Below are 72089 nucleotides of genomic sequence, written 5' to 3'. Positions count from 1 at the left end.
ACATGAAAGTCTGTGAGTAAATTGCATTTTATCTTTTGAACAACTTCTCTTCCTCATAGAAACCCAAAGAAAACCAAAACCTTTTGTTGCTTTTTTTGGCATTTAAAAAATTCTCCCCAGCAAGACATCTTGTACTGTGCTTTACTTTGTGATACTATGAAGTCCCCTTTTGAAGAAAGGGTGTATATTTAGGTGTTAAAAGATTTTGTTGAGCTTTGTCTAGCTTTGCCTGCTGGTTTGTAGTCTAAAAAACTGTAAAATAATATATTAGTTTGGTGTCTTGTTTTAAGATGAAAATATATATTCCACATCATATAAACACATTTTTCCATTTTGTTCATATGTTGTTTTCCCTTTGGGAATTTGATCCCTAAAGTCAGTTAATTTTTATGAAAAATACCACATGTTCACAGGAGCACATGGTTCATCAGAATATCTCTAAGATTTGGATCAGATAGTGAGTAGATGCAGGTGTAGATGGGGATTATCTGAAGAATCTAAAATATATTGCATGCAAATATTAATATATGTGAAACTGATTTGTTGGATGAAAAATTCAAAAGGCAGCAAATTAAGAGAAGATAAATATCTTGCTGCCACAAGACATACTTGCTTATACAGGCTTAAAAAAAAAGAAGACTTAAATGTGTCTTATCTATTTACCTTTACAGAGAAACAGCAAAAATTTAGATGTAAAGATGACAGGAAATTCTTGCTAGCTGTTAATCCAAAAAAGTAAGTAATTGCATAATCTTACTCTCTTTCAGAAGAATGTTTTGGGATCTCAAGTGCAAAACAGAGGTCTTCTCCATCAACAGTATGAAGTACAGGCCCACTTCTGCATTCTGTAAATCTCCACTTCTACTCATCATGACAACCAATGATCTCAAGGTGTGTCTGAAGCTATGCTTAAATACACAAATGCCACGATGTGATTAAGCCCTCACCTGCCTGCTTGGAATCTTAAGACACAGTGTTACCTCAGGTTCACTGACTACAAAAGATTACGTGCCTCACAAAGGTATCTTTTGATTTATGGTGATGCTACCTTTACAAATAATAGCAGTAATATAACTGTGACCTTGATAGGGTACAGGGACACAGTTTGGTTGTGTAGGGATGGGGTCAGGAAAGCCAAGACACAGATTAAATAGGACAAGACAAGGGATACAAAGAATAACAGGAAGGGATTCTGTTAGTAAATAAGTCAGAAAAGAAAGGCCAAAGACAATATAGCAAACTGATGAGAAGGGAGGATTATTGACAACAAGTATGGAGAAGTCAGAGGCACTCAATGAATTCTTCACCTCACTCTGCTGACAGTCAGGCTTTGTCCGTCTCTCAGCTTCCCAAATCTGTCAGGAAAGGCTAGGGGAGCAAAATCTTTCCCAATGTAAGTGAAGAGCAGGCTCAAGAGCACTCGATGGCATGGTATATCCACAAGTCTATGTGGCCTGAGGGTCCTGTGTCCCAGGGTCCTGAGGAAACTGGTTGATGTTGCTGGCAACCCACTCTCTATCACATTCAAAAAGTCATGGAAGTCAGAGGAAATCCCAGATAATGGGAAAAAGGGAAAGGTCACTTCTTTTTTTAAAAAGGGTGGAAAGGAATATTCACAGAATCACACACAATCACAGAATTAATTTGGTTAAAAAAAATTCTAAGGATATTGAGTCCAAACACCAGCAGGTCAACAGACCACTTAGATATTACAGTAAGCAGCTAATTATTCCTACAGTATGACATGAAATATGTAGATGAATATAAATAATTTACAAACTGAATAGGCTCTTGTATCATTACTTCTGGGTAAAGAGTCAACCAGTGTAATAAGCCTTTCCTCCAAGTGAGGGGCTTACAAAAAGTCTAGAACAGGGTAGGCTACATCAGTGGCAAACATATGGCTGGTCATTGTCAAAATTTTCATTAACACTTGTTTCTGTGAGTGAAAATATCTTTCTTTTCTTACTAAATATTATTAATCCAGGTCTAGAGTAGCAGAAGTTTCCAGGGGAAACAAGAAGCATATTTTAAAAAATGGTGTAGATATGGAGAACTTTTTCATGTAGAATTTCTTATCCTTTGAAAAAAAAGTGACATTATATCATGTGACATAAAGTGAAATCCTGTTCCTGCTCAAGTTAATGGCAAATTTACTTGTTGTCCAGAGTTATTTTCCCTTAAAATTTATTTATTTCATGTGTCCTGAATGTATCGTAATATATATATATATATATATATATATATACATACCTGTATGTGAATATGGATATGGAATTTTCTGGATTTTTAATATAACGTGCAAATTCCACCCTGAAAGCCAACTAAATCCTTACTTTAAAGAGTATCTATGAGGTTAAGGCTGAAAATTCACTGTAGTTCTCATACAGACATCTATAGATTTTTCCTTAAGCTCAATCTTGTGTGTCAGCAACATGGTGACAAGCAGCAGTGAAAATAGGAGGGAATATTTATGGTGGTTTTTTCTACCTTCTTATAACAATACTGTTCTCTGACCTTCAGAAACACAACCATTTGGCACTGTTGTTTGATGAAGTTACAAATGCCTCATACTCCAGGCAGGAAAGATAAATTTTGAAGTCTTAACTATTTGGGAGTATGCAGAAAGAATGTGAAAATTGTTATATAACTTAATTCCATTCTTTGTTTTATAAATAAATTAATTCAACATGTATATATTTGCCATATTTTAATTTATACAATGAACATTGTAATTATGAAATACTATTTTTAAAAGAAAACTTGATTTCTAAATGAAGGGTTTCTACTTATCAGCACACTGCATTGTCCAGCCTGCATGTAAGGAGCAATTTATGTTAATGTCATCTGTTTGCAGATGAGTTTCTTTTTTTTCTTGCAGATTATCAATTTAAAAAATTTGAATAGACATTGGTTCACTGTAATTTTCTTAACTTGTGTTTTGATGTCATAAGCACACTTGGTAAACAGTTCTCTAAGGAGTGAACATTTATTTTCAGCCAGAGGGAATAGCTGCTTACACAGAGTGGGCTCCTGCAAAATACAGGTGTCTGGGAAAGTCCATGCTTTGGCAGCAAATTATCTGGTGAGAATATAATCTGGAACTGAAAAAGTGTGAGAAGTTATGGAGACGATATTGTTTTTACCATAACTGCTGAAGTGGGGGGGGGAAGGATGTCCAGATTCAATGTAGAATCTGCGGAATGGTCTACTCAAAGCACAGGATAAGACTGAGCGTGATGTAGGATATGGGTGAATGCAAAGAACTGGAAGCACAGGACAGTCTTGGATTTACTGATTGTTGGTTGGTTTTAGGAGCTTCTGACACTGGAAAAAATTAAGGAATTACCCAAAGGCTACAGATCCCAAAAGTGATGCTTTCCAGGGAATGGAAGGGAAGGGAAGGGCAAAGAAAGAAAAGACAAAAGAGAATGTTTTAGTTGGGATCTACAACAATCATCCTGTCTAACTGCCTGACTATTTCACAGGACTGACCTAAATTGAAAGCAGGTTTTTAAGAGCATTATTCAAATGCCTTCACCACTGTCAGGCTTGTGATATCAAACAGCTTTCACAGGAGCCTTTTCCAGCATTTGACCACTGTCATGGTAAAGAAATGCTTACTAATGTCCAGTCTGAACTTACATGGGTGCAAATTTTAACCATCCCGTGTCTTATTGTTGGATCCCAGGGAGATGAGCTCAGCATTTCCATCTCCAGGTCCTTCCCTCAGGAAGCTGCAGAGAGCAATGAGGTTATCCATCAGTCTCTTTTCTTCCTAGTGAAACAAAAGCTGTGTCCTCACCTGCTCCTCACAAAACATGTTATAGATTTTGGTGTGGACAGAAAGCAGCTTGAGCAAAAACACTCTTGGAAGCAGAACTGGATACTGTAGAGAAAGAGGCAGGTGTCGTTTTTCAGACCTAGGTACTAATTGAACAGAAAAAGCAAATACCTGAGGTGAGAGTTCTGTGCTAAGGCGAGATCCTTCTTGAAGATTTCATTCTCTCTTCTGCAGAGAAAGAAAGGCCAAAGTAGCTTGTGTACAGATATATATGACCAGCTTTGCTTGGTAGAGACCAGCAGACTTATATTGTACCCATCAAAGCAGCTAAACTAGGCTTGAAATCAGAAAAATAGATGAAATTATTAGTTTCAATTAGCAACATAAAAAATGGGAACAAAGTAAAAAGGATTAAAATGGAAACCTGACAAAATATCTAATATAGCAGGCTACAGATTTCTCTTCCTCGTTTTTGTTGGAAAAAGTCAGTTAATGGAGTAAAAAGTGGAAGATTATAAAGTTAAAACATCAGACAAGTGGGACATTTCTTTAAAAGTATGCTGTAGTCATGCTTAGACTGGCAATAAGTATGTGAAGTGCTGTAGAAATTTCCATGCTGTAAGATGCCTTCCTTTCCTGGGCAATGTACACTGTAGATTCTGAGAAAATATGTGGTCTGTTTAAACATATCAAGCACAAAATATTATGTTCTATTATGTCCCTATGTACGTGATTCATATTTATTTTGAAATAATAGAGAAATATAAGTAATTTGAATATTTTTATATGTATATAAATGAAGAAACATTAAAACACTGAGATAATACATAAACCCAAATATTTTTCTAGCAATTAAAATATTTAAAGGAATGCTTTTCAGATTTGTGTCTTTATGAAACATGGTTATGTATGTTGAACTCTAGAAACATTAATGTTAGTTTTATGAAACCCTTGATTTTGAGCTTTAAGAAATAGAAATCTATAAACATCACAAAAATAAGGTGACTACTTATGGCTTTAGCTGCTATTCTTAGATAAAAAATATCGATCTCAACAGCAGCAAGAAGCTGCTGCTGTTTTGCTAAAGTTTGCATAAGTTTCTTATGTAAATTTATACACCAAGAAGACTGCAGTAACAATTAAAATGAACCCTCAGCACTTTGGTTCACTTATTGGCTTTTATTTTTAATGGATTTTATACCTAAACATTTTGTTTTCAATGGTCAATTCTCACATTCTAACTTTTTGTTTTCAATGGTCAATATGTTTCTACCATTATTAATGGCTATACTTATCTGCTACTTCTATTATGTGAAAATCTGAATTCAGAAATAACTTTATTTGCCAGATGGTTAGAACACTTCAGTTTATTTATTCAGGTCCTGGGAAATATAAATTGAAGTATGATACAACTTTCATGTCCTTGGAAGACAAAGACCTTGTTTGGAGAAGTTTAAGCTGTTTTGAAAAAAACTGTGAAACTCAAGCATTTCCTCCAATCATTCTAATTCCTGTTCAAATTGTACCAAGATTACCAGCTTTAAGGACTATCCTTAGAAATTTAAGATGTGGAGAACAGGTTTCAGCTCCTTTATGTAAACTGTACAACAAGATATTGCAAGAAAAGAAAAGATATTGCAAGAAAAAAAAAAAAGCCAAAACCTACTAAGGCTGTTCAAAGAATACTTACTGCTTATGGACCCAGAACAGAGTGTCTGCTGCTGGCAGCTGAGCATGCCTGGCACTGGGATATATTTGCAGCAGTAGTGCTGCTAGGAGTCATAGGAAAGCAAGATTTTGTCACAGATGAGCAGGGCATGTGTTTAAATACGAGCTAGCTGAAGTGCTAATGACCAGAGGGTAACAGCTCCCGGACTTTGAGAGTGGAGCCAACATTCAGGAGTTAAATATCCTTTTGAAATAGGTGTCTGACCTCTGAGACCTCACCATGTCAGTTGTCCCATGTCTTTGGCTGAAACAAGGAATAGTGATCAATGTCAGAGAATGAACATTTGACTTTATGCATCTGATCCACATCAGCACCCAATACTGTCAGAATCTCTGACTGCAGGGTTTTGCTGTTTAATTCTGAGACTCTGTATTGGGTTTTTTTTTAATTTACTGTGGGATCGTTTTGTTTTTTTTTTATCACAATTTTAACACTGTTAAATTTTTAATTTTCACACTGGTTATTTTCTTTTTTTTTTATTTTCTTATTCACTCTCTCATAAAATTTCATATGGTTTTATTCATAATAAATCCTATTTATACTTTCCCAATCACCAGAAAATTAAGTATATCTATGTCTAAACCTGCAACTCTCTCCTGTTTGTAGTCTATTAATCCAAAATTGTATTTCATCCTTGCACTGCCTGTTTGCTGATCCCCAGTTGTCTTCTATGCCATTGCTGATTAATTTTAGATTTAGAACCTTGCTACTTTTAAAACTTCCCAGTTATCACATTTCCCAGGAAAGAATAAGCATAAACAAAACCATTCAAATGTTTGAAACACATTTGTTCCAGTCAGTGGAAATCCACCCACAAGGTCCAATTGTGCCTTCCTGAACTAAGTGACATAATGAGAAAAGGACACTTAAGATTCTTGCATATCTTGCATGACAGTATGGATTTTTAAAATATTTTTTTAAAAAGGAAGTCAGAAAGGAAAAAGCGACACCAGAATCAGTCACCCATACTCATTCTCCAAGACAAAGCTTCTTAGTCACCTACTGCACCTCAAGTGGGTATGACACTAAAAGAAAATTATCTCTTGTCATATCAAGGACGTCAGGATACTTGACATTTAATATCCCTGCTTTGCCTCACATTTGAGGCTGGTGTGAATAAGTGCTGCAGCAGATGCTGTTTCAGTTGCTATGGAAAATAAAAGTACTGTGTTGAATTTAAAGTTAGTAACACTATAAGGTAATAAAATTGTGCTTCAATTGGGAAGAAAATATTTCTAGAAATCCATATCCTGTATTCATACTTCTGATGGAAGGAAAAGAGATGCATGAACAGCCAGAAAATGCATCATTTTTAATGAGGAAGAGCAAGGAAGGGAGAGACATATGAAGAGAACTCCCCCAGTCATATAATATTAATAGTTTCTTTTAAAGAAATGAAACACAAACATACACGCACAGAAAGAAAAAAAAAAAAAAGAAAGAAGAAAGAAAAAAGAGAAAAAAAAAGGAGAGAAAAAATGGGAAGGATGGGCCTAGAATTCTACATATGGAAATCTACTATAGACAACATACTGTACACAGAAAAATATATATCAAAATTGTATTCTATCTCTTGGACAGAAATTGAATTGCTTGTGCACAGAGAAGTTTGATTAGGTAGTAGTCACATGGAATTTTCTGTCAAGAGGAAGTATGGAAGCAAGACCCGTTTAGTTACAATATAATTTGATAGTGTGAACTTTGGTCAGCTCTAATTTCTGTAAAATGTATAAAGGAAACCGACTAAGATTACAATATCTTTTTATAAGGGGGAAAACAAGTTGTAAAGATATTTGGTTATATTTCTGTTCTACTTGTCTTAGGTCAAGCAAAGGCACTGGTCTACCTAAAATGGGCTGAAAAAGTACCATAGAAGTAGCATTATATATACATTGCCTCTCTTGCATGTCTTGTATCCTTCTGAAAAGAAAAGGAAAATCTGGTCATTCAAAAGAGGAAAAACAAAGACTTCTTGGTTCCATCAAGACTGATTCTGGTTCTCTTTCAAATAAAGAAGAAAAAGATCAAAATAAATCTAAGGAAGTAATATTTCTGAAACTATAATACATAGCTGGTTTTGAATTGCTCAGCTGTCTGGAAAATGGATCTCTTGACACTTAGCAAAAGTATGTTGAGGGAAATTTCACTGCAGGTATTACAGGCTGGGGTGGAACTCATGGTACACAGTTTGCACCATCAGACAACAAATCTGGCTGCAAAAAGGCTGATATGCCTGAGTCCAAAAATTTTTGCCTAATGGGTTAATACCATATTGATGTATGTAGAAAAATGGATATTACCTATCATTAATCAGAATCAGAACTATAGCAACCCGTAGCTAAATGTATAGATTACTTGGAAATATTTGTTCACTTACGCTTCCTTAGAATGAGTTAAAAATACCCTAATTTGGGAGAGGTCTCACCCAACCTTTTTTTACCCCCCAGAAGGAAAAAGTCATCAACAAGCTGACACTATAAAATTTCATTTCCACACTGAAACTGAAGAGTCTACATTTCTTTGAAACTAGGAGAATTATTTCAGTATTGGATAACTGTAATTCCAGCTCAGAGACATTATTAAATGCCTCCTAGTGTACAATTAATATATATCGCTGTTGATTCAGTAGAAAGATTCACAGATTCATGTTAATGCTGTACTTCAAATAATTTATATGAGAAAAAAGTGGATATAAAAGTACATCAATATATATTTACCAATATTTGCAAAATAGGGATTGAATTTCTTACACTTTTCATGTTTATGCATTTTACAGACACTGAGAGATCAGATTTCCATCACAAAATTAAAGTCATTAAAATTCTACAACACAAGACTTGCTTAAAAAATTATTTTACTCATCCTGTCTGATGCCTTCATTTTATTTATTGGTACCTCAGGCTCTTGTATTTGCCAAAAAAATAAATCACTGTATATCTGGGTCTCTTCACACAGTTGTGTTTGTGTGTAACTATTGCAGAAAAAGGGAAAAGAGGAATCTACATATCCTAATATTTATAAGAATCCAGTATAAGGATGGATCTGTGAAGGCTTGAAAGATAAATAATTTTCTATTATTCCCCTGTTCTGATATTCTGGGGTGCTTTTGTTGTCAGAATTCCCCTACTGTTTCCTTTTTTAAAATTTATTTTTATTTTTATTTTCCATAGATTCAGTTTGCATTTCCTGGAATCTTCTTCTAACTTTTAATATGATAAGGGGGGAAAAAAACCACCTTTCTTAATTAATTAGTGTTGGTGAAATGTAGCAGCAGATAATTGCCATAAGAAATTTATATTAAATTCTCAGAATTGAAATATATTTGAGAAATCTCAGTCTCAACAGACACTACGAAAACAGAAAGGGAGACTAATTTCAGGGAGTATATTAGTCAGAATTAGCTATTCTATTAGGTATTTGTAACATTTTCACCTTTCATTGTGATGTAACTATATTGTGTTTATGATAATTTTGAGGAGAACTATGGAAGAGATGACAACTAGTCCAGTCTTTTGCTCAAGGTGGAAATTCTGCTCACACTAGCATTTTCAGTCTCACCAAAAATATTCTTCACAATCATAGTGACAGAAGGATAAGCTGTCATTTTATATGTGCATTAAATCCTTGTTTGATACTCAAATGGAAGTGTGACTCAATGAAGACACATGGACAAAGCAGCCACTAAATATTCACTGTGAGTCCTTTTTTAGCAGAGTTTTTTTCATCAGATATGATGGATTGAGATACTTCAGTCCTTAGAGACCCTCAAACAAACATTTCAGTTGTGTGTAGAAATAGATGAGATGTCAGTAGTTTGCACTGAGTTGTCACATAAAACACTTTGTTTTACCTAATTTTTCAAAGTCAAAATCAGTCTTGCAACCAATGGAGTATTGCATAAGAAAAGATGAAAGTTGAGCATAATTTTTCTTTGTTTGGTGATTTCTTTGTTAATTAAAATATTTTCTTTTAGCATAGCTAACCGCTTAGTTAGAGAATATGACATTTTTTTCACATGGAGACATATTTTCATGGATTAAATAACTTTGTTTTATTCAGATCCATGCCTGCAAACACAAATATTCATATTCAATTTCTTACTTCTCTCTGCTTAACCCTCTATTCATGTTGTTCATGGTCACCTGACATTTTCACCTCAGTTATCACACGTCGGAAAAGTTTTGATATGGACGAGACACATCAGAACAGAGAATTTAAAAGTGGATTTGGGGGAATTTTCCCCTCTTCATTGGAACTGCATCCAAATCTTCATTAAATTGCATTGTATTTACAGAATTTTGTCCAAGACAGGATTTAAAGGTTAATGGATAAAATCCAGATGTCTAAATCCCCCAGATATTTTGGTAATACAACATTGAATTTATTTAGCTAGGCATTTTCATATGGCTGAAAACAGATGGTATTCTCTCTATCTCATGATTATCACCTTCTTAAAGAAAAAGGAAGAGCATGAAATGTTGTGTCTTTCAGAACTGTAAGTTTATGGATTTCCCACATGCACTATAACCATTAAAAAAATTTAAATAAGGTATGCTACTTACTTAGCCTCTTTCTTATAGTCTGTCTGTTAATAGGTTCTGTACCTTTTAAGTACTTCTCTGGCACCTTTGGTTATTGACACTAAGTCTGTATGAAACTGGAGTATGGCTTATAACTGTTTTTAGCAAATATCACCTTGTTAATTAATAATTTAAAGTTGCATATATGTTCTCTAAGATTTATCTTCTAAAGATACCAATGGAAATTATAAATCCAATGTAGATATAATGGTTGTTTATCCTGTAATATTGTTTTTATCATGTCAGATGATACAAGAATAATGTACATAACAATTGAGCATCATGATTTTTATTTTTAGGTAATGTCAGAATGATTTTGCAAAACTATTTCTGACATGTCTAAATTCATTTATATAATCAATCTGCTAGCAGCATATAAGAAAGCAGTTTGCTGGGATAAAATGGTATGAAAGTTGTTTTATAAAACACAAACCAATTTTTATATTGCAACATATTTGGCATGAGTGATACACACCCAGGCAACATTTAGGACAAGTTGACTATTTGAAATACTGCTCAAATTCAGATTAAAAAAAAGGTATAGAGACCCCATTTTATGAGGTAAATCACTTGGTCAGCTTAAATGAAAAGTCTACTTTGCTTTTTTTTGCCAAAATATTTACAAAAATTTTGCTTGTTTTTTCCAGCAATTATGTGCCCTACAAGTGCTACAGTGGTGACTAAGAACAGATGTATTCCCATTTTTATTGGTTTTTTTTCAGCAAAAATTTCAGTGACTTGATACTTTATAGTAGAATAAGATTTGCATCTTATTCATTGACCTTTCCTCAGTTTGTGACATTTTTTGTTTAAGTTTTTCTGACTCATGCCATAATAATTTGAGTAGCAGTATTAAGTCTTCAGTGAGTGCTGTATTTATGCCAAAGGTTCATCTTTGGTATTGGTACCAAGAGGTACTTCAGCTGAGTAAGCTAAATTTTGTCCTCCAATCTCTTCTCCTTTCTCTCCTGTGTCTCAGACTGCATATATCACAGGTTCCTATTGCTCATCTGAAAACTTCATTAATCTGTGAGCTCAGTCTGTGCCTCATGTACCAGTGTGTGCACACAAGATATGGTGTAGTACGTCATGTCTGGCAATTATCAGTCAGGTGTGATTTGCAGGCAAGGCTGTTTCAAAAACAGTCTTATTGTCAAGAGGATGAAGAAAGAACCTCAGTCTAGAGTGTACCTGCAGATTACAGTGTGATGCAACTGGAAGGCTGTCACACGTTCATCCATAAAAATTATATATATATATGAACAAACACACAGATACAGACACACGTATATATCAAATACCTCAGTAGTTGTATTAACCGTTTCCATTTCAGAAAGGTAGATATTAAAATTCTGAGAAATCTTCAGGTATGACCAAGCAACTTTCATTAAAAAAAATAAAAAAAGGTGGAATATTTTTTGGCAAGAAGCCCCCGTTATGAATTAGGATTATATTTAATTGGTTTTGGGCTCTCTATCAGTTTCCTTTTGTATTGAAAAGAATATTGATTTTTTTTTTTTCCCTTATTTTATGTACTGAAAGAAAAGTCTGTTTTTCCTCTAATAAAACAGAACCAAAGGATTATCTATTTCTTCCTGGGAATTTTTAAATGAACAGTCTTTAAATATTGTTCAAAAGTAAAACTATGTAAGAATATTTCATTCTCTTTTTATCCAATCAAAATAGAGATATACAGGAAATGTCTACATGGGTTTAGTGATTGCAAGGAGTTTTAGATATTGATAATTATTGATTTTGCATATTATAATTCTTGATTTGCACATGATTTCCTCATGTAACATTTTGATTACATAGTAACAAATAGTTACTATGTAATATAACATTTTAAAATAGTAACATTTTGATTACAAGATTTTCAGGGTTTCTCCTCTTTCTGCATGCATACCTGTGAAACTATTCTTATCTCCACCTACCCACATAATTTTTCTCTTAAACTGACTGTTGGATTATACCCCAGAAATACCAATCTCCTTTAAGTTTAAGTGGGGTATTTTATTCTGTGGGAGACACCTTAGGGACTTTTTTCAAGTCAGTTGCAGACATGGTGATGACTCTATTCAGTTTTAGCAATGCAGAAGGAATAGCAGGTTTGGGTAGAAGATAAATAAATACTTTCCATGCTCGTGTTCACAGAGAAGTGGCTGCAGTAGTGACTACATCTAGTTACTGTGGACTGAATCCAGATTTTTGGCTCTGCTGAGACAGCACTGTGTTGGTTTGCTGAACAGCTGGAAACTAGAATATCTTATATTCCCTTTTCTGCATCGTATGAGGATGTTCAAAGAATCTGCTAGGATGGAAAAAAGTTTATAAAGGATTCCTATGGTTTTGTAAAACGATTTAGGATCACAGAAACATAGAACATCTCAAACTAGAAAGGACTCCTGAGGATCCTCAAGACAAACTCCCTATTTCCTGCAGGACTACTTGAAAGCAAATCACATAACTAAGATCATTGTCCAGACATTCCTTGAACTCTGACATGACCACTTTCCTGGGAAACCTTTTCTTGTGACTGACCATGCTCTCAGTGAAGAGTGTCCTCCTAATATCCAATCTGAATTTACCCTGATGCAGCTTCATTACATTTTCTTGTGTCCTATTGTTGGTCAGCAGACAGAGGAGACCAGTGCCTCCCACTGCAAGCAATTTGTGCAAAGCTTTCCTTCCCTCTTCTTTCTTCTCAGCCCCAGAGTCATCAACATCCTGGATAAAGACAGAATTAATAGGAGTTGTTGTAAGATCACTGACAGTTAACAAAGGAAACCTGAGTCCTCATCAATTATTACAAGGGGAAAAACTCTAAAAGTTTTTGCTCTGTACCAGAGGAAGATGTGGTGATGATTTTCAGAAGCATCTCCAGCTCAGCTTGCTTATTCTAGGAAAGGTGTTGGGGCAAACTGTGGTTTCCACTGCCACGTATCACCTGAACCTGTAGCTCGTGGAACCTTAACATGTTACCCTCATATATCAAATAATACTGTGCATATACACTCATCTACATAGATGAGGACCTTCCTCTCCTTTCTATCCTCTCACAGCATCTTTTCACTGCTCCACCAAACCAGAATGATATTTAAAAACAGCTACTCTTTCCTTGTTAAAGACAATTCTTTTAAGTTATTACTGTCATATGCATCAGTGTTTTCTTCATGGACCCCAAGTTCATTAGCTTTCTCCAATTTTCTCCCCTCTGACCTGACTGATGGAAATGAAAAGTGGTTGTTATGCATCCCACAGCTACTATTAGAGGAGTCACAGGAAGTATAAGAGATATTTAATAGCTTTCTTAAAAGTTTTGTATTAGCCTCTATGGAAGGAATGCATGGTCAATCAATCAAACCTCTTTACAGCCTCAAATTACCTGTCAGCTATCCCAAAACACTACCAGTATTTTAGCAATGTTCCTTTACCTTTTTTCAGAAATGCTTTTGATAATATTCTAATTGATATATTTTATTATAAAATAAAAATTAATTTGAGGGTTCTATTTACTGATACATTATCAGACAGACTGGAGTGTTCTGTTTTCCAAGGCACCTCATTCTAGCAAAACTCAATCTCTTTGTCTGCTGAATTGTGTAACACCTCACACACTCTCATCATAGAGTTATCATTATGAGAGAGAATTTGCTGAAGCAAATATGTGCTAAAAAGCACTGCCAGCCACAAAACCTTTAAAAGTCACATTTTCCTTCAGATAAATTCACTGAGTCAGCATAATATGACAAGCGTGTGATTTTTTCCAAAACCCAGTAGCTATTGTAAACCGCTAAAATTACAGACTTCATTTCAATGAGACTGAGTGAGACTGAGGCATTTGAGAACACAAAAAGTGTAGATGGCAAGGATGGAGAAGAATTAGACAGTAGAAGTGGGAGGAAAATTCTGAAGCAAAAACAGAAGAAAATGAAAAAAATCTCAAACACATAAACTGAAAAAATCAGCCTAATTTGAAATTAAAATCTGAAGTGGTATTATATATTTTTCAAATATTTCAAATTATATATTTTTCAATCCTCTGAAGTGGAATAAGAATTTTAGTATAGCTTAGAAATAATTCCATATCACTTCTGAAAATATATCAAAATTATAACCATTTCAAAGTTGCAAGCAAAATCTTAGGAAGAAAGTATCTGGAAATTGGTATGTTAAATCTATATCCCAGTTAAATATAATTATTATATTATGGAATTTCTCTCTTATGGTATCACAGGACCAAAAATTTGTAAAAAGTTGCAAACTACCACACACATTAAAGTAAATGTATTTCTTCTCATGGGCACTTTTAATTTCTATTCCAGATATTAATAACGGGGAAATCAAGTAGTTCTACATACATTTAGCACAAGAGCATTTCTCTTTTATTCTAACTTTTTTCTTCCAACCAACTTTCTCAACCAGGAATCTGCTGGCCTGTAAAATTCAGACCTCTGCTTCATGACTATGCAGCTTTGCATTTCTCTCATTTTTTCTAATGGACAAAAAAGGCAAATTTGTTTGTCCAGAAGGTCACACAAAACTTATTTCAAGGACTGGAGCTTTCCTCTTGAATATGGAATAAGAAACAGTACTTTCCCCATTTCATTTAGCTATGCAAAGGCTATCTCTCCCAGGTGACCTGACACAGACCTAGTCAACACCATCCATAATGAAAATCAATGGCACCAAGTCACTAAACAATTACTCCATCTTCTTTAAAAATGCACAAGTCTTCAAAAAAACAAGGATTCAGAGACTGATTAATTTGCCATTTGCTTTGGAGATTGCACAAGTTGCATTATTTAAGATGTTGCCTTTACTTTGTGTTCTCAAAGGATGGACCAAGATCAAAGTCTTACAGAATGTTGTGTATCCTAAACAAAAAATGTAGTGGTTAGATGGCTAGATGATAGAAAATATAGATCTGAGCCATGTTTGTGGAAGTTTCATAAATACTTGTTTGATAAACATTTTTATTCACAAAATCCCAGTTATCTACATTTTCAAACTTCCAAATCTGAGTTGATTTTAAGGAATGAATTTTAGATAGAATAATTTAAATGTAAACCCAGAAAAATGCCTGTGACAATAATTAGAAATTGCAACTAATTTTGACTAGAACCAAGTACAAAAGAACCCTTTTAAAGATGATATTTTCAAAAGTGTTTTAATCAGTGAGAAACTATGTAAAAAATTTGGTAAGTCCTGTCTAAAATAGACAGGGCTAGAAGCTTAGATAGAAGTGTAGATAAAAGTGTAATAAATAGTTTCCTTGGAAGAAGGATGTGCTGCTTCCTTCTGCAAGCAGCAATATAATGATTGTGAGAACATTAATGACTAAGGTTTGCCCTAACTGGAAGGAATGGTCCCAGCAGGCAATGGAGAAGGCTTTCAATCTCATATAAAGCCTTGGCTATTCACTTTCTCCCCATCTAATTTCTCTCCTATTCTTTAAAGTATCATATAAACCACTGTGGGTCTACCCTTAATACTGAGTTTGTTAACAGGGGAACATACTCTTTAAACGGCATCTTTCTTTCCTGTATGCTTGATTTTTAATATCTATTCTCTGTATTTGCACACACCATAAAAGACAGATACTAGCATAAATATATGTACACATATACATAAATATGTATACACATTTATGTATATATGTATGTTTTATAATAGATGTATTGTATATATTTGTCTATGCATATACACTTTAATGTCTATGTTGTTAATTCATTCTCTTTTTCCCTAATTATTTTAAATTCTTTCCAGAGCCTTACTATGCCCTAAAACAGTTCATGTAATCTTTATGCTGTTATAAAATCTCTTCTACTGTTTATGTCATACCAGACTTCTGATTTTTCATTTTTATCTTGGATAATAGACCCTCTCAGCACAGAAATGTGCATTTGGACGAACTTGTGCTTTTGTTCCTGACATTATTATTTCTGCCTTTCAACAGGTGTTCAGTTCAGTTCAGTCAGTGACCTTTTCTGTGGGAGCAATTTTGTAACCATTACAAAGGCATCACTTACGTGACCTGATTTCTGTAATATCTGACAAATTTATTTCAGACTCATTATTGTGGAAACGGGGATTGATCCTAGAATATTGTTGGTTGCAGTCGCTGAATTAGGCCACAGATTGGTGTACGATTACAATGAAATGTCATGTAGACATTGTATAGTAACAAGTCAAGATAACTTGTCATCATGATATGGCATTACCAGAGCCACCAGAACTACCAGAGCCCTGATGCTGGGATATATTTAGACATTTAGAAGTATTGATCATGCACCATGCAACCCTGTTATGAAATCAATGAGAACTGCTTGATTGTCAAGTCTTTTGTAAAAACAAGTTGTCAATTCAGAGACATAAATATAGATTTAGAAATCAAACTTTAGACACCATTTAAAAAAAAATGACACTAGAAGACAAGCATGGCAATATAAAGGACATGTAAATCAAAGAAAATTGACAAGAATGCTGTTTCTGATACAGATTTTAATGACTGACTCAAAAGTGTTAGGAAAACCCAGGAATGTAGTTCTAAATCTCTTTTTTTGTCTGTGGCTCATATTATTAATAGATATCCTTAATACAACACTGAATGCAGTTTTCAAAATAAGAGCATTTCTTATTTACTTTCAGAAAGCCTTAGTAGCTGATTTTTTTGTTTGTTTCTTTGGTGTCAGTTTGAGTGAATGCTCGATACTTTCTTCAGTTAAAATTAACATTGTAAAAATTCAAGGACCTTTTCTTCTCTTAAATTCTATTAAATAATTCATGTTGCAAAAGGAACTTTAAGTCCTTGCTCAGAATAAAAAAAAAAATTGTCCTTAGATATCTACGTTTTGTCAAGTTGATGCATCCAGACAGCTGTCTAAAGGAAACAAGAGCTGTGAAGGAACTGTGGTGACACAGCACTTTGTAACAGTAATGTAAAATCCTCAAGTACGATGATATTGCAGATCTAATAGTGTAAAACTAATGGATTGAAGAACTGAAGCTATAAATCACATGAGGAGTGGCTGAAGGAAATGGTGGTGTATAAAGGAAGATCAGGAGGGACAACTTCACTTTCTACACTGCCTGAAAGGAGGTTGTTGACAGCTGGGAATGGTCTCTTCTCTCTGGTGACAAGCAGCAGGATGAGAGGAAATTACAAGTTGCATCAGTGAAGGTTTAGATTGTATATTAGGAAAAATTTCTTCATTACAGGCGCTATCAAGCATTGGAACAGACTTCCCAAGCAAGTGGTTTTGACACCATCTTTAGAGATATTTTAGAGAAGTGCATATGAGGCACTTACAGACATGGATTAATGATAGACTTCGCACTGCTGGGTTAGTTGGACCTGATATTCTTAAAAGTCTTGTCCAGCCTAAATGATTCTATCACTATGAATCTACTTACTGTGAGCATAATCAAATGGGATTTCTCCTCTGTTACTAGTGCACACATTTTTGATCCAGGGAAATGCCTGTAACTGTAAGACTTTTGTTTATAGCAAATATGCTTCCTAGTTGGTTTTGCTCATAGGGTCAGTAAGAAGAAAATCAGAATTGATCCTATTGTTGGTTTGGCCTACAAATACAAGGACAAATTTCTGTATAAATTCTTGATATCAGAACCTAAGGAAGAGAGGAAGAGAAATACAGTAAGTGTCTCGTCTAGCAGGGCCGAAGAGAGAGAAAGCAGTTTTTCCTTTAAGACACGTGGCTGGGATTTATGTAACTGGGACTTTGTTACCGCTTTTGCCACTGTCCCAGCTCTTCTACACAGGGCCTAAGCTTGCAAGAAAGGAGAAAAAATAATAAAGCTGTATATTCAACTGTAAAAGCTGAGTTGTCCCATGGGATTATTCTCACATTTTGATGTAGAAATTATTTAAAAATTTGAGTAACTTTCTGAAAAATGCCATTGTTTTTCCAGGCAGGTATAGTCCCCGCGACTCCAGCACTGTGCACCCCTGCATCTCCCTGGACACAGGAGCTGAGGGTAAGTGTGCACCTGCAGGTGTCCCACGGGGTCTGTCACCAGGTGTGCAGAGAGATGAGGCACACTCCAGCTCCTGCTGATGGCTATGGAGACACAGTGCCAGGAAACACACCGCACACTGCAAGCTTTCTGTTGTGCTTTCATGCAGTACCCTACACAATCTTAGCTGAACTATGTAACAGAATATTTGGACTACTTGTATTCTGCATTACACTTGCTGGCTTGTAGCATCTTAACCTTTTTTACTGTTCTAAAATACTAACATAAGTCAATAACACTGAGGCTGTATGCAGAAATTTCAGTGTGTATTCATATTGTGGCTTTTGTTTGTAACTGGATGAAATAATTTAAATTAAGTTTAAAATTTTATTATTAAGTAAACCCCAACTATTTTTAACTCTATATTACACAGAAAAATCACTGTAAGATTATTTATAAATGGCTTTACTGACGCTATTTTTCTTTCAGAAAAGAAAAAATAATTAAAAATAAAATTAATAATTAGAAGTTCCAAGTCTGTCAAATGATTGCAAAAGTTAGCAAAACAGCATGTCAGAGATCCTCCGAAAGTTCTTTATGGAAAATTTAATTTAATGGAAAATTGATTAATAATTAGAAAGCACTAAAATGAATTGCTATTTCTAAGGGATCTATACAGTTCAATCTAAATATACTTTTATATCAAGAATTTCCTAGCTTGTATTTCTCTTCACATATTTACAATACAGACCAATTATTTTCATTACAATATAATGGACCTGTCATGAAAGCACAATATCATCACAGCCCTGTGTTTCAGAAATTCAGGATAATGTATTTAGTTAGTTTTTCTTGGCAAGTGGTGCTTTCGAAATTACTTTTCTTCAGTGGAAACATCTGAAAAATAATTATCTCAATCTGCTTCTTCACCTCCCATTGTTTGTTCTTTTTTTAATTCTGGGGAATTAGGGTTTGTTAAGGGAAAAGACTGATCGTCCTATAGGCATTCACATTTTTTGGGGTGGTGATCTGAAACCAGACTAATTGAGAATATTTAAAATAGTCTTTGTGAAACTCAGGCTTAAAAAAATTATCATATTATTTCTGAGTGCCGTATAAATTTACTAGTATATAACAAAGGAGACTCCTAATATAGCTGGGTAAAACTGAGGTGAAATTAAATACTCCAAGCTGTAGATCTTTGCCCAACTTCTTTATGGATGCTGTATTGATGATATTATTTCCCAGAAATAAAATTTTTAGCAGTATCCTGATGTCATCAAAAAAACGCTCTCAATGATTCTTGAGGAGTTTTGGGAATCTGGAGAGGTCCCTGCTGACGAACATTGTCACAGTGTTCAAGAAGGGCAAGAAGGAGGACACTGTAAACTACAGACCTGTCAGTCCCACTTTAGTGCCTGGCAAAATTATGGAGGAGATTATTCTGGGAAGTACTGGAAAACAGCTGAGGGGAAAAACAGCCACTAGGCACAATCAGAATGGCTTCATGAGGGGAAAGTCCTGCTTTTCAAACCTGCTTTCCTTTCATCCTTTTCCTATATTTTCATCCTTTTTCCTATCCTTTCATGACAACCTACCTAGGTGATCAAGGGAAGCCATCTAATGTAATCTTTTCAGATTTCAGCAAAGTTTTTGATAATATGTCATGGACAAAATATCCATTGTTCAGCTGGATAAACACATCACATGATGGGTGAGCAACTGGCTCATGGGCCAGGCACAAAGGATTACAGGTGACATCAGCCTGGTGACTTGTCACTAGGGGCCTTCCACAGGGCTCCATCCTCAGCCCTGTGCTCTTCAACACCTTCATAAATGACCAGGACCCAGGACTGGAATGGTTACTTAACAAGTTCACAGATAAGATGAAACTATGGGGAACTGTTTACTCACTCAAAAGGAGGGCAGACCTGCAGAAAGATATTGATTTTTGAGATGAAGAACAAGGGATGGGACCACCTTGCTTCATGATGACTTATTGCTCAAGTAGCCAGATAAGATGTCAGTCTGAAGGCGTGAGATTTCGAGGAGCAACAAGTCAGCCATAGCTCAAGGTAGCCACGGGTTTCTTCTTCACACAGCAATATATAAGCTTTTGGTCCAATAGACAGTTGGCACAAAACTTGTTTTACTTCTTAACCGATCACCTTTGCTTAATTTTGCTGCACTGCGTCTCTCTCTTAGCCACTAAGCTGACAGGTCACGTACTCCTACACACATTTCTATCACAGCTTCTAGATCCTTAGCCTACTCTTTAACACATTATTACACCCCAAACCTCAAACTATTTTACCTAATATAATTTCTGACCTACTCTAGGTATATTCTTACTTATAACTATAGAGAAATAAGTTTATAAATTCTCTACCCAATGTCTGTGTACCTTCATCATTACATTAACCCAAGCTCTTTCCAAGGCTGCAGATTGAACCCTTCAGCATCTGTGGAAGTTTCTATTTTTCCATTTCCAACACCTGACAAAAAAGAGGGCTGGGCAACCACCATCCATATGAAGTTCAACAAGGGAAAGTGATAGATTCTGCACCTGAAATGGGGCAAACCTGGATGCACAGACAGACTAGGGAATTTGATGAGGGAAAGAAGTGATGTGAAAAGGGACCTGGGGGTCCTGGTCCACTGAAAGTTGAATAGGAGTCAGCAGGGGGACCACCTGTGTCCTGGGGTGCATCAGGCACAGCATCATAGCTGGGCAAGGGAGGGGATTGTTCTGCTCTGCTCTGACCTGGGGCAGAGTGCAGTGCCAGTGCCCTCAGCACTGGAGTTCTGGGGACAGGTCTGGGTGCCACAATACAAAAAAGATGTTCGGCTGTTGTTAGAGAGTGTTCAAAGGACGGTGATGAGGTTGGCTAAGGGTTTGGAAGGGAAGCCGTGTGAGGAGTGGGGGAGGGGAGGGGAGCAAATTATTACATTGCTGAATTTCTTTCTGGTGTTTGAAACAGAAGGGTTGGTGGGGGCCAACAGTTGTTATGACACAGGCCTGAAGGAGTTTTTACACCCCAAGCTGCATTTAGTAGGTGGCTCCTTCTAATACAGGGCTGTAAAACTGTCATTTATTTCATATAGTGGTATCACCATCAATCATAGATGTGATAAAGTAATCTAGGATTAGGAAGAGTGTTGGTTCATATTCTCTGGCTTTTTCTTTCTTCTATGGAAGCTGCTACCCATGAGCCAGAATGCAGATTGTCCTACACATCCCTCTGAGAGGAAAGGAAGTTGGTGGCCTGCTGAACTCTTTGTTTATGTAATCTGAGTGGTCCAGAAATGTATGAAGAGGATGGGGTCTGTAGCAGCCCTTTTATCTTTCCCTAGAGTAGAGTGTTTCAGGAGACAAGGAAAGCTGTCCCTCTGCTGAGCCCTAACTGCTCAAAATGAAGCAAGTTAGAGGCTGCAGTGTATGCAGTATGTACAAGCTGTACCTCAGGAACCCATTAAAAAAAAAAAGGAAGCAGCAGCAGAATTGTTCCTTATCTTGAGGAAATAATACCTCCCTGGGCTACTGAAGAGCTCATTCAGATTCTTCTAAGCCTTTGTCCTAAGCTGAGCCAGAAGTCTCAAGATAGTCCACAAGGAATTCCCAAATATACATTGTGGCATGTCATCACAGTTAAATCTCAAGATAATTCAGCAAATAAATGAGGTGTTCTAGAGGTGTGAGTTGGTACAAAAAACAGTGGTTCTAACACAGTAACAATAAATGTGCCATTCCTTATGTGCAAGGTTTCCAAAAATGGGTTTATTTTAAGATCCAGCTTTTCATCTCCGTCATATCAATCTCTAGCCATGTAAAAAAACCAAATCCAAAATGTCTCTTAAAAGGACAACTTTTCTGCCCCTGACTGTGAAGCTTCTGAAATCATGCTGAGCATCTCATTATAGGACTCTCAATTATGGTTGGCTTTCTGCCTGAAATTTACTTGTGAAGGTTGATTGATAGCTTCAAGAAACTGCTTTTTTCTTTTATACTGATAGATGGCAGCTTCTGAAAAGATTACTTTGCAAACTGTCTATGCTCATAGTAGGCCAAAGTGTCCTCCTTGCTGTTCAGCCTGACCTCTAGAGAGTACTTATAGAGAGAGGATGAAGGAAGGCAAATGTAATAGAAAATAGTTACAGTACCCATGAGGATGAAAATGGGTCTGTTCAACTATTTTTTACTATTTTGGCCCGAAGCTCCATCAAAAGAAAGAGGAAAATTCACAAGATACATTCCAAAACAAAGAAACAATCCAAGCCAAGCCAAACCAAAGCAAACCAAAGCAAACCAAAGCAAAAAAAAAAACAAAACAAAACAAAAAACACAAAAAAAAAACAAAAAAAACAAAAAAACCCCACAAAAACCCAAAGCAGAGCAAAGCAAAGCAAAGCAAAGCAAACAAAAAAAACCCCCAAAAACAAACCAAACCAAAACCCCAAAGAAACAAACAAAAACCAGAAAAAAAATAAACAAAAAAATCCCCAAAACAACCCAAACCCCAAAACGCATAGGCTAATTTGCAGCAATATGCATATAACTTTTTTGACTCAGCACTCCCAAGCTGCACTCACCCCTCTCACAGGAAGCAGCAGGTGAATGTTGAGCACAGAAAGGGGTTTATCAACTCCTTTGGGCAGACACAAAAGTATTGCAGGGTATCTGCACTACTCTTGTTACAGTGCCTGTTGATTTCACTGGTTCCCCTCAAAGGAAAAAGGCAAACATTGATTCAGATTGCAATTTTGCCTATATTTTTAAGATTCCACTTTTACAGAAGGACAAAACTTCTTCATTTCAAAATTGCTTTGTCCTCTAATTACAGATTATTTTCTAAACATGTCTTGATATGAACACTCATATCTCATGTGCAGTGGCAAACCATAACTGACTGATGTTACTATTCCTATTAGTAAAATAAAAATTGTTATAGAGATGGCTGTGTAGTAAAATATTCCATGACTGCATCTGACAGAATATTATGCATCAAATATTAACAGGTGGATTTTTTTTCTTGGCTCATGCAATTATTGATAACATTTGGAATGGAATAATATTGATTTTTTGTAAAACAGATAAAAGAGTCTTGAAAATTAAGAGAGATTTAATGGAAAAGATTAGAAAATCTTTTCTAATTAGACAAAAATAGATATTATTTAATGCTAGCACTACACTGCTATTTTATTGGTACATTTTAACATTTGTGCAATATCAAAGGAAAAGTAAGGAACTGCATTTTTAAATTTGATTTTAACAGCAGCATTCCCACTGTACGTACTACAATTTAAATCACATGCATGAAATATAAAGAGAAATTAAACAGAGATTTGCAGATACTACAGCAGAATTAATCTTTAAAATGAAACTGGTTTACTGTCAGTAAAATATTGAAAATAATATAAATCTCAAGATTACCCATAGTTTACAGATCAGTGAACTAAAGCTGAGATATCTACATGAAAAGTGAATTATATTTCACATAATTTTGACTTAAAATAAACTGGAGTTTTTTTGCAAAAATACGTATAAAAGACATCTGAACACTCTAAATATTTATTAGATACGATTTTGCCAATGTAAACCGTAAGATTTTATCTCTGACAAGACATGGTTTTCACTCTTTTCTTCCACAAATGAAAATATCCCTTTTCAAGAGAATGAAATTGAGCTATTTTGATTGTAACTGAGAATTTTAAAGGATATGCTTTAATGCTTACAGACAGTACAACACATGAACTAATTTAAGGACAAAGAGTTAATTTCATGCATTTCCTCTCTACTCATCTTTTCAGTAATTTCAAAAGAAGTTTATGAGGAGGCTTTGATATTATGCTTTGTATTATTTAATTATGTTTTTACTCTGAAGTAGTATATTTGAATGTTAAAATGCTTTCATGGAAGATTAATGGTGCAGAAAAGATTCTTCTTCCTTTAATTTTGGGAAAATTACTTCTATAAAATCTGATCACCATTCTTTTAGAATGTCCTTGGTTTGGTTTTTGTTTTGTTTTGTTTTGTTTTGTTTTGTTTTGTTTTGTTTTGTTTTGTTTTGTTTTGTTTTGTTTTGTTTTGTTTTGTTTTGTTTTGTTTTGTTTTGTTTTGTTTTGTTTTGTTTTGTTTTTAATAGCTTTTGATAATAATCTGTAAGACATTGTTAGGAAGAAAAATTCACCTCATCAGATATTCTGTGCAGAATGCAAACCCATCCTTCTGATAAATCAGCTCTATTCTCAAAGTGACAATTCTTACTTTGAGTCTCAGGATGTACTGCAGCTCAATAAATTAGGAGAACAGAAGAAAAAGCAGAAAAATACCTCAGAAGACAAACTCTAGGGTGAAAAAAGGAAGATATCTATACAGCTATATATTCTCTATGTTTTGTAAGGATGGAGAGTTTTGTTCTAAAATGTAGGTTCTTCTACTTAATTTTGTGTCTATGTTTTTGCTTCTGTAAGTCCTTAGCAGCTACTGTTAATGGCTTTAATGAAACTGGTTGGAATGAAATAAAACCACAGAAATCTCCTCTCCTGCTCAGCTCAGCCAAGCCCAGCCTGTAAGCAGTCTTTGCCTGCAGCTTTTTGCTTTAAACTTAATGCAGATGAAACTACAGGTAACTGTTTTAATTACCACTCTGGGTGCAAACATCCCTATAGAACAGCATAGAAATGTTACCAGCCAATGTCCCCAACAAATTACTGAATTTTGTGAACAGGAATTTTGGACTGCAAATAACCAAGCAGATTTATAAAGGCATGATGATTGATTGACTGGGTGTTTGAGGGATTCACCTGATCATTACTCAAGGAGGGGTCTCCACCAGCCCAGCCCTGAGAGCAGCCACTTGCCTTCCGTCCATGTGGCTCACCAAGCACAGGGACACTCCCCACACACTTTGATTGAGCAAGTTGGACATTTAGAGGGACAGAGAACAGCATCATGGTCTGGGATCACCTGTCCTTTTGCCCCTGCCTCTGCTGATGACCAGTCAGGGTGAAAACAACCCCTGAACATTTTTTAATAGGAATGAATGTATTTTATCCTCTTTGGTTTTATGATCTCTGAAGGCACAGATGAATTTTCATTACTTTTTTCACATAAGGAGTAGAGATTTGCCTCTAATTTATTAAGGGACAGAAGAACTAAGCTTTCTGTTTAACAAAGAGCACAGAGGCTTATTTCAGTGGGATGCCTTTAAAGATGATTTTTGTGGACTAGATCTGTATTTTAGTTTTCAGGAAGTGAGAGGAAACATGATCCAATGGCCAGAGAACCCAGTCAAAAAAAGATAAAAAATACTGTATTAAATATTAATTTAGGTTAATTTTTGGTCACCTATTTTAAAAATTTTTATTATTAAGTTATCACCAATAAGTATATTCTGAAAATGTCCCTTATTCTTTTCTTCTTCTCATTTAGTCTTCATTAGATAACAAATCCTTTTTGTTATCAGCAAATTCTCGGGCATCAAAGAACACAGATAGAAACAAGAGGATTCTTCTTATGAAACCTATAAGCATCTGAATGATATACAAAATGTAGAAAGCATGTATTAAATGAAGCTGGAATATTTCCTTAGAGGAAAGAAAGGATAGCAAAGATCTCAACACATTATAAACATGATAAAAGCCAATCACATAATTATCACAATAGGTAAGATTTTGCATAGTGTAAGATCCATGATTTCGCTCAAGATTTTATTCCATGTTTTGATGTCCTGCCTTTAACCAGGTATGTTTCTTTACCCCAGCCTTCTCCCACTGCCTTATAATACAGTGAAAGTCTTCATTAACTTGCAATGCAAAAATACCTTTAAAGGGTCTTGATAGAGCAGTGCTTCTTAACAGTGGTAATGTTCCCCACAAAAAGAAAGATGAATAGGTTAGAGAAAGAGATCAACCTGAAAGTATGACCTACAGTCTGTTTTCATTCTGTATCTCATCATGACTTACAACAACAAAAAACCCAACAACAACGACATTATTTTATCCTTCATAGAAGAGTATAATATAGTAATTCAGTGCTAATTATTTATTATTAATTTTTAAATTGTTATATAAAAGGAAGTGGATTTTCCTGCCTCTTGTTTATTGGAGGATTGTTTAGTAAAGATGATCTGACTGAGAACAACACTAATTAGGAACAGCTGTAATCTAATTTTTTTGGAGCCAAGGAATTGGATGCATTTAAATGCAACTAAAAGTTAATGTGACTTTAGATAAGTTTAGGGATGTGATAATACATACATACTTGCTATTTTCCTGAGTTAAGAGATACAGCTCAAAAATTTTGTTGTCATTGTTTTTCAGTGCACTAACACTTTTTACTGGTTTATTCTGTTCATAGAGATTGCTTGATATTTCCTTCACATCAGTGAATAATCCAAGCAGCAGCACACACAGCACTGTTTTAGTAACACTCTGTTACTCATGGGAGAACTTCAGGAGGAAGCAGCTACAGACTTTCACATCTGACTCAGGACAAATACTTCTCACCAAAGTAGCCCAAGGGCTGAACAGGTAATGAGATACTTAGAACACTATCTTTTTAATAGTGTTAATTTGAATTATTACACATGGTAACATGTAGAACATGACAATAATCTTTTACTTAGAGCTTTGACAGTAAAATATAATTACATCACTTGCACACCCAATTCCTAGGAGTTAAAAGGATCTGAAATTTTATGAAGGGCAGAACAGACTATATCAGGTAAGGCAATACTTATGTTTAGGCAATTGAAGGGGACACGGAATTTTCTTAAGTACTAAATCAGTTTCGTAAAAGACCAAGTCTAACCTAATATCTTGGATTTAGTTCTCAGGTTCAGCAAGTTATCAGGTACATAAGTCATGAATAAAAATTTTTTATCAGTATACCTATGGGAAATTACAGTTAAGAAAGATTCTTTTACTGTTTCACCAATACTGAGATTATGGATATTGTTTAAGAGAATTTTTCAGGTTTGGTTTAGAAATTACTCCATATCACTGTAGGGTAATTCTGTTCCTTCCTTCACTCCTGTCTTTCCATCTATGAAGAACTGAGAAGAAAATTTCATTTATTACTTCAAATCATCTGAACAATAAATATTTCTCAGACAACTAAAAGTTACACAGAAACAGAAACAAAGATAAAAATGTGAGAGAGCAAATGATGAAGGTATGACCCAAAGAAAGAACATAAGAACCTTCCTACAAATTTTGAATCTTAATTTCTTCAATTGTTTTAGTATGTAATGCCTGCAAATATTTTTGACATAGGCACACAATAATTAAATTTCAATTTAAATACTGAAAACAATTCTTTTGCATTAACTTCATTCCAAGGAACTTGCAATGGTTTCCTACTGGGTTTAAACAATACTGCTGAGCACAGATCTGCTTCTTTCTTGTGATTTTCTAGTAACTCTAAAAGTTTTAAAATACATAGTGAAATTTAAAAAATCTAAAATTTGTGGAAGAAGCATTCAGTGAGTGAACACACTACGGAATAACAATCCATGATACTGGAATGATAGTGTAATGCATAGTATGGAAACTATGGAATGATAATTCACAGGCACTTATTTACAGCCTCTCTTACTCTGTTTGAAAGTCACCAGTGCTCCTCAGGACCAGAAGCTTCTGTAGTTTGAAACACCTAAAGGTCTTGTTTATTTTTAGAAGGTGGTACTGAATTGCCTCTCTCTTTTCATACTAGAACATTTACAGCTTTCTTGAAGGGACACAGAACGACCTAAAACTGAGGACTGTGTTTATCCCTTTTTCTAAAACCACACAGTGCTTTTATTTTAGTTTCTTTTGTTTTTTTATCCTGTTGGGCAGCCCTTTTCTAACTTAGTAGCTGCAACCCTTGGCTTTCTGTCTTGCTTTTATGCTTTGGCATCTTTATGCAACTAAGTCCTTGAAGAAAGCCACCAATGGATATCACAATAAATTTTTTACTCCCTACCAACACTGTAGATGAAAAGACAGGGGTTGAAAGTCTGTAGCAGTCTTAGATCTGCCAAAAAGTAAATACTTCAGATACTGCAAAATAGGTATTTTGAGCAGCAGAGAAAATTTCAGTTCAAAGAATAAGGGCTTCATACATAGTTTAAGTGCATGTGAACAGCTAGCTAGTGCTGCTTGTTAGAATCAATGAATCTCCTTTATGCTTTTTTTTTTTCTCCCGTAAAATATAACCAGTTTGCTTTGATGGCTCCATTTTCCAGATGAAGAAAACTTTGCATTTTTATTCAGTTTGGTTTTTTTTTTTTTTTACTTGAGTAACAGACTTTCACTCCATTCTCTATTTTTATTGCCCAGAAAAGCACCTGGATTATTCTGCATACATTTATCAGTATATCACATTTATTCTAAACACTGAGCTACTCCTGAGACCTATCATGGTAACAAAAGTTATTACAGAATTATTTCTAGAACGTTAAATTTACTTCTTTGACCAGTCATAGCAGAACTCAGAATTCTGTGGTTTCTGTTTATTTGTTTAATTGGGGGTTTCTAAAGGACAAAGGGAATCTAGTAATATTACAACAGATTAGTAATACCAGTGGAAAGATGTTTCTTTTTCTATCTACTGCAACAAGCTAACTACTGTACCTGTTTCTTTGTTTGTTTTTTCTAATTTTGTTTCCATAGAATCACATAATTGTAGAATCATAGAATGGTTTGGGGTGGAAGGGAGCTTAAAGATCCTTAACTCCAATCTCCCTGTCCTGGGCAGGAATACTTTCCACTAGATCAAGTACTCAGAGTTCTATCCAGCCTGGTCTTTAACATATCCAGGGATGTGGAGTCTAAGACTTCTGTGGTCAAGCTGTTAGTGCCTCACCATCCTTACAGAAAATAATTTCTTCCTAATATACAATCTAAACCTACTGTTCTTCAGCTTAATTCCACTTTGTCCAATCACTACCTGACCTTGTGAAAAGCCCCTCTTCAGTCTTCTTATAAGGCCCTTTTAGGAACTAGAAGTTCATGTAAATTCTCCCCAGATTCTTCTCTTCTCCAGACCAAACAATCCCAGCTTTCTCAATCTGGTTGCATAGAATAAGAACTCCAGTTCTGATCAACTTAGTCACTGTCCTGTGTACTTTTTCCATCAGGAGAACGTCTTTCTTCTGCTGGGGACTTCAGACCTGGACACATTACTCCAGTAAAGCTGGACAATAATTATCCTTCACACTGCACAAATCTTTGGTTAAAACTCTAGTTCAATACTGGTGTAGCAGCTGGAAATTGATTTTTTTCTGCAAGGTCATCATGACATTATTTAAAACAATACACTGAGTCCCACAGTCAATCTCTTCCTGTATCAGTTTGATACATTTTTGTACTATTTCCATACTATTTCAAGGGGACTGTTTCAGGCTGGTCTGAGTTATGCAGTCTTTTTTTCTCAGCTCTCATTCTAGGGGAAGCACACCAGACATCACCATGACAATCCAGTTCCAAAATCGAAAGTCACTTTCACAGAAAGTGAAACTGCCTAGAAGAAAGTTGAATTACTTAAAACAGATATGAACATAGTTTCTTACTTAATCACAAACAGGGAATTCTGTGGGTCTTACCTGGGGAAAGGAACCAGAAACAATAACCTACAAAACCCCAAAAATGCTTGCAAACCAAAAACCAAAAATCTAAACAACAAAATATATTTACTTTTAAGAGTATTATTAAAGATAGAGGATTTAATTGGTCTCACTTGACCAAATTCTATTAGTAATGTTTGGCATTCATTTCTGTAAATCTGTCTACACTTTTTCAAAACACCTTTTTTCCTTCTTCCCTGTTTTTCACATTCTACATTGTCTCTCTTATATACAATTCAGAAACAATTGAAAGTGTTGCTGCTAAATATTACATTGTCCTAACAAACCTTTCACTGCTTAGTCTTTTAATTTCAGGTTTTAATATTAGTTTTTATAGATAACTTGCTACATTTACTACTGCCAAGCCATTACCAGGCTTCCATCCTCTATTTTCCTTTAGAATGATTTTCTTTACATTTTTGCTTCTACACCATATTTTCTAGTATCTGGTTCATGAATCTCACAAAAGGTCTCTTTTAGCCAAGCTTCTGGGATGAAACTGGTATTAGAACAGGGGATATTAACCTGTTTTAATTTCAAAACCCTGCTCAAGAGTAAGCATAGATTTTGAAATCCTGTTTCTCTGTGAAGAACTTCTCTCAAATCCCATCTTTCAGCACTAGTTATGGAGAGAAGATCCTGGTGTTCTGTATTGATGGCATAAAAATTTATAAAAATAAATTTAAATATATAAAAATAAAATGTCATAAATATTTCATTTATAGAAAACATATATATTATAGATAATATAGAGTCATTCCCTTTCCCTTTCCTTTTCCTTTTCCCTTTCCCCTTCTACTTCCCCTTCCATTTCCCTTTCCTTTCGTCTTCCTCTTTCCTTTTTGTTCATCACCATGTCATATCACAATTTCTCCTGTGTGGTATCTGCTCTCCAGGCTTTCCTTTTTGTGTGTGTTCATCATGATTTAACTCCCACCAGCAGCCAAGCCCCACCAGCTGCTCACGCACTCCCACACCTGTGGGATTAAGGAGTTAAAAGAGTAACGGCCAGAAAACTCATGGGTTGAGAAAAAGACAATTTAATAGGGTCACCTATTATCCATGCACACAAGAAAACAAAAACATAAAAAGGAATTAATTCAGCACTTCCCATGTTCACACAGGAGTTCAGCCATCTCCAGAAGAACAAGGCACTATCGTGTAGTGGTGACCTGGGAAGGCAAATGCCATAACCCCAAATATCCCTCATGCTTCTTTCTTGTCTCCCACTTTATGAACTGAGCATGATGTCACTTGGTCTGGAACATCCCTTTGGTCATTTTGGGTCACCTGTCCCAGCTGTGTCTCCTCCCAGCCTCCCACCAACTTCCTCACCAGTGTGGAAGTACAAACAACAGAGACAGCCTTGGCCTTGTCTCTGTGTAAGCTCTGCTCAGCAATAACAAAAACATCTCTGTATTACCAATCTGTTATTATTACCAACCAATTGTTAGCACAATTCCAGAACACAGCCCCATTCCAGATGCTGTGAAGATAGCTAACTCACCCCAGGTAAAACCAACACAGTGTGTCCTCTGCCTGTGCATTAGGGCTTTTACTTTTGAACAGACACAATTCCTGCCTGCTGTTAAAATATTGCCCAATCAAACTGTGATATCATGACATCCATTATCCCTTAAAACCAGCAGAGAAGTTGAACACATCCTGCTGCCCTTGAGTGAAGGCCAGAGGCTTCTCTCTCCAGTCAATGGACAGCTCTCATTCTGCCTTCACCCCTAGTGAAACACCCTTTGAAATGAACTGGGAAAAGTGTTTAACCAATTATAAGACACTTGTTAAAAAGGACAGGAGAGAATTAAGGTCATGGATAGATATGACTTTTATTTTTTCCCCTAAGTTTCTTTTGGCTTAATGGGATCTAAGCAGAAGCAGGCACTGCAGAGATAGGTTTGTACAACTGCAAAGACTTTGTCTAATTGCGGAGTGTGTAATTTCTGTTAGGCAAATGAGAAATAAAAAAGAATACCTATAAAAGGAAAATAATTTATAGCTAGAGGTTTGATGCACTAAAGACTGCAACAGCTCACACACATTGCTGTCAGAGTACACATACATAAAGCTCCTTGTGTGTGATGGTGCAGTATTATCTCATCTTAATAAGCAAATACAACGTTGAGCCAAGTCAGTCCCACTACCCTATCAGCTCTCCTGTTTTTCCTGCTACCCAAAATTCTAAAACACCATGAGTATAAGTATTACCCATTTCAGCTGCTCAATCTGTTTCCTATGTCTCTGAGTAATTAGCATCCACCAAGTGGAACCTAAGGTTTTGTGCGTTTTTGTGGCTGGTATCCTGATTTTGCCAGACCATGACTTATACTAGGTTAGGTCAGTGTGTGAGGTTATTTTAGGATGCAGTTGGCAGTAGCCATAAAATTGACAGCATTTATTTAGCAAGACAGATTGTTTCTATTTAGAAGAAATCAAATGATGCTGGTACCTGGTTTCAAGTAGTGATGTCTGTGACCAAAGTAAGAATTCTGATTTTGAAAACTGCAATATTCTGAATGTGCAAAGGTGTTACAAAACAGAAAGGCTAGATGGTAACACCTAAGTTGACTTAAATAAATCAAGACTAAGTTCCTAGAGGAAATCTCCTTTGGGGACTGCAAGATAGCACATAGTGACTAATTTGTGGATTGAGTGACATTTGAAGCAGAGTCTAGTTGTTGTGTAATCAAAAGGACATAGGAGATCTTCCTTGTACAGCAAAATAATTGCTCCTGGCATAGCTCATCATGTGCCATACCTGAAACAGCAATATAAATGCATAACTAATCAGCGTACAAGCATATACAACATATAAGCATAAAGTACCACATGTTGGGCTACAGATGACTTTCTAGATTGCTGGGAGGGGTATTTACTGATGACATTAATGCATTCAGGGGTCCTAGATCCCAAATCTCAGACATTTGAATATCACATCAGATCTAATATAAGATCAGCAATTTCCATGGATTTATATCAGAAATAGCATTTTTTCATCGTAACTTTACAGAATTAGAAGATAAACATATTTTTCTGAAGTAGATAGAAAGTCTATCTTCAGCTGCTTTGACATGAGAAGTTTAAGCACAGAACTAAGCAGTCCAACACTGCAATTCTCTATGACAACACTTACAGCAGAAGGACAAGAAAATGCCCTTCTACAGCTAACACAATTTAACATTACAGCTAACAGTATTTCAAGTGTGTTTTGAAAGACACATTATACTGAATAAATTTCACGTTTTATTAAGATTAGCATATCAAATTTTTTTTTTGGGGGGGGGGTACAAGTAATACATATATATGCTTGCTTTTAGAGAAAGACTGTGTCATGTCATTGATTTAACACAATAACTCCAAATGCCCAAGTTAAAAGAGATGGGAAACAGTCCTGCTATCACAAAAATACACATCTTGTAAGCTGATATATACTGAATATCCCTGAGGTTTTTTGGAAAATGCCACTAAGTTCCTGTATGAATACACATTCTGATTAAGAATCTACATGGAAAAAGGCTTTCACAAGAGTATAACCTGGCTGAAACAAGTATCCCCATTCACAATTGGCTTCTCATTTACAAGTTGTTTCTTAAAAATTCAGCAATTAATCCCAGAATGAGATGCCTTTTAAAATAACTAGAGGGTGTCTGTTGCTGACTCCAAAGCTGCAACTTATCATGCTTGAGCAAGGGATGAAGTATTTATCATCTTAACAAAGCAGTGGTATGTTATGGAGAAATTGGGGTGCCAAACAACGAAATTATAGAATACAACAGAAGAGCTTGGAAAAGCTTCCCATGCTCACACGGCATTATTTCTTCCAATATGTACCTTCAATTAACTTTCTGTGTCTGATGACACTTTCATTCAGTTTTATCTACATCCTTTTTCTTTCTTTTTCTTAAAAGGTGAAATGTCCTTTTGAAAATCAGTCTTCTGTAGTGAGTCATAAGCAATTGGTTTCTTTTATGTCAACCTTTTAACCAAAGGGAAAAAGGTATAGGACACAGAAGAATTATCAAGGCAATTGAACCTGCATGTTTCACATAGAGAATTAACATTTTTAGGTGAAGCTGTGAAGATAAAATCTCTAGCTCTGAGAAATTTTTATTGTGAAATGGTTTTCTTATCAGTGAGGTTAATGAAGATGTCAGCAAATGGGATGAGATTTTTCCAAATGGAATTGCTTTCACCTCCAACCCAACTTGGAAAAGGTGTTAATCAGTACATTAATCTTATCAGCAGCTGAGAAGATGGCTTTGAAACTGGCCATTTATATTTTTCATTAGGAAAAGCTGAAAAGATAATTTTTCTCAAAATCCATATTACCAATATAATTCTTCCTTCTTACTCTGCTTCAAGTGCATACTTTTTGCAAAGGTATGACAAAAATTAATGTATGGGAAGTGGAAGGGTAGGTGAAAGGATTACTTGCAAATATGGCTGAAATTTCCTTGCAATTTTCAAGATATGTTTCTTGAACATATCTTGTTCAAGTTTTCAAGAGTGTTTCTTGAACACTCTTTTTCATTTAAAGTTATGAAAATATTGGGGAAATCTTTGTATGTATAGCCATGCATAAACCGGCAATTTCCCTTATATAAAATGTATAGTATGACTACTTTAAATTACAATGATAGCATGACTTGATCAAGATTGCAAGATCATACATGCCAGCCAGTATACTGGTTCATTAGCAAGAAAAATGGAATTTTAATTAACCCTGTGACTGTGTGATTCTGCTATCTTTGTGAAAGGGCTTTGTTATGCAAAGTACTTACTTCTAAGTGTTTAGGAATAACTTTGCATTCCAGAGTACTGGAATCTATTCAGTTTGTGTTGTCTGATTATTTCATATAACTTTGCTACAGAAATGATATTGCCATTTATATCTGTCCATTTTCTGCATATCTTACTTTGTTCTGTGAGGGTTCCTTGAAAGAGAGAAGATACAAATTCACAAGTACTAATCAAATCCTGCTGCTGCTGAAGGAGGAATTACAATTAAGTCATAGAAGAAGTATGATATTTGTTTTATTTATGTTAACACAGAGTTCTCTCTTTTAAAACTAGCATGAATAAAACTACACATTAATAAAATATCACTTTAAAAATGTTTGTTTGCTTTGCTCTAAATAAAATGCAGGACAAAAAAATTCAATAACTGTTTGAAAGTCTTAGTGTGAGGGCAAATAAATCAGGGTCAAAACTTTAAATCTGCCACTAATTTTCTGGCCATGAACAAGAGAGAAAAAGTTTTTGAAGTATTTGAAATAGCTGGCAGAGGGGTGGGAAGAGGTTGTTCTAAGGCTTCTGTTTGAAAAGAGCATGTAAAGGAAGACTCAGTAGAAAATATTGGGAGATATTCAGAGAAATTTCCCAAATAATGCAGGTTGAACCTCTGACACTATTATCCACCTCCATTCCTTCTCTTGGTAATGAATAGAATGAGAGACCTCATCCAGAAAGGAATCTTTAACAAAAAAAAATAATTCATGACTGTTACTTACCTAGATAGGTTGATCTAAGTAAAAAAAATATTAATCTCATTTTTTTAAAAAAAATAAATAATTAAAACTCCTATTTAAAAAAAAACAGTGGTCTTGGCAAGCAGTGAAGTCATGTTTGGTCCCATTTGAACTACCAAAATTTCCACTTGTAATTATTAGACTGCAGATGGGGTAGAGCAATAACGAGAGTCAGAGAAATGAAAGAGAATTGCTCTTCATTACTAATGGCCCCTCAGAGGAAAAGATGGCAATGTAATCTCATTTCTTCTTGCATGGTATAAACATTACTTCTATGAGAGTATCTGCTTTTCCATCTTGTGCAGAATTGATTCTAAGTTGCCACGAAAGTGATGATTTGATTTAGTAAATCACAGAGAAAGAGACTCCTATTTATTAAAATAATGTTTACCTTTAGGGATTTCAGAGCTCTGAGGCTCTGATTGCAGCCTACATCTTCAGTGTGATGGGCTGACCTGACTGAATGCCAGGTGCCCACCAATACTACTATCTCTCCCTCATCACCTGGACAAGGAAGGGAAAATAGACCAAAAATCTCATGAGTTGAAATAAGAACAGGGAAAAATCACTGAGCAATTACCATCACAGTCAACACAGACTGAACTTGGGAAAATCAATTTATTTACTAGCAATAAAATCAAAATAGGATAACGAGAAGTAAAAACAAACCTTAAAACACCTTCCTCCTTCCTCCTTTTAGGCTTAACTTCACTCCTTGTTTTCTCTACCTGCAGCCCGGCAGCACATTGAGATGGGGGTGGGGGCTGCAGTCAGTTCATCACATGTTATTTCTGCTGCTCCTTCCTCCTCATGGAGAGGTCTTCTCATACTGTTCCCTGTCCCAGTGTGGGGTCCCTCCCATGGAAGACAATCCTCTACAAACTTCAGTGTGAGACACTCTCATGGGCTCCAGTTCTTCACAAGCTGCTCCATAGTGGATCCCTTCTATGAGGTGCAGTCCCTCAGGAACAGGTCATTTTAGCCTGGATTCCCTGCTGGGTCACAAGCCTTGTCAGCAAACCTGCTCCAGCGTGGGCTTCTCTGTCCACAGGGCCAGAGGTCCTGCCAGGAGGCTGTTCCTCCCATATGGGGTCTTCCATGGGCTGCAGATGTGTCTCTGCTCCCCCATGGACCTCCATGGGCTGCAGGGTCACAGCTGACTCACCCTGCACAGCACCATACAATGCCAGGAAGCCTTAAATCTCACGGCATCTGGGACACCACCTCGTTCTCCTGCTCCAGTCCCCTTGGTGTCTGCAGACCTGTTCCTCTCACATTCCTTCTCACCCCGCTCTTCCCAGGGTGCAGTTGTTTCTGTGCTATAACTTTTTCTCCCCTTCTTTAATACATTATACCAGATGTCCTACCACAGTTATTGATGGGCTTGGTCCTGGCTAGTGGTAGGTCTGTTTTGGCTGTGATTGACTCTGCTGAATATGGGGGAAGCTTCTAGCAGCTTCTCACAGAAACTTCCACCCCTCTTGTAGCCTCTGCCAATTCCCAAATGTTGCAAGGATAATTAATAAAATCAATTAATACTGTGGTCTTTTTCACTTTTTGGAAGACTGAAGTCAGCTCCTAACAAAATTAATTATTAAATCTTGTTGTAACATATTAGTGTATTCTATTGAGTAAAGCAATTCTTGAGTGTAAGTTCATGTTTATGGCTATGAAATTTAGGTCTTTGAATGGGCTTACTGGAAAAATATAACGCCACATTCTGTGCAACATTATGCTCTTAGATGGTATATATTATACTCTGATACTGTTCCTATTATGCTGTCGTGGTTTTAAACCAGTAATTAACAAAAAGGGGAAAAAAGGAATTATTTATTTCTTGCTGTGAGATATGGATTAAAATAAGAGCAAACCAGGCATAAAACTTAAAAGGAATAAAGAAGAGTTTATTGACAAACTACAAGAATAAGAACACTAGAATAAACTTTTAGAAAAACCTTTTCATTTCTCACTGCTCACTATTCTTTTGTTTACATGACAACAGAGACAAAAGCTGTATAATTTTGATGGTTTAAACAGTTCTAATTCTTTCCATAGTCTTTTCCTCAGTTTCTGTAGAGAAACAGAAGTTCCTTTCTGTTAATTTATGGAGTTTGTCACAAGAAAACTATTTTTGTTATAGTTTCTCGTTTCTCTGATATCAGCTGCTCAGAGCTACTGTTATTAAAGCCCACCCCTCCCATTCTACATCACTGAAAATGTGTTATGGGTCATGAGTTTGAAGATAGCATTTTTAAGGATAAGTTAGTCAAAGGTAAAAAAAGTATTCTTCATCTGCTTCTGTGAGCTTCACTAAGAAACAGTTTTTCTCATTGCCTCTCAAGGCTTCAAATTTCTCAGCACATCACTATACCACAATTACTTCACTTATTACTTAAATTTACACTTTGAACACCTTATTCCTCTCCATACTCTATTATGAATTAAAGGGGTTTTTCTCAAGACTTCATTGTCCATTTCCATAGTTTTAACAGAAAGATATTTCAGCTTAATTAAAGCATCTCCTTAATTCTCTACCTTTCTTGAAGTCTCTTTTCTTTCTTGCCACTAGTAGTTTATAAAGTCTCTTTTCATGTTGATCACTCTCCTTTTCTCTCTCTGGATGAAAAGATTAATCCGCAAGTCTCATCTGGATAAGAAAGAGTTAAAATCTTGCCCAAGCTTTTGTAGATGGTTCGGTGATCTCTGCTGAACAGGAGCTAGAGCCGTCTGCGCTGGAAAGTTCTTCATAGCTGCTTTTAGAGAGCGTGGTCTCTGTCTTTGCTTGCTGCAGGCTCAGAGTTCCTTTCCTCTTTCACTCAGCAGTTTTCTAGTGAATGTAGTTACAGCAAAACCTCCAGCTGAACCAGAGATCGGGCCGAGCCCGGCCCAGCCCGACCTAGCTCGGGGCAAGCCTCATCTCCCGGCCGGGAGACGAGGGACGCGGCGGGCCCGGCTCGGCCCCGGCTCGGCCCCTGCCCGGCCACATGGCTTGGGCAGGGAACCGGAGGCCAGCCAGAGCTCCGCCACCCTTCACAGTCAGGAAAACAAAAGAGCACCACAGACTTCTGGTTGTACACTTTAAGGTGGGGTTCACGAGTTGATTCTACTTTTCAATGGCTAAAACTGCTGTCAATTCTCAGCAATGACCGATAATTGGTCAAGAGAAAAGACTCCCAGGAGACCCCAGCAACTTTAACTTTCTTAAAGGTAAAGGAACTTTATGACATATGCTTAGAAAAATTATGCTCATTCAGAATGGTTCTCATAAGTTTCAAGAAAATTTTTGTACACAAAGAAGAGACCATGGAATATTTTCATCAAAATTTCCTAATTATAAAATATCCCTGTTCATTTTCTTTCCTGCCTGTCTTTTGATATGGGTTCATTGAAAATGAAGAACCATTATTTTTTCACTGTCCCCAAAGTAAAACGTACTCGGTAACCTCTTTGGTCAAACTAAAAAGCAGCAAACTTGGTGTCTTCTGATGCAGGACCTTTTGTGACTAGAAGTATGTGAGAGATATTTATTTTATTTTAGATTTCATTATGCAGAGACAAAAGCATAAATTTGATTCAAAGGCCTTAAAAAAGAATGCACACAAACTGAATTTTCAGTCCACTTTAATTTCCAAAGAGAAGAAGGAGCAATAGAGATTGAAGGTCAGAAGATGCACAGAGAAAAGGGAATGACCTTAGTTTATCTAACAATAAAAAAAAAAAAAAAATTAAAAAAAAATCTTTTTAAATACACAAGTAATAATGTACATTTAAAGTGATAACAAACATAACTTTAGAGTTAAGGGATAAGGTTAGGAACACGCAGTTTTTGACATGAACTAGTAGCTGACACAGGAGTGGTCAAGACAAGACTGACAGCCTTATGTTAATCTGGTTGCTATTATTAGGGTATTATTTCATAATTTTTATAGGAAATTAAATGAGCTGGCACTGAAATCATAACTGAAGTTCACAACACACTGGAAAAGAATCTGTTGTACACAAAGCAGAATTTTGTACACAAAGTAGACATCATGGAGAAAATTGCCTGCTGGGCTGTCAACTCACCTTGAAGAACTTTGTAGACCATCTATGCAACATTTTCATTATTTTCAACTGTAACTAAGCTGGGATAGTCCCTGAAAGTTTTCAGAAAGACTTTTGTGAATTTCTATACCTACATACTTCCTTCATTTCATGACCTCCACAGTCTTACTGATCCTGTAATACTCTGGAGAAGAGAGAGGCAAGAAGGACAAAAACTGAAATAATGTCAGATTTAAAAGCAAAAATCACCATTCCTTGGTCCTGAAAATTGTTCTGAAGTTCATAATTTAAGGTACACGAGTCTCTTTATCTGAACCAGAATAGGACAAGAATATCCATAGTTAGATTCAGGATGTTGCTACTAATCTCTTCCCCTCTCTCCTCTCCTTAAATGCTGCCCCGATTCCTTTGTCCCTACTATTGCACCAAGTCCTTCCACATGAAAATAAAATGGCCAATACAGAGTTACACTAAATTCAGTATTCTTTCTGATGATTACTATATATGAATAGGAGGGAGAAAACCCTCAGTCTCAGACTCAGTTTAGTGTCTGTGATTAGGATCTCAAGTCAGAGGTTGGTTTATCGTTGTGTTTAGTAGCCCCTGAGGTATTTTTCTTCCTTGAATTTTTTCAATGATGTTGAGAACAACTGTAAAATTCTGGCAAGCATAAAATCTCACAGTGAACCTTTTACAGCTTGTCTACTTAGAATGTGAAATAATACTATCCTTTGTGGATTAAATCTTCTTCTGACAGTTACAGTTTATACCCAGTATTTCTCGTGTTACAGGAGGAAGTAGATAACGTGTCTCTGTTTATTCTTCAGTGTATTTATGACTTTAAAGGTGTTTAAAATAGCCTTCTTCCTGCACACATAGTCAAAACTGAAATAACAAGGTTACATCATTCCACTTCTCCATATAAATTACCACTCTTCTATATAAATAACCACTCTTTACCTTGTCACTTTCTCTGTGTGGTTTGGAAATAGATACCAGAACTGGCCCCATCTTAGAGATGTACGTACAGTATATGGTTGGATACTTTTGCTAAAATACTTAGTATTCTATTTTCTATAACTGCTAACTAAAAGTTTTCAAGAAGCTATATGTCATCTCTCTAAGATTCCAACCCTGTGTATAAAAGTCAGTTATCATCCCTTCACCACCCAAGAAAGGTGGGGCTATGTTTTGCTTGTATGTGACCACTCATCTCTACGCTGAATGTCATTACCTGCTTGCTACCTTATGGTTTGGTGGCAATCTTCCTGCAACTGTTCACAGTTCATGTGCTTAACACCCCAAACAGCTAAGAAAAATCTGTCTGTGTTGTTTATTCTTTCTTTATTCTTGATCTGCAGATCTTAAGCATATTTTAATTCTGACAAACACCACCTTAAATAATTCCTTAAAATTTATAGCATTTACCACTTATTACTGGTACCACTTTAAATTTGAACAACTCAACAGAAGTGAACTGCCTAGGCACCCAGGAACTACTTTGCCAATGATTTGTTTTTCTAGTTGAGTTAATTGACCTTTATCTTTCAAGAGATGGATTCTTGATCTCTTTGAAAATCAGACCCTAACTAATTCCATTTAAAACACTTAAAAATGAAAATTAAAGCATGCAGAATTAAATTAATGTAGAAAATGTTGCATAATTATGTGCCTGAGATATCAAAGCAGATCAGTAAGAGAGTCAAGAACAAAGCACTGGCCTTCTGAAGCCAGGAGCACTGGCATCATGTTAGTTGCCAATACTCCTGACAAGACCTTCCACTCACTGGGGCAAAGCAGCTGACAAAGCAAGTCCTTCAGCTAGGCAGTGAAATTCCAAAGCATGTAATCATGGCAACCCGTCCTCGCAAAAACTTCATGGTTACCATCATTATATACAAGTCCATACCATGGAAAGGAATGGAAAGGCAGCATTTATCTGCCTGCCTGGCACGGGACTGGTAGAAGATGTGTGACCTTTAGGCCCAAACTCTGCTCCAGGACTGAAGAATGTGGGAAAAGCCATTATGACCAGCATGGGCCATGAGTGCCTTTAGAGTTTGGTTAAAATCATATGAACATTCAGAGAAAAAGGGAACCTTTGCTGCCTTGGCCTGATCATGAAGTAGTTTGCAAGAGTACAGAGAGATACAAGCAAAATTCTGGTTCCATAAATGCATTATGAAACAAAAAACCTGAAAACTTTTATGAAGTTTATTGAAAAAATAATAGAATTAAACCACTTTCACAAAAATTAAGGTGGCTTATCTTTTATTGGTATAATTTAAATTGAGCAGAATGGAAAAATGAAAACAGAATGCTGTAGGAGCTGTCAGCTACACAATGTTATAATGGGCACTAAACAGAAAAATTAGAGGGCTGCTACTGTTGTAGCACTGCAATGATTTGATTCCTTAACACCATTAGAGTGTTATATAATCAGCACTCAGGATACTCTCTCCTAAATTCTACTTGAATTTTTTGTACTGCTGAGGTCAAACAAATCCTCCTGGTGTAATTGGGAGCAGAATTAGACTCAGTGCTTTACCACTCCATCTTTATTATGGCAATTCTTTGACAGTCCATATTATTTTGTCTTCAATGAATAATGGCTGAAAAGCTAACACATAAAATTAAAGCCTCCTTTATGTTATGTACAACTCAGGTGGAGAAGTATTTGTGAAGGCTTTTTTTCTCAGTGTCATCAGGGACTGCAAAACATGAGACAGCATGTCCACAGAAGTGTAGAGTTTTGCACTAGAGGCCCATAAACACAATTGGCATGGTAGAGCGAAACTGCAACTTTTTCCAATTTGTGTTTTGGTGAACTGTTTAGAATATTGACATGAAAGAAATGGAAGGCCTTCACAATGTCTGATTCCTGGGGTCAACTCAGGATCTGTGTTGTTCAAAGAGGTCCTGTCAGGTTCCCTGCACCAAGGTAAATATCTGGGGTAAATCTCCTAGGAGATGTCTATGTAGTGTAGTGAAGTAGAGGCTTTCTGAGGGCTTTGACAATAGACTGGATGTGGACAGGGAAGAAAAATACTTAAAGGAGAAATCTTAATTTAATTGTCTGAACCAGGGCAGCAATTCAATCTATGTATGATTGGCAATTGAAATTGGCAATTTCAATCCAAGTATGAACTAATAATAATCATTATTATTTCTAATGAAAATTTTTTAGCGCTTAAGACCTTTTCCTTCAATATTTAAAAAATATCATCCTACAAAAACAATTTAGCAAAAAGTTCAACTGCAATATTCACAGTCCATTTTGGTCATTGTGCAATTTTCTGAACAATTGAGTTATTTCATTCAATAATAATCTTCCAAACATGGTAATTACTTTTGATTGTGTTGCATCAGAGAAGCTACAATCCGTTGAGGCAATGATCTCCCAGCTGAAAAATTTGATTGCTCAGCCTTGGTGTCATAGGCCATAATGTGCATTAGAAGGACCATTATGTTTCACCATGCCAATGGAACTGATATTGATCTGCTCTGTACCAGCTGCTTGAAGTTCCTGTCAGTGCTTCCCTATGAACACATCCAGACCCTGTAGGTGGAGATTTCCTCTTGCACAGGCCAACTAATTCACGCAAATGTGATATCACCTGCTAACTTCAGGACGCCTCTGAGACGTCTACCTCTTCCCTCAGACTACTAATAAATATATTAACATGTAAAGTCCCATAATGGACACTGAGAACCTCTAGCTGTGACCATTCTTCAAGCAGAATATAAACAATTAACCACTTTCCTTGAGTCTGATGATCAGAACAGTTTTTGTCAGCCCTCCAGAAGTGACCACAAAGATGATGTGTGAAATCTGTCATTCAAAAGTCAAGGTAGGGAACATCTGCTGATCTCCTCACATCCACAGATCTAGTAATATTAGTTAGTAATCTTATCTAGTAATCTTATCAAAAGTAAATCAGGTTGGTCAGATTGTCATTCACAAACATTTGCTTCTTCATATGCCCAGAAATAACTTCAAAGGACATTTGCACATTGTGATTTTTGCAGGAATTCAAGTAATGTGACAACTACAGAGTTCTCCAATTGTTCACCTTTGCATTCACAAATATTATGCACTATTTGGCTTTCTGTGCTGACTGGAGACTTTCTCCAGCCTCTGTGATTCCTCACAGAGACTTTTGACAAGCTCCTCCAGAACTTTGCATGCACAGGTCTCAAGGATCAGTAAACGTAGAAATCTCTCTAGACGTTATTCAAATCTTCCTACTCGAAATTACTCTTTCTTTTCTTCATAACAGCCCTCTAGGCACAGAGGGTTGTGAGACACTCAGAAAGACTCGAAGAACCAAAATTTTGGTTTTCTCCTTCTTATCTGCATTTACTTTCACTAAATAGCCTATACATTAAGCAATGAACACACACTTTTCTTATCCCTTTAATGTTACATAAATGATAGAAGCCCTTCATGTTGCTCTTGATGTCTGTTACAGTTCTGGCTCTAGTTGAGTTTAACAGCATTCATGCATGCCCAGAAAATGCTTCAAAATTCCTTTTAGTCTGTCCCTGCTTCAGCATCTGGAATGCTTTCCTTTTTTGCACTGCAGTTGTGACAGAAGTTCTGTGTTTAGTCAGAAGGGTCTCCTGATATGTCATTCACTTTCCTGAGGATAAGATGGGCTGTTGTGCTTGCAAGAGGCTGTCCTCTCCCCAGCCTTTTGTCTGAGGCTTCTGTATGAAGCCTGGCAGCTGATAGCCCTGGGGCTGTCATCTCCTGCTTGAAGGTGCTAAGCTTGTGTTTTATGAATGTCCCTATGCTGAGTGTTTGCTTTATTTTCACCAGTGAATACTGTAGGGCCTCTCAGAACCCCATCCAGGGTGTGGTGGTCTTCTCCGCAGCTCTTGTAAGACAGTTCTGCTATAACAGATAAAAGTCTTTCATGTAAATATTTAAGTCATAAATTATAATATTTCAGTCTCTGACACCCAACACCCTCATCAAGGTCCTGCATTGCTTGTGGCCTGTGTTTCCAGGAGATTTCAGGAACATGGAATTTTCCCATGAGATCCACTCCTCATCAAACACCAAAAAGAAGATCTAGTCCAATTCTGCACTATAATTACTCTGTGATGCTTATCAGTCAAGGACTGTAGAATTTTACTGTAAAAATCATTAAGTTTAAGATTAATTTTTCTTAATCTTCTTTACATTACCAAGTGGAGTTCATTTGTCAAGGGAACATGAATGTGTCATGACATCCTTGCTAACATATTCATGAAGCAATTGAAGTTTGTAATTGCCTCAAATATACGAAATAAATAACAGTCTATATTTGAACAGTGACACGACTCCTTTTGTAGAGAGATATGATGTCCTGCTTGAAACACCTATATAATTCAGCATGACCAATTGTCATAAATATGTCAAGTAATAACACTCACAGCAAAACACAAGTCATGCATGCTTTCATCACACTGAGGACAATTGGGCAGAACAGTTGCATTGTCATGCTAGTTTCCATGCTGGTTTTCAGTGCAGTTGGTAATATACTGTTCTGGACCCATTGCAAAGAATGCCTCCCTCTTACACTCCTGCTATATTTGTATCAGCAGTATGAATTCTTGCACTGTCCTAATGAAATATTTTAGTGTCTTCTAAGCATATGCTGCTACCAAGATCTTAACTCATGAAGAAGAATTTTGCATTGCTTTTGTTTTAAAACTTAAATATTTGACTGTGCAAGACAATAACTACTATAAACAGCTGTTAGATATTTTTATAAATCTGTGTACTGCATGTCAGCAAAGATACTATGGGACTCTATCTAAACCTATGTCATAAATTGGACATAAATGTTGTAAGGACCAGAATACCAGCAAGGGAAATGTGCAGCATTGCAGTTGTACTGTCATTTTTTATTTTCTTCATTAATAAGTTTGATATTTAAGCCAAAAAAAAAAAAAAAAAAAAAAAAAAAAAGCATGTAAAAACAGGTTAAACTTTTATTTGATCCTTCTTTCTATTCAACTCTGTGTTCACATTTTAATTGCTCTTTAGTTTCAGACGTGCTTTAAAAGTACTATAAAAGTTTCACTATTTATAATACTAAACAAAGATCAGAAAAAGTACCTCTTTCAAGCTTCTTAGACTACGTGATTAACAATAATTGGCTTCAGAATATCATGAGAATTGTTAATACTGTATTCCTATGAATTCCGTCATGAACATTCTTCTTGTGAGGTTAGATGTTGAGATCAAGATTGTAGTTCTGTCACAATCTTCCATGGAAATTACAGTTCATTTCATTAGGGAAATGAGGTTTACACAGGTGGGAGTGATTGACAGCCGTGTCTCTTGAATATCAGAAAAAATTAGATAAAAATTTGGCCAGGTGGCCTCCCAATGAAGGTTCATAGAAGAAAACGGTAAGTGTGGAACTGAGACACTAGGCCAAAGACGTGTCTGTCTGCCATATTCTCCTATACATCCAATACGAAATCCACCTTTCTTTAGGAAGGCCTACTCAGTTGTCTCTCATTGACAAGATATTGCTGTCTCCAAACTCTTATTCTTAATCAGCTTTTATCATCCAGGAAAAATAGTGCTGCTAATGGAGGGGAAATACTGTCTTGCAGAAAATCCATTTCTGTCTCCCTAGTTGTCAAGTATTCTAATCTGACTTTCTCCCTTCAATGAAAATGGAGGAGATACTGCAAGTGTCACTACTGTGCAACCTGGTAGGGAGGACTATTTTAGGTGTTTTGCAGTCTGTTTATGTTCATTGTATCCAAAGAAACGATAAATGGACTTCCACTGGAGGGTTTTTTTGTGAATTTTTTGTGGGTTTTTTAACTTTGTTTTTTTGGGGATTTTTTCTGTGTTTTTTTCCAGTAATTTTCTTTATATAAGGTGGAATATATATATATATATATATATATATATATATATATATATATATATATATATTTGTGCATAGACACATAGATCCTTCATTTGCCATAAATGTTTCCTGCAAGATATGCAGCTCACAAATATAAGTTCAACTATCACTCAAGACGTCATTATCAGACAACGCAGTACAAGGAAAAACTCTACAGCTTTTAAATAAGCCTTCTACAGGGATTCTAAGTCCTTTCTGTCCCTGTGGCCTGTTCCCTGATCATTAATTTTCTTTTTCCCCTAATCTTGAATGCCTAACTTAGGACTGAGTATGGGAAGTTCATATTACTACTGAGAAAAATATATTGTATTTACCTGTGAAAAAAAATCTATTAGATTTTAGATGGTTCTGGTTGAATTTTTCAGCCATGAAAAAATAAAGGGGAAATAATATATAATATTCCTCATAACTGTCAGTGTAATTTTATGGCATAAACTTCTGACACATCCACTGGCTTATATCTAAATGGATATGGCTCTATAAAAATATAAAATAAGGATTCTTTTTTTTTACCAGACACCAATTGTACACATTTTTCCACCTCTTTTTCTTTGGAAATCAGATGCAATTCCAAATAGTTCTTAAATCCAGCCATTACCAATACAAGTCCTAAATTCAATGGCTAAAACTTTTACAAACTTAGTCTTTGGAGGTGCATCAGTACTTCACATTCTGAACTGTATACATTTATAGCAGTATAAATTAGCCAATGCCAGAGCAAAGGTAAATTTACTGTATCTGAGTCAGAATTCCAGTTTTTCTGGATCACATGGTCTTCAGTCAGCAAAGCCACATACTCTCTACTGGAAATTTTAATTTACAGCCCTGCAATATAACATTGCTACTGCCTACAACAGGCCATAACACTTGCAGCAAATTTGGAAGGCCTGGGAAAGGACACTTCTTGGGCTTACTCAGCTGGCAGGTTTCCTGACCTGCCTTCAGCTTTATTTTCATTTGTTTTAGCTGTGACAAGAAACTTGTTAGTGAACCTGGTGCTTATGGCTGATTTGTTTGATTTTGTCTGTCATTTGGTGCTACAATCATATTTTTAAACAGATAGAAGCAACAAAGGGTGGATCTGTGAAGAATTAGATATTTAGAACCTTAATTTAAACCACACAGTGAAGAAAAAGTCTTGATGACACTTGAATTAGACTGTTATGATTTCTCTTACACTATGAATAAACTCTTGGTTACATCCATATATATATACAAATATATATGGCCCTCTTCCACTCTGTTCGAATTTAACACAACAATTGCATTTTCTGCAAACACAGAAAGCAGACCAGGCATACTACTTTGCATTCAGCTATTGTATTTTCAAAACCATGTTTGTCATTGTTTAGCAAAAGGGATTCTAATTCAGATAATAAGAACATTTTTGTTCAAAGCATTTTGGAAAAAAAAAAAAGTGGTAGAAAAAATATGTCAAATAGATCATTGTAAATGATATTTTATTCTGGAGTGGTTCAAATATCAGTCGTTGTGCAATGGCTCTGCATTACATCTTTGTATGAGTTTTTATGACAATTACTCAAGGTAAATCTTTTCCTATCAAAAGCTGAGCCACAGCTGGAAGCCAAATTAGGCTGAAGGACAGTTTGCCAGTGTCTCAAGTTATATATTATTCCAAGTGTATTACCAAAATCACCTTTATCATTTTAATCTACTTAAGAATTTCTACTATATTTCAAATAAGTTATTATTTGTGATTGTGGTATTCACAGTTTTATGTAATTTATTGAGATATTCTTTTGCTTCTTTCTTAATGGGGACTCCATGTTTCTGAACAAACAGGAAAAAATATATTTAACTAAATATACTGAGATTTTCCTCCGGTTGCAAAAACAAGACCTGAACATCTCCACACAGCGTAAATATTTAGCTCTGACCTTACATTAGTCTGAAATTTTCCAACACTGCCATGGATTGTAAAATGTCTCTTTTTTTAAAAAAAACACAAAACAACTGGAAAACAAAGCCATATGTTAATTATTCAAGGAATCCTCCTGCCATATAAGCAGAAAAAAAGGATCAGCTAAATATAATGGACCACAGATTCCTCATATTCCAAAAAATTTAATCTTATAATGTCTGTAAAATGTTTCCCTTTCACTAATACATAGTGGTGAGAACATGTTTTAAACAACCCCCTCTGCTCTCCTTCCTTCTCTTTGAAAAGTTAACTTTCAAATAAGTAACTGTGAAAGGAGCTCTATATCTCAAAGGAAGCAGCTGGAAAGCTCCATTATTTATTGAAGACTCTTTTAAATGTGATGGTATTTTGATAACAAGTGTCCATTTTCAAAGGTTCTCCAATCCTCCACAAGAACTGACAATTGTACTCTGATATCAAGCTACAATATTTCTCCTAACAGCATTTGTATCTTCAGTGTCTATGCATGAACTGGAGAACAGTAATTACCGTAGTCCAACAATTCCTAAGTGTCACTTTTAATAAATTTTTGCCTGACAAGTTTGATACAGAACTATTTACATTTAAATATGTGTAAAGAAAACAGTTTTTTACACATTACATGCATTAGGATTTTTAGGAAGGTGTCACAAAACTGTCAATGGTCTTTAAAACCTGTCCACTGCATCTTATCTGGAGATGCAGAACTGCTGTAAGGAACTTCAACGACTCCTTGACTATTTAAAAATCTACTCAACTTCTGACAAAGGAAATCAAGGAAACACAGTGCAAAACTTATATGATATTCAAGAAGACTTCTAGAAGTGCAAAATTATATTGGGTTTTGAAAGCTTTTCTAGGGTATATTTGTAAAATCACAGATCCTTGTTATTCAGATGTTCTGTTTCATATGCTGCTTTGTTATGAGCCTCACTTGAACAATTTTTGTTAAAATGTTAAATTAAAAATGTAAAATGTTAAAATGTTTGTTAAAACTTGTTACAGACATAATTGAAATGTTTATTGGCCTAGAACAGTAAGAGTTAATCTCTTGACATCACCTTTATACCAGCAAATAAATATTTTTAATGAAAATAATTGTTTCATCCATCAAATGAGTGCACAGAAAGATTTGTTTTGAAATCAGATTCAAGGATAAGCTATCTAGCACAAAATATTCACCAAATATCTCCTCCTTTTAAACTTCTTCTAAAATATTTATAAACTTATATAAGCCATAAAATTTTATTTCCAACAAAAGCAGTTTAAAACCTGTTTTCAATTTGTATCTCACTGCACCAAACTAAGTTGTTCACAAATTTCAGAAAGCAGTGGGAGTACAGAGAAGTGCCAGCAAGGACAGAGGTTTTTCTGTAAAAAAAGTGTTGCTGTGTGATGCCTCTGTGTGTTTATGAAACATCCAAAAGTAGAAGGGCACTAAAAATGAAGATGTTTTTTTTAAATTGTTGAAAATTATATGGGCTTATAGGGGCTAGTTATTTCATAACTAGATTTTCTTTTCCTTTCTCTTTCTCAAGCAGCTGTACAATAAAGATGAAAAGCCAGAAAGAATAGGTCAAAGACAAAGATGAAGAAAATTAAATTAACATGAACATCTGATACACACGTTACCAAATACTCATCTAGTTCTGCTGTTTATTAAGCAAGGTCTTATAATGTACTCAACTACCTCTCCTACATTGTATTCCATAATGAAGATACTTTGTTTGGCTTAATATGTTAAATAAAATAAGGAAAACATGGACATTATATAATTTAATGTAATCTCTTTTATAGACCTAAATATGACAACATAAAGAAAAATTGTGCAGCTTCTGTTAATCACGCTAAAGTATAATTTACTTTACAATTACTTCAGAACATGAACAATAAAACATATACAATACATTTAACAAAATTTAATAAACTCAAAATATCCTGAAAACTGGATAGTTCTGGTAAACTAAAAGTGTTGTGATATAGGAAGCTGAGTAAAGCATTACAGAATTCCAAGTTTCAAACTGAACTTTCATGCATGGTAAATTTAACAATGACAGTGCTAACTAATCATTCACTGCAGGGCAACTTCTGTGAAGTTCATGTGTTTGTAACTGGTGTAGCGGAAGATGTTAACTAAAGTATTTGTGTTTCAGTAATTTGTCCGATTGATGGCTTACATATCAGAATAAAGTTTACCTCTATTTTAATATTGGAAGGGGCAAAAGATCTCATTATGCTCACATACTAAATATGTCTAAATAAATTTATGATGTCATACAAACATGACCAGATTTATGGGCAAGGTTTTGTCTGTCATTTAACATTCTTGAAAAATTATTGGCTGTACTGAGATGTTACAGTTTGGCGAATTAAAAAAAAAAAAAAAATATGTGCCAGGTTGAAACCAGTGACATAGTGAGAGCGTATGATACCAGTTTGTAGGAAAAATCAATATACTAGCAATTCTTTAAACATAATCCCAGATCTGGAGCAGAGGGAAAGCCTGAAGCAGATTAGGCTCAGTCACTGGTAAATAATCATCACTTATAAAATTTCATTTCATATTATAAGTCTTCCACAATTTATTTTCAGTACTGTCTACATTCTAATCCATTGCTATAAGTGAGACCAAGTCAGAGGAATTTTTGGCAGCTGCTGAAAAGCTGATGAAAAACAAAGTCTAGACTCTGCCATTTTTCCAGTATATCAGAATCTGAGAGCTAAATGTGGCAGACTAAGTCATTAAAAATACCTGATAAAATCTTTTGTGATGGTGAATATGAATGAGGAGATCCTGAAGGTTTCTTTGGCTGAGGAATGGTAGCAGTTTTTCAGTGAAATCAAAAGAGGTAAAGCTGATAGTGGGGCACAGTTGTGGTCTTTTAGAGCTAAGCTTCCATTAAGATCTGATTGTATTGAAGTCCCTTTTCACCCTATGTCACTTTTCATTTCAGTTTTTAATTTTCTCTAAAATTCTTTCTGCAAGAACCTCTAAAACCTCTTTGATTTCACTGTTATACAAATATTTTACTGTTAAACATAGACGAATATGTTCTCAGATCTTTGAATGACCATCTGTCATTGTAAATTATCATCATTCATAGACCCATAAATTTTTGACTTGGAAGAGATGCACAAGCATTGTAAAGTCCAAATACTGGCCTTTATAATTTTCTGATTTGAAGAACATATTCATCCCATCTATGCCCTTGGCACAGCACAACATATTCTTCAGGCTTCTGTCCATCTAAGAATAGCTAGCTATTACTTACCTTTAGACAATAACTGATTAGGTGACTACAAGAATTTCCACTGAAAAGCTGTATTGGTAGGCATTTGCTAGGTTACAATGTTGGAATAGCAACAAGAGATCATTTTTTTCCACTTTTATATATTAACATTCATTTTAAAAACCCCCATTTTCTGGCATAGAAATTTAAAGTCAAAGAGGATTTATTATTCTTTTGAACAATAGAGTGAGCCACTGTTCTTTCATGCCATTGTTTTAGATCAGAGCTAAGCTAAGCTGGACATGGCTAAAGGAAGTTGAATGTCAAGTAAATACTCTTGAACACCTTGCCCTGTTCTGACAGGAAAAATACCTATTCACTGACAGCTTAAGTACTCTTCCTTATGCTATCTAGACCAAGTGTCACTGTGAGAGATCACTTTTCTGATCATCACCATTTTTTTTGTGTTACTTATCAGAAAGTGGACTGTTGCAAATCACAGTGTAGTGGATATTCTATGTGCATATGTGTGGAACCATGCTCTAAAATCAAGATCAAAGGGTCCTCTATCCATCCCCCAGCAAGGAGGTATCCATTGTAAAGCAAGAAGCAAAGTCAGCTTAGCCCATATTCTGGAAGGCAAGCAAAATGTTTCTTCATCCTCCTCACTCCCCTAGGTGCCTCTGCACAGTAGGTCTGAGGTTTTGTGTGGAGAAGTGACGCTGTGAAAGCCTTTTGCAAATCTTACTCCAACACCTGTAGATTTATTTCATCTCACCTGCTAAGAACTTGAGTTTTTAATTTCTCAGACTGGTCTTGTCTGTTTTGCCAAACACGTTTAAATGACAGAAAGAAGTAATAATGACAAAGCACACCTTCCTAAGTGTAGTGAGTACAGCTAACTTGTAATGTTGTTTGTTTTCAGCAACCGCCCCTCACTGCAGAGGGTCAACATTTTATTTGTCTTGTGTTGTCTTAAGCAGAAGTAGCATAACAGGTAAAGAGATGAAAAGAACTTGTAATTTTAATATAGTAATAATAGGGTCATAATGGTAAATCTTTAGTTTTCAGCAGAAATTATAAATATCTGGTCTGTAACAGCTACTGTTTAAGGCAAAAATTGAGTAGCAACTATATTATTAAATGAAAGTCATATTCTTGTTTATTAAAAGAAGTCATTGAAACAATTTCCATTCTATGGCTCCAAGAAAAAAACCAAAACCAACTAACAAAAGATCCCTTAGATTTTGAATTACAAAACATTGCATAAGCCAGATAAGAACATTGTAAATTTTATTGTTTATTGTACTATCCAAGACATCTGACCTACATATGTTTAAAAAGACATAACCAAAGGGAAATCTATGATAAAAAGTTATTTTGTAAACAAAGATTTCCTTGATCATAACTGTTTTTCTTGCTTTTCCTCAACATTAAATCTTCTGTGAGAGCATGAACCTGGTTTTCAGAAGAGGCTGCCTGGACACACTGGTGTAGAGAGTGCAAGGCAAAGCTGAAGAAAAAGAATCTGAAGACACATAGATGAGCTCGAGGGTAAAAGGGTTCATTTTTCTTTTTCATGAACAAAAGGCAGGACTGGGTACAGAGGGTTTAGAGAACACTGGTCAGTAGTGAAATTAGAGAAACAAATCGTAGAATGTAGCTGGAAATGTTACAAAAAGGTAATTCAAAGTTAAATTTATGAGCTTGTGTGTTGGTTTTACATTGACTGACATTTGGGGAAGAAGTAAGAAAACACCCATGGAAGTGATTTCTCTAAGAGGAGTTGCTGGGAGCTTCCTCTGTGCCTCTGTGTAGGCAAGGCCATTACCTGGCCAGTTCTGAGAACTGACAACATCTTGAACCATTTAGAAATTACATCCACCTCTGTGAGATCCACATTTTAAAAACCACAAGCCCAGGAAATCTCTCTCTTTGTTTCCTGCCTCAAAAGGCAGCAGAGCTCTGGTGGGCCTGGCCCTGCTCCCCCGGGGGCTGTGTGGCCTGGATGGGGCTGGGCTGGACCCCAGCAGCTCCTGGGCAGGGATGGAGGCTGTGGGACCCCAGCCCCAGGCTGGACCAGACCACGGCTGCTGACACTCGCCAACACCAAAACCACCCCACCCTCGACCCACACAGACGGCTTCAGGCCAAAGACTGAAGACCGTCCACCCCTCACAGCAGCTACTGGGCTGAGAGAGGTGCCCAGCGTGGCCTGAAATCCAACACCATGACTGCTGTGGCCTGGGCAAGATTTAACCCTCTCACTACAAAGATGAGACCTGCAAACCTTGTTCCTCTCTCCAGGGAGAGATAAGGAGTGACGACATGTAAAACGACAACATGAAAACACCAAAGTCAGTAAAGAAGGAATCAAGCCTCAGAAGGAAGGAGAATGAGGAGATGCCCTAATGGTGCTGAAATCTCTTTTGGTAGTACCATGGAGATGGACAGTGATACACTGAAATATCTCCTTTAATTCATGAGACAGTATGGAGGGATGAAGCATTCAAACTATAGATGTGAGCAGAGGCATCCATTGATGAAGCCAAGCAGATGTTGGAGTAGCTGTGATCCCATGAGGAGCTTGAACAGAAAGAGAGATGAGAATAATGAAGGCCCTTTGTCCCCAGGGAGAGAATAAGAAAACCTCTGTTCCCAGAAATTATCACAGAGACATGAAGAGAACCTTTGCCTTTGAACAACTCATTCTTAAAATAATACCCCATGAGTTCATGGCCCATGGAAACACCTCTAGGAGGGCTGTGAAAATGGGAGGAATTTCACAGTTGCAAAATTTTTCCCAGTCAGCTGCTATTTGTGGAAATGAAAAGCCATGAGAAAACTGTTTCTTGTGGAGAAGTCTCCATAGAATGGTAAAAGAAAACTCATCTCCATACAAGAATGATGGAAGACTATTGTATAGTTGGTACTGATTTAACACCCCAGATTTTGTCTCTGCATGATCAGTTGGGAAATGAAAAAAGTTGGGCAGGGGAAGAAAAGGTGTTCTTGAGGTTTTATTCTGGTGCTTCTTATTCTTGTAGTCCTGTCAATAAACTTCCTTTATTCCTTTTAAGTTTTAAGCCTGTCTTTCCCTTCTCCTAATGCATATCTCACAGATATGAGTAAGCGCCCTGTTGATTTTTAGCCAGTGCTAAAACCCACCACATTATTTGGTGCATTGGCTGGGAAACTCTAATTGGTGAATCTAAACCACTACAGCTTAATATATTGGAAGGAAATTAATGTAAAACCATAGCAGGTGTACTCCACTGTGACCTCAAATCATATTTGTATGATTCCTGTTGTGCAAGACATCACCAATAGCCAATTCACATACTCATGAAAAATACTTATTTCATCTATAATGAATGCCATTTTAATATTATTTATGATGCTCATTTGGGTGCTATGTTAGAACTCAGCTCTTTCCCTATCCCCTTCAATTTTTTTTGTGTTCCTGTCTGAAAAAATACAACATGTGAAAACCAAAATGAAAAAATAGGAAAACAGTCACAGTAGTTATAACTAAAATGCATGCAAAGACTAAAATAAAACTTACCTCTGCATTTATTAAAAAAAATGTGTTAAAGTAATTGATTTATTTCAGATAAGAATAAATAAATTCAAATAAATTCAAATTCCTGTTTTTATCCAAAAAGAGGAAACCACTTCAAGTATCTTGAGAATTTACCAAAAGCTATTCATTACTTTTGGGCTTGTCCTTGTCTATCACAGTATAGTCACTTGCTGCAAAACTGACAAGAGTTTCAGACCAGAATGATATTCCAAACTAAGCTTTTTCCCTTAACTCTAAGTATTTTAAGGTTCTGGCAAGGTATCAATATTATTTATTTCCATTTATCTTTCTTTACCAGTAACAGTTTATACCATAAGATATAGTATATAGCTTATAAAAAGGTTATCTTTTTCTCAAAATTTAAGTTAGTAGATACAGCAAAAGAATATCCTTTATCTGAATTTGACAGGGTAGTAAAACATTCAAATCCATGGAAAATTAAAAGTTGCAATGTTTAATGTCACATTTTATTACTTCTTCACGCAGGTTCATCATTCTCTGCATTTGTTGATAGAATAGGCTTGATCAACCTCTCTTCTACATTGTCATTTGAACTGCTGTATATTTTACAATATAACTTTTTAATGCTCTCTAGTTGTTTCTGTGGTTATAATAGTAATGAGATCCATGATATGATGCCATTAGCAATTTATATAAAAGCTAGGCTTTCAAGGTCAGTTGAATCCCCAAAACAATGATATTTCAATCTGTTGATTTTTAGCTGCTTTGGGGTTTTGTAGCCAAAACTCACAGAAGGTGACATACAACATTGACAACACACAGAGGAACAGATTTTCATGTTGTGGGTTCACATACCAGGAAAATGCCTTGAAGACTTTCTGACAGATCTGGATCCTGAAGGGGAAAACTGCAAGCTGGTTTTGGGTACAGCCGAATATTCTTGGAAGAAAAAGACTTAACTCCGTTTTCTTGCCTTTGTACAAAGTTTTTGGTTTTGGTTTTTGGGTTTTTATCTGTGTAACTGCAGATTATACTTAGGCTTTTTTTTTAAGTAAAGTCGTTCCACTGATCTCTTGGTAACTCAATCTAGAAGTACTAAAATCTTTTGCATGGAAAAAAATAGATTTGACATAGGCTTGACTGATTTTTGACTCATGAAGAAGCTCATACTGCTAGTGTTAACATTCCTCAGAAATGACAGTATTTTCTCTAATTGCTTCAGTGGAGCAGTGGAGCTCTCTATTACTCCAAGACTTTGAAGTATCTACTAATAGGGAAGCATATCATTGTCTAGTGGATTGGCAACGAAAGTGGACTTTTCACTTTTCCTCTCCCTTACAGTATTTTGCATAATGTACGTTGAGCACTAACATGCCTGAATATATTTTAATATATTTATATTATTTTATATTTAATATATTTTATTTTTATATGTCTCTAAAATTGCTGAAGTGTGCTAATTGTAGTAGTATGACTGCTAGAATAAATACCTCAGTCGCCCCTGTATGGCACTTATCAATGTATGTGCAAAAGATTTCAGTCTAGTATATTGGAAAAGAAATACATATGGGCTGAGAGATTCTCATTCTGGACATTTTTCCCACTCATTTTAGAAACTAGGAAAGCATACCTTCATGAATCTGTGACAGTCCTAAAGAACAAGTCTGAGGAAAAATGTCAGCTACTCTCATGACAGTTAAGGCATGTTTGTAGGATAAATAAGCCATGCTGATAGTCTTTCAGATCTTGGCATATTTGTGTCAAAGGTGTGATTTTGAATTGTTTTTTGATGGATGAAGAAGTAAATTTTCTTAGGGAAGATATCAATAAAAATTCCATTTTCTAGGTAAAATTCTCTGTAAGTCTGTGTAATGAATACTTTTTCCTGTGGTGATATTATTTTTCATTTTTTTAAAATTTGTATTTTTTCCTCTTGATCTCCACAAAAGCCTATATATATATTATTACAGTACGTGTGGTGATCTGAAGTTTTCAGAATGTTAACAGGTGGATTGAGGAAACCAAGTGAAAAAAGAAAGATTGTCCATAAGAGTGAATTCTTTCAAAGCAAACGAATCTCTTGAAATACAGTGCTAACATTGCACTGATGAAAAATTGCAATCTTCCTGTATGGATTTCCCTAAACCAGAATCATACTACATCACAAGTTAGAGAAAGCTGAGTGCCATCACTGAAGAAAAACCACAGCATATAAATGACATACCCAAACTTTGATAATATCTTCTGATGCAAACTCTGATTAGAAATTAAGAGTTCCACAAACTATGTCCAGATACAATAATTCTTCAAAATATGTCTGGTGGGTGAAAAAAACCAACACCAAAAAGCAAATAACCAAACCATACAAACAACTAAAACCCAAAATGCATGTTTATCACCTCCATTTTGTCTCAGGCATCCAAAATTTCAATAGTCTTCCTGTTAAGATATTGGGTAATCATAAATTTTGTTAGTCCACTTTCCCTGGAAATTATATTAATCAAATGAGGCCATTTACTGGATTGTCTGAAACTAATGCATCAAATTTTATGAAGAAATCTTTTAAGGGCACTAGATCATGTTGAGAGTCTTAAGAATTTTTAATTCACCTTTAAATAAACATCAGAAGAGAACACATGAATGTTGGAGGGACAGTCTCAAGGAAGCAAGCCAAGTACAAGAAGACACTAAGAAGGGTAGGGAATTAAGAAATTAAATTAGGAAATTGAAACATTCATATAATGCCCCAGGACAAACAGTTGTTTATCAATAACCACCACCTTCAGAAGCCTGCTAGACATTAACTACTGAAGCTCATCTTCCAGAACGGAGTTCCACAGGAAATTATGTTAAAAATACAGAAATTCACTAGATATAAGAATATTTCGCAAACACAATTCACAAATGCATACAGAGCAAGGATCCAAGGATCAAATTAACTCTCTGGTGTGTCTATAAAGCACCTACCTTATTTCTCAAAGAAATAAGACCACCAGAAGTTTTAAGAATGGCATAAAACTATCATATTTAGAAGCTCTCCACATTGCTTTGTTTCAACTCCAAATTTTTCAGTGACCAGGATATCACTGTTTTTTTTCAATCCCATAGATAAAAGCACTGAAAAAAATAGTTTGATGAAAATATGCGTCTAATGGTAGTACCATGAAGAATATAAAATTGCACTTTTTAGTGCTGCACAGAAAGTACTTGTCAAATGCTGTTGCATAAAAGGCACCTTACCTAGGCAGCAATGACAATGAGAAAATAGGTGTTCCAATGTGTTTGGAAATACTGCTGCTTTCAATTCAACATCCCAAATATGAAAACTACTCCAATTGCCTTGAACATAATGCCTCTGCAAGTTGCTGAACTTCATCACAACTGTGAAGCAGAGAGTAAGAAATTAATAAGACAGGCTATGGAAAAATAATTACAGAAAATTACAAGAAAGAGATACAAAACCATCTTCTACCAATATATGCAAATGTACAGCAGTCTTCCATACAAGAACAGTATGACCATAAGCATAGATATAGGTAATGCTGGGCATTTAATTCTAAAGCTTGCCTGAAGATACAACATACCAAAGTGCATTAAGAATGATACATGATTTGAAATATCGAAAAAAATTAGTATTCTTCACAAAGGACAAGTTATATGTCATGAAAATTACAGTTCTGATAGTGGAATATATGTCAAAATCTTATTCTCTATGCTAATCAGGTTAAATTTCCTAATAGCAATTACTTGTGCCACTAAAATTTATGAATGTATTTATATAACTCACAAACTAAAAATATCAGCTAGAAATGTTACATAGCAATATAATGATTATTGAATTCCTCAAAAGAATTAGAAAAATTTCAAATTTTAGGCAGGAAGTTTATTAACTTAAACCCTACGAGTTGACAGAAAACTCCCTTGTTGGAACAGGATTGAAAAATATTTCTTTTGTTTTAATATCCACTATTTCATTATGCCCTTATCAATCCAATTGAACATCATCAGACAATGATGCTAACCATACCTTTTTTTACAGGATACTGAATGATTAATAAATATTTTTCAATGCTGTGTAAAAAGAAAGTTCTTCTGTTCAAATTAAAGTTATTCTTATGTTCAGGAAGAAGAAAGTTCACACACAGCTGTTTTTTTCTGCCTTCCATGTTTTCTGAGGAAGAATGAACATATTGGTTATAGGGCAATTGAGAGGAATTGTGACTAAGGTTTTGTTTCTCCTAGAAAGAAAAAATACTCTTATTTCACTTGTCTGCTCACTACTTCAAATTATTGCATATAATTTAATGATTTTTTCTGATAAGTTCCAGTGAAAATATGAAAAAAATAGGCAATAGGTATGAACTAGAGAATGGTTTAATTCAAAATAAAAAAAACTGTGGTCATTTACATGTAAAGAAGTCAAATAAGTAACATAAGTAATAACTGATAGAGTAAAAATGCACTATCTAAAAGGCATTGTATCAAAAAATTACTAATATTCACAGTATACAACATTGTAGCAAGTTCAGTAAATATTTTCCTGATTTATCAAAAGGTTCTTAAATTCATCCTCTCCTTCTTTTATATTTAGTTATATCAGCATATCTCAGATATTATGCCTTCATTTGCCTCAGGGAAATCGTATTTTACATAAGAAAAAGTTTGTCCTGGTGTATTTGTACTTTGCTGATATGAATCTCCCCTGCAGCCCAGCCAAAAGATTTAAAATGTTGTGCGGAGTAAATATTTTTCCCTGAACATACATAATATACAAATCCAACAGATATGGGGCAAGAATATCCTGAGGTGATACAAATAGGAAAGTGGCACAGGGAAATATAGAATATAAGGGAAATATTTCCTTTTGGGAAATAAGAAAGGAGACAGAAAAGTTGAAAATCGTCTTATAACCAGGACAGAATTATAGATCCAAATTATAAATGTTTGCATATATTTCTAGCACTAACCTTTCATTCCAGTCTTAGAAATATTAACCTAATAGAATGGAAAATAAGGCCTACAAGGCAGGAGACATATTTAGACAACATTATTTATTGCAAGAGGGTGGTTAATGGATATGTCTGGTCTACAACAGACCCTCACAAACCATTTGTATTCTCTAAGCTTTGGGTCACATTTTGAGCTGTAACCCATAAGCACTTGTTTCAGCTCCAAAACAGAAGTAAATATTTCATCAACCACAGATTTCTCAAGCATTTTGTACTGGAGTAATCAGTAGAAAGAGAAGAATGTATTTGGATTATGAGTGTTTCACAGAAAGTTAGTTTCACCAAGGGAGTTCTTAATGGTGACTACGTAGGCTGAATTGAAATAATTTTTTTTCAACTCCATCAACATGGTAGGAATTTTAATAACTGCCAAATTCCTACTGTATCAGTAGTTCATGTTAGTACTTTAATATTATTGTGGCAATATAAACTAACATTAGAACTACAAGGTGACTAGCAGTTATTTCTTCTCTTACCATAGAGATTTCTTGCAGATATTTCATATTTTTCTGCATGGCAGGTAGCTATTACTACCAGAACAGTAGATATTTCAAGCGTTAGTAATATCAATATCAGATTAAAACTCCTACTCTTCTGTTGCTCTTCAGTGTTAGGCTAAATTCCAGACCTTGGCTACAATGATTCTGCAGCTATAAGGAACATTTATTTTAATACATCTAATAATTTTGATACATTCTTTGAAAAAAATAGTATCTGCTGTGGTTTTTTTTTTCTTTTTTTTTCCTTCTCATTCCTCTCTTCCTGCCTGGAGGAGAAAGGCCAAGATAGAAATGCTAAAAATATTTTTTTCTGAGATAAATCTTCCATTGTACATAGCCTTCCTATAATTTGCTTTCCAATCACTACACTAGCATCAGGACCCAAAAATTCACATCCTATTCAGTAACAGCAAGAAGAGAAAATAAGCAAACTCAAAGATTAGTAATTTTGTATGAAAATTAAAGGGATGAGCAGGACAATTGTATATGCCTCATATGTATATGAGATAAAATAAAAGGGAACAAGCCCTTTCTGTCAACCCACTGTCAAAAGTTGTCTGTCAGGTTTATCTAAAATAAGCATGAAGGGAAAAAAGAATCAGACTGCATTGCTAAAGCACACTCTCAGGCTACTGCTAGATATTACATCTCCAGTCATTTTTTGTTATTGAGAAGATTCTGGACAGGAGGAACAATGTATGTACTCTCAAAATTACTCCAGCTTTCACTTCAGAAATAAAATTGTCTCCTACACTGCCCCTTCTGTACACACGAACCCTGGGTCAATGCCAGGCATTCAGAATAATATTTGTTATTTTTTCAACATTTTGCAGAGCTAATGCAATTTTCCTTTGCAATTTTATGTTAAAATCATAGGAGCATGAGAAACCTGTATTAAATATTTCAGAAAATGCCACATTTTTAGCAGCAATCAATAGTACTGTAGGTAAATGTGAAAACCAATACAAAGATTCAGATCTGAATGGCAATTATATTATGGTATTAAACTATTTCATCAGCAGAAATTTACCACATTTTTCCCTTAGAAGAAAGAGGAGAGGTATAACAACTCTGCTATGTCAAAAACCAAAACCAAACCCAAATGCAAAACCAAACCAACCAACCAACCAACCAAAAAAAAAAAAACAAAACAAAAACCCAAAGAAAAAAACCCCCAAAATACAACAACAACAAAAGCTGAAAGGATCTCTGAGTATAAAGGGCATTAAGTGCAAGAGGAAAACATCCTTAAGTTTCTTTGAGTGTTTCTAAATGTTCTGATAACCAAGCTGTGTTCCCTTTAAGGTCTGGACCTGGGGAGGATTCAGTCAAGAGCAAGGGAGTGAGTGAGCTCTTTAACAGATTAACATCTCATAAGATTTTATGTTTCATTGTGCTACGTTTTGACCCTGAACCAGATTTGAATGGAACCTGAAATGGATACAATTTTTTTTTTTTCTTCTCTCTGGTTCATGCTTGGGAAATGAATGGTAAAATGTGAGACAACACTTTGCTTATTGATACTAAAGGGAAGCATTCTATCTTAGGAAAACTGTCTTACTGATCTTGGAGAAACTAGTTCTGCCTTTTTTTCCTGAGACAAGCATTAGACAGGCATGGGATCCAGATGAGAAAAAAACTTCTATTATCATTATTTTCCCTTTGCACAAAAAACAAGGATATTGTGCCTTATCAGATTCTGTAAAATGAAGCCATGAATGTTTAAGAAATTCTCTTCCCTTACTGGACAGCCTAGAGTTTTAAGAGGCTCAGCAGGATCACCTTAAAATCATGTTCTAATACAGAAAAGGGCCAGTTAGAGAAATTTCTTCCAGGACACCAGCTGAGCAATGAACTCTTGTCTTGTATTTTCCCCCAAGATTTTCACTTTAGTCACTATAATTCACAACCAATTTTTATTTATTATTAGTTTAAAAACAAACAAACAAACAAACAAAACACCAACAAAACAAAACCAGAATTATAAGAAAGACAGTTCTGTTTTGCTTCACTCTGGTCCTTCCTGATTTGTCTGCAAGATGAACCACTCTGAATGTCTGTCTTTTTCCTTTTACAAGCCAAAAGCATTTTACTATATTTTTTTTTTAAATTAATTTATTTTTATTATTTTGCAATGAGGTCCATTGAGAAAAATAAAAATAATGGAAAGAGATAAGCTTATCTGTGTCACTGCTTTCATTTAGTTCCAGCATGAGATTTTGAAATTAAATTCCCACTTGCTATCATGTCTTCTTTAGTTCTAGCACTAGTTTTTTTCAAAAACTTTGAAATAAAAACTTCATTATTTTTGGTCAAATATAAAGCAGAAGCTGTGGTCCATCTGGTTATCTGTGTTCAGACTTCCAAAGTATCACAAATTTTTGGGAAAGTGCACCAAATCTCAGAAAAATATTGCTTTTGGTCTGGAAATCATCTCAGAAAATATTCTTTTTCTCATGAAAACCAAAGCATAGCCATCCCATTGGAAAGTAGCCATCATTAATTCACAGAGCATTGAAACTGTGAATGAGAGAGAGTGAAGAAATCATGAACACAAGATAAGGACTAGGTTAACCTATATAATAAATCTTTGATGGACATTTTAGAAAGAAAAATCATATTTAAAACACCTTGTCTTTTCTGAGAACAAAATGTCTTCTCATTTTGGCATACCACAGCTACATAGCATGCATGTAAGTTGGATTCTTTGAATAGTTAAGAGAAAAGACATATTGTCTGGAAGGACAAATATTTTAAATTAATATTAGCGTCCATTTTTCCAAATACCTGTGACATTTACAGCATAAGATTACAGCATATTATACAAACAACTACTAGCACTTCAGAGCAGTTTAAGACACACTGGTAATGACAACTACCACCCTATAAGATACAGCTGGAAAAAAACACAATAAAGATCAGGAGCGAACAATGTCTGAGAAGAAAATACTTCAAATCTCTTGAAATATTCTGTGTTTGATTCAACATTTTCATCTTCATTTCAATAAATTTTCTTTTCATTTCAATAAATTTTCTCATTCTAACTTTGTCCCTGTGTCATTTCTGGACTACAGTCCCACAGTAGCAGGCAGACTTACAGGCAGAACTGGCTTGGTTTAAAGTGTGATAAACCTTTCTCGGTCAAAAAAGGATTCACACATGATTAATCTGTATGTTTATTGAGACCTGCAGATCTAACAGACCTAGCTTGAGTATGAGTTAAACTCAGTTCAGCAAAAAGACGGTAAAATTATTAATATGTTTTCAACTGTGTGATAATATAATTTTTAAGTGCCTTCACTGTATTTAATTTAAATAAATATTTTACATTACTAGTTTTGAAAACACAAAATTTATAGTTAATCAGTCTGATTCTAGTATTAGATTCTACCCAGGGTCACCAAATATTAGACTTTGGCTTGGCTCATACCACTTGGTTGAAATTTCTGCAGCGAATTACAAAATTCCTTAGAACTATTAATGTTTTAAAATTCAGTGAAAAACTGTCCACTATTATGAACTTTATGCAAGTAGACTACTTATTTGGCTCCCTGTATGAAATAACTAATGAAAATAATGGCCTGAGCGAAGCAGGGGAACACACTGCATGACTCAATAGTACTGTTTAGTTCTGAGATGTATGAATGTACAAACAGAGAAGCTGAAGCACAGATTGGTATCAACCAAAACCTTTAACACTTTTTACCCATTCAGACATCCAAAGAAAATCTTTCTTAGTGTAGCAGAAGTGTGACTTACTTTGTTTTAATGGAAAAATAAAATGTTAATGAAGATTTTTAAGGCAATTCTCTGCTGTTGATAGTTTAACATCAGACAGAACAAGTCATTTTCTTTCACATCAATTGTGAACCAGGGAATACAAAAAATGGACACATTTCTCCAGAAGGTGAGAGTGTTAAAAGAATATACACTGTTTCACTTAACTCAGTGACTTCATGTATCATGTCCAGGCAGTTTAAAAGAACCTTGAGACAGTTCAAAGTTTTGATCTTAAATAATTGATTTAAAATGCATGCAAGCTGCAGAATGAGTCAGATTCTATTTCATCATTATTTTGAAGGACAAATCAGACTTCTCCTTATAATATTCGTTCCAATAGGACTAACATTTTCATCTCATTACTATTTAGTTAATTTTAACACCAATTTATCTAGACAATATAAAGAAGGAGGAATTTGTGACAATTGGAGCAATGGAAATAATGAAATTTTCAAGATGTTTGGCGAAGCAATCCTGGCTTTGTAGTCTCACCTCCAGAACAGCAGCAAAGGAGTCTCCTCAGTTCACATGACTATGAGTATGTAGAGAAGACAGCAAAAAAAGAAATTAATTATGGTTAGAGCTAAAGGGCCTTGCTATATTATTTATTATTATACAGCAAGTAACTCACAGCAAATGCCCTCTGCATGATACATTTTAAAACTCTTTTATTAATGAAACAAGCATTTCCTTGACAGCATTTCTTGATTTAAAATTGTTTTGGGGATTTTTGCTGAACTGATCCTAAGCAGTTCACTGTTTCCATAGCTTTCTACTTTAGCACTAGTAATGTAAACCATAGGATTACTTAATTCCATATGCCTCTTTTGAGTTAAAGAACACCTATGATTTAAAGAGTTTGGAAATTTTCTTTTCCTTCTTTTTTTTTTTTTTTTTTAATTTTCTTAAAAAGAAAGAGGCAAGAGTGGAGCTGTGGGTTTGGCAGGGAAAATGGCCGGAGAGGAACGGCCCTTCCCTGGAAGTGTTCAAGGTTACGTTGGATGTGGGCCCTGATCAACCTGATGTAAGACAAAGTGCTCCTGACCATGGGAGGGGAGTTGGAACTAAATGATCTTTAAGATCCTTTCCAACCAAGACCATTCTATGATTCTATGAAACTCATGTTATTTTTAATGCAAAAATGGTTAAATTCCACTATATACTTGTAATCTGTGGATGCATAAAAGACTCAAATCTCATTAACAGTTTTGCAAATGATTTGTAAAGGGTTCATTGAAAGTACAGCAAATAGCAGAGAAGCTATTCAGGATTTCATAAATATTGCAATGAAAACATTTTAACTTTTGTACCTCTTACATCTGCAAACCCATTAAAAAAATAAGCATTTTTATCTATATCCTAAGCCATATTTATACAAGTACCCTAAGAGTGACCTTGCCTTGCCTTGCCTTCCTTTCCCATTAGAGAGGGATACATGCGTGCATGAACACACATATATTTATTAATTTACTAACTGAGGAAAAGAAGGTTTTATTTTGGCAGCTGTATGGGTCTAATGCTCTATTCCTTTAATGTAGCTACAATTCAAGAAGGAAAAGAATACTGAGTAGCTTAAAAAAATACCACCACAACCACCAAACTCCCTAATATTCAGGCAGCAGCTGCAGAAGATAATGGATAGACTGACTTTTTATATTTTTAACCACACAGACTGAATTAATTATTTAGAATCCTTAAATATATAATGCTTTCAAAGCAGGGAAATGGACCAGGTTTCTAATGATATTGACTTCCAAAGTGGTATATGGAGAGAAAAAGTATTAGATTATTAAGTATTCTGATCTTAATCTTTGCATTACAGACTATCTGTGTATTGATTAGAAGAGTATGTTTTTCCTTCTAGTGAAGGCCATTTGAAGACATCACAAGCTGCTGTTCTAGGAAATGCATTATTGTGTCTTCTCTATCTTCCACATAATCAAAAAGTCCTAGGGTTTGCTGTGTCAAGGTTGGCATTTTGTTGGCTCTTTTTAAGCCATGATATGTGGTTCTAATTTTCATGAAAAATAGACTCTTTGTTTCACCGTTAGAGGAAAACAGAGATGTCTGTTTAAGTGCAGCTTTGGATTTTATAAAGTAAGATCTGCTGTTCCAGCATTTCTCTTCATGAACTAAAAACTGCAAAGAGACTAAGTTCAAATAGCAACATATTCTAGAATAATAGAATCATAGCATATTCCCAGATGGATGGGACCCTCTATGATCAAAATCCAACTCTTTGCCCAGGACACCCCAAGAATCACAGCATGTCCCTGAGCATTGTCCAACACTTGAGCTCTGTCAGGTTTGGTGTTGTGACCACTTCCCTTGTGAGCCTGTCCCAACTACCCTCTGGATAAAGAACTTTTACTAATATCCAAGCTGGAATTGGATTGTATATTGGAGACATCCAATATGTGATACATTTTCAAGTCATCTCCAATACAGTGATGACAGTCATCAAAAAGATCTGAGATATCAAGATGTTCACTTACACTCTATATCCCTATGCTAAATTATATATTATCAAGAATTCTAAAGTTTAATTTCTTTTATTACATATTTTAAGTTATTATATATAAAAAAGGTATTTAATACTCTTTTCTGTGATGAAAATATTATATTCATTTATAACCATACTGTAACTTCTATACAACACTGTAGTTCTTCTATTTTCCCCTGCACTTTAAAAAATCTAGTTCATTCATTGGAAGCTGTATATTCAGGTTAAAAATGAGAAAACATTTCTCAGACTGGGTGAAGCACTGGAATAGACTTAATAAGGCCTCCAGCACTTGGGATCTTTAAGAACAGGCTAAGCCACCCCTGTTAACAGTAATAAAACTAGTTGTTTCTGCTCTGGGCTTTGAGAAAAGCAATGATCTCCTTTTTTCTAGCCCCATCAAGCTATTCTGGGACAGTGTCTCAATAAGACATATTCTTCAGTATGTTCTTAAATGCTTAATGTATGACAGAATTTATTGGATAGGTTTCAAGAAGAAAGAAAAAAATCTGAAATACTTTAAAAATATTTCACATGTGGAGTTTTAATAGTCTTTTTTCCCTAAAGATATACTTCTTTATGGTTTAGAAAAAAGGTTGTAGGATTTTTTGTGTTTCCATTTTCTTCAAGGAGGTTGAGCTGAAAAATTCCAGAAATCTTTTCTTGTGTAGCTGAGAAATGAAAAAATGTCATGAGATTTATACCTATTTCTAAACTTTTCTACAATATCTGTTGCTGTAGTTTAGCTATACAAAGTAAGAGAAGATTTAGAAACAAGAAGATGATAGACATAGTGAAAAACCTGCCAGTAGCAATATAGTAATAATATACAAGTGTGATGTCTCTGTGCCTTGAACTTCTTGAATTCCATTTCAGTTCTAATATATTTGACAGTCAATTGCCCTAAGTATTGCAGGTTTACATTTCACATACAAAAAGAATCAGGAGAATCTTTAAACTGAAAGATTAAACAAGAGAAGAATTCCTTCCATCTGAAGTTTTATCATACATCCAACATAAGATTTATAAAGGACAGCCCATTCCACTTAATTAAAAACAGATAAAATACTCTGATTAGCTGGGTTCAGATTTGAGTAGGTTGATGCAATCTTGATCCTATTGAAGTCAATTAAAAAATTCTCACTTCCTGCATTAGAGATAAAATGTAATTTTTCTTAATAGATCTGTATTACAGAGATAATTGAGTGAAAGAGGTAAACTTTTTGAGATTTTTTTCCTAAAGAAAAAACTTGATATAAAATCAAAAGAGACAGAAAGAAAAAAGAGAGAATTGTTTGAAGATCAGGCAAAACTGAAAAAATTGATTCAGATATTGAAATTTAGACTTTGTGGGCGTTCCAGTATATGTCAGATACCAAATGCTGTATTAAATGTGGAAGTGAAACAAAACAAAATAGGGGAAATCCACAAAAACAGTTAAATTTATATGCTAGAAACTTATTCAGTCAAATGTTATGTATAGTAAAACTCTATGGCCTCATGCAGGGACCCCTGTAAGAGTCTGATTTGAACATCTGCTTCTGAACTGCATGGAATACATCTCTGCGTACAATGGACCTTCAAAGAGGTATTTAACAACCCAGTTCTGGTTTTGTTAGATAAAACAGTGCTTTTCAGCTATTTCAGGGCACTGATGAGGTCTCTCTCCCAATTCATTCTCTACCAGTTACTGTAGAAATTTGGCTTAAATACAGAGTATGCTGTCCCTGGTTTTATTCCACTGTGAAGGCTATACCTAAAAAATTCTTGCATGTCTTGCAAGTACTGGAACACAACCACACAAGCACACAAGTAGGTGGGTCCCGGAGAAGGGTGCAGGGAAGCTTTGTCACCGCCTTTCAATACTTAAAGCAGTAAAACAGCAGGAGGGGTTTTTTAATCAGGGCCTGAAGTGATAGGAGAAGGAGTAATTTAAACTAGATATTCCAGTATTGCAAAAAGAAATATAATTATTTCAATATTCAATATGTCACTTATTACCAAATATATGAAACTAAAATGGCTTGAGAACAATTTGTTGTATATTTTGTTTTTCCAAGCACACAGTATTTTTTGTGATTCTGGATTTATCTCTTATGGCAACTTGTATACTATTTTCAACAACATTTGCTGTGAAATTAGAACATTATAATGATATTAAAAAAATTCTAAATATTTGTTGTATATAGAATTTAAAGTTCCTTGTAGGGAACAGTTTGTCATTATCTAAGATCCAATATTATTAATCAACAGGATATAAATATGAAAAAAATAGCAAATTATTCTAGCAATAAAAAAATTAAAGACTGATAACTGCATGTCCGTCTATGTGTTAAATTTTAGGTATAGAAAAAAAATTAATCTTGCTTCAGAATTATTCATACAGGAGAAGAAATCAAACACTCTTTTAAAAAATGGCAGATATCTAAAAGAGTCATGAAACCATTGACTTTATAGATCAGCAGTATTGTTTATGTTGTGTCCTATTTACTTGGCTTAAGCTCTTTTATCATCTGTGACTAGTTATAAATGACATTATCAGTGCTATAGATGCACTGAAAAATTGATTCTAACCTTATTCCATAAACTTTCAACAGAAGGAATCAATATGATTATTTCATTTCTGGGAAGATTGTGTACGCAGACATGATAGGAAAGAAGAGTAATGAATCAAAACGGATATTTTACAAATCACTAAAAGATGACAGCAACAATTATGTCTAAAGAGGTAAATGAAACATCAAGGCACAATTTCATATCTAATGAGTTCTATTAGTAATGCATTAGACACATATTTAACAATTATTTTTCTCCTCAACTAACTTAATCTACTTCAATTGCTGTTTAGAGGCTAATCAATGGATATGCCTTTTACAATAGTGCCAAAGCTCTAAACATAAACAAAACCATTTCAAAGAAATATTTGGGCCAACCATTACATGTGGTCTATCTGAATTCACAGCATGATTATGTTTTAATATACTGTCAGAGGTGAAAAAAGAGTGATTTCTCTGCTGTGTTCCATCACCACAGTCTTCAGCAACATTATGTTCCATTTCACACAGGAGTGCTGAAAATAGAGACTGAACTTTTAAGTCTACCCTTAATCTCTCCTAAACCTGATACTGGAGATACCAATTGCTATTAGCAACAGGCAGCTCAAAGTGCCATCAAAATAAGTTGAAGTCTGAATATGTTAGTGTCAGGAAAAATATATTCTTTACATATTCTACCTGAGCAATGGAAACATTGATCATTCTGAGACTTGGAGGGTGCCTGAAGTTCATAAATGAACAATATGGTATTATTATACTCATCTCGAGTATCGACTTGCAGTCTAATTAAGAGCTTAAGTAAAGCCCGAAACCCAGCACATTTCTCCCCTAAAATTTATAATAACTTAATTCACACAACATGGACTACTAAAAATATTGAAGCTAACATGAGAGTTGCTGTGACAAGATGCCAACCCCCCGCCACATTTCTGTGAGCTCCTAAATTCTAAATTCCATGATCCTGTCTTCCCAACAGTGAAATGATAATAATAAAGGATTCTTATTATCATAAGAAGCTGAAAATAACAGTAAGTGTTAAGAATTAGGGAAACAAGACCAAAACAAAACAAAAAAAAAAATAGGTTATCTGTTCTGTGAATCTTTTTGTTTGTTTGCTTCATTTTTATTTTGTTCTTATAGGTGTCATGGTGTTTCAACAATTAGGATACTTTTATTTCATAGCTTTAGAATAATTTCCACTGAACATTGTGCAAATTTTTGGAATGGGGTCCACATGTTAATTTATTAAAATGAATTCTTAATTTTCACAAGAATATAAATTCCGATTGCATAAGGCAATTTGGCCATAGGCAGTTGTTGTCTCAGGAAATTAGCCTTACTCTGCAGTCAGCAGAGATGACTTTTGTAGGAAAAAAAATAAATCATAAAATAAAAATAAAAATAATAAGTTTTAGGTGTTCTGAATTATTCTCTGGAGGAGTCTCCTAGACATTTCACTGCTTATGGAAGAATTTGACTTGTCAAGGAATTATACATTTGCAAGGGGAAATCACAGTGGCCAAACACCACTACTATTACTGTAAAGAAAATTTAGAAGTCACTTGAATTTCAACTGCTCTTCATTTCACCTAGATATATTCTATATATCTGGTTTGATGCTAAGTAACATTTAGCATTTGAGCCACCAAGTAAATTAAAACAAACAAACAGATATGATAAAATAAATAAAACAAATAAAAGGCCACACTGCCCATACATTTTCATTCTCAGAAAAAAATTCAAGGTACTTACGTTGGAGCAAACCGTTTGTATTTGATAGCAAAAGATTACCATGAGACTACGTAACTTTTTAGAAAAAAATACAGTTATCTGTCCTTAAAACACTAGCTCTACAATTTCAAAATTTAACTGCATATGTAGCAGATTCATCTGCTGTGCAGAAGCAAAGTTTAGGGACAGATGCTGATATTCTTGCACAGGTAGTTCTGTGTTTTGAATCTTACTCTGCAAATCACCAGTGTGAAGGACACCATTTTATTCAGGTGTTGCTCATGACTGATTAGACTGACAGGAAATAAAGCTATCAAAGAACTGAGAAATAACCGAACTTGCATTTTTCTAGTACATTTCTCAGAATTTACATTTTATTTTGTAGCTCTCAGTAGACATGTGTGCCAATTGAGAGGCTTTGTTCTGAAGTGGTTTTGGATGTCTTTCCTAGGTATGACAAAGATAATTTTCTCATATATTTGCACATTATTTTGTGATTTTATAAAACAAGCAAAGTCAGAATTTCCATATTTTCTATGTATATCAGAGGTAGTTTAGAAGATAGTTTGTATAATAGAATGTGTTAAGTTGTAAAACGTGATGAGTGACTTTAAAAGAGACTTGGAAATTAACCATTCAAAGAACACATGTGAGGTCATGGTGGATGAAGTTTTAACTCACTGAAGTGTCTCAAACAGTAATGCCTTTCAAAAAAAAACCTCTTGTACTATTCTAAAAGATTGTCATGATGCACAAAGTGTGAGGCGATTGTATGACCTGTGCTAGATATGGATTCAAACAAAACATTTTAAATAAAACATTCTGATCTTCAAACACTTGAGTTATATCAAATTATATACCATACACTTTTGTCTGTAAATGAGCTAGAGGTGCAACTCATTCTACAGGATTGAATGAGTGAATTTGTTCAATCAAGCTTAATGTTTCAAAAATTTATTCTCTAATTATTTCCATTATTTTACTGAAACTGCTTTATTAATACTGCAAGAAGTCATACTTCTACACCGATCTGTATTGTTTTATAACAGGAGGGAGTTTTTGTTACTAAAATCTTATACAAAAATTGAATAATTATTGCATAGCCCTCCAACATGGAATGAAATTTTTTA

The sequence above is a fragment of the Poecile atricapillus genome, chromosome Z (genome assembly GCF_030490865.1).
Source record: "Poecile atricapillus isolate bPoeAtr1 chromosome Z, bPoeAtr1.hap1, whole genome shotgun sequence".
Classification (NCBI taxonomy): domain Eukaryota; kingdom Metazoa; phylum Chordata; class Aves; order Passeriformes; family Paridae; genus Poecile; species Poecile atricapillus.
This window is presented reverse-complemented; position numbering follows the sequence as displayed.